We start from the raw sequence: 60,948 nt of genomic DNA, 5'->3' as shown, positions 1-60,948 counted from the left end.
TGAGGGGCAGATCCTGGCTGGCTGGCTCAGGCGGATCCTGGCTGGACGGCTCTGGCGGATCCTGGCTGGCGGAAGGCTCTGGCTGATCCTGTCTGGCAGAAGGCTCTGGCTGATCCTGTCTGGCAGAAGGCTCTGGCTGATCCTGTCTGGCAGAAGGCTCTCGCTGATCCTGTCTGGCAGAAGGCTCTGGCTGATCCTGTCTGGCAGAAGGCTCTGGCTGATCCTGTCTGGCGGAAGGCTCTGACGGCGTTGGGCAGACGGGCAGTTCAGACGGCGTTGGGCAGACGGACAGTTCAGGCCCCGTTGGGCAGACGGGCAGTTCAGACGGCGTTGGGCAGATGGACAGTTCAGACGGCGTTGGGCAGACGGACAGTTCAGGCCCCGTTGGGCAGACGGCAGACTCTGGCCGTCTGAGGCGCATCGTAGGCCTGGTGCGTGGTGCCGGAACAGGAGGTACCGGGCTGAGGACACGCATCTCAGGGCTAGTGCGGAGAGAAGCAACAGGGCTTGCTGGACCCTGGGAACGCACATGACGCCTAGTGCGGGGAGCCGGAACAGGGCATGCTGGACCCTGGGGACTCCCATAACGCCTAGTGCGGGGAGCCGGAACAGGGCATGCTGGACCCTGGGGACTCCCATAACGCCCTAGTGCGGGAGCCGGAACAGGGCATGCTGGACCCTGGGGACTCACATACCGCCTAGTGCGGGGAGCAGCAACAGGGCATGCTGGACCCTGGGGACTCCCATAACGCCTGGTGCGGGGAGCCGGAACAGGGCATGCTGGACCCTGGGGACTCCCATAACGCCTAGTGCGGAGAGCAGGAACAGGCCGGGCGGGGCTGGCGACGCGCACCGTATCCCTGGTGCGAGTGGCCGGAACAGGCCGGGCCAGGCTGGCGAGCGCACCGTATCCCTGGTGCGTGGAGTAGGAACAGGCCGGGCTGGGCTGGCGACGCGCACCGTATCCCTGGTGCGAGTGGCCGGAACAGGCCGGGCCGGTTGCGAAGCGCACCGTATCCCTGGTGCGAGGAGTAGGAACAGGCCGGGCTGGGCTGGCGACGCGCACCGTATCCCTGGTGCGAGTGGCCGGAACAGGCCGGGCCGGGTTGGCGAAGCGCACCGTATCCCTGGTGCGAGGAGTAGGAACAGGCCGGGCTGGGCTGGCGACGCGCACCGTATCCTTAGTGCGAGGGACCGGAACAGGCCGTGCACGTGCAGGGGGAACACACACTACTGGCTGCACCACGGGACTAGGAACGGGCCGGACCGAACTGGTTACACACCCCAGTACCTCACGCCGTGCCTCAACACTTTCCTTCCCTGCTTTACCCAGTTGCCCCCTTGACCTGGTAGCCCACTGAATCCGTCCCTTCTCTGCCTCCAGTCAGCCCCCTTAACCTGGCAGCCCTCTGACTCTGCCTTGTGGCAGCCTCCTGCTGCTCCGTCGCCCAAGCCATGTGCCCCCCAAAAAATTTCTTGGGGTTGCCTCTCGTCCTTCCGACGATGATGGCCCTGCTGATGCCGTTGCTCCTCTCGCCGTCGCCTCTCCACCGTCTCGTTCCATGGTCGGGCGATCCATACCATCTAGGATCTCCTCCCAAGTCCAGGACCCTTTACCTTCCACCAGTTCCTTCCATGTCCAGACCCTTTGTTCCTGGACGCGCTGCTTGGTTCCTTTATGGTGGGTTATTCTGTCACGATCGTCGGAAGGAGCGGACCAATACGCAGCGCGTGGAGTGAACATGATGACTTTATTTATAAAGCAACCACGTAAAAACAACAAAAGACGATAGTGAAGTCCTAACGTAACAATACACTGAACTTGGAACAATAACCCACAAAAACAAAGGTGAAAACTGACAGTTTAAATATGGCTCCCAATCAGAGATAACGAGCCGACAGCTGACACTCGTTACCTCCGATTGGGAGTCATTGACTACAACATACAATACCTAGAAAACCAACCCACAGACCTGCAAACATAGAAATACACCCGACAGAACTACCAACATAGAAAAACACCCAAATCCCCAACAAAACAACATACACTCTAGCTCACATACAAAAGTCCTAGAGCCAGAGTGTCACACACATGCTTAAAGTACTTTGCTTCCTCTTTCAAAATATATTTTGGTAAATCATGGATGACTCCGTCATTTGTAAGAAGTTTTTGTAAATGATTTTTGGTAGCATTTACTGTATATGTTGCCTGTGTGCATCTATCAGTTACACATACATGTCAGTACATACACACAAGAAGTAGGTCACATGGAGGAGAGGCGTTGTATATTGTGACTGTGTATCAAACTGTGTAGTTTTAGCAATGATAAATTGTACAGCAAACTCAGTAATGAACATTACAATCCCACCCTAAAGATCCTAAGCATGGATCAAGGCCCGTGGAAATAATCAATGCAATGGCTATTACTCTTCCAAAGTTGCTGTTATTCAATTGGGGGGTTAATATCTATCATCCCATCCATTGACACTGGCAAAAATGAAATAGCAAAGACCAGTTATTTTAGCCTTCATCTTTGAGAGTTGAGGCTGGGTTCTTCCTATTGTCTACACTCCTTCCCTTTAATAACCCAGGGGTAGACAGACTAGACTCCCTAGCCTGTAAGCTTACCTACAGTGGGGAGAACAAGTTTTTGATTCCCTGCCGATTTTGCAGGTTTTCCTACTTACAAAGCATGTAGAGGTCTGTAATTTCTATCATAGGTACACTTCAACTGTGAGAGACGGAATCTAAAACAAAAATCCAGAAAATCACATTGTATGATTTTTAAGTAATGAATTTGCATTTTATTGCATGACATAAGTATTTGATACATCAGAAAAGCAGAACTTAATATTTGGTACAGAAACCTTTGTTTGCAATTACATACGTTTCCTGTAGGTCTTGACCAGGTTTGCACACACTGCAGCAGGGATTTTGGCCCACTCCTCCATACAGACCTTCTCCAGATCCTTCAGGTTTCGGGGGCTGTCGCTGGGCATCACGGACTTTCAGCTCCCTCCAAAGATTTTCTATTGGGTTCAGGTCTGGAGACTGGCTAGGCCACTCCAGGACCTTGAGATGCTTCTTACGGAGCCACTCCTTAGTTGCCCTGGCTGTGTGTTTCGGGTCATTGTCATGCTGGAAGACCTAGCCACGACCCATCTTCAATGCTCTTACTGAGGGAAGGAGGTTGTTGGCCAAGATCTCGCGATACATGGCCCCATCCATCCTCCCCTCAATAAGGTGCAGTCGTCCTGTCCCCTTTGCAGAAAAGCATCCCCAAAGAATGACGTTTCCACCTCCATGCTTCACGGTTGGGATGGTGTTCTTGGGGTTGTACTCATCCTTCTTCTTCCTCCAAACACGGCGAGTAGAGTTTAGACCAAAAAGCTCTATTTTTGTCTCATCAGACCACATGACATTCTCCCATGCCTCCTCTGGATCATCCAGATGGTCATTGGCAAACTTCAGACGGGCCTGGACATGCGCTAGCTTGAGCAGGGGGACCTTGCGTGCGCTGCAGGATTTTAATCCATGACGGCGTAGTGTGTTACTAATGGTTTTCTTTGAGACTGTGGTCCCAGCTCTCTTCAGGTCATTGACCAGGACCTGCCGTGTAGTTCTGGGCTGATCCCTCACCTTCCTCATGATCATTGATGCCCCACGAGTTGAGATCTTGCATGGAGCCCCAGACCGAGGGTGATTGACCGTCATCTTGAACTTCTTCCATTTTCTAATAATTGCGCCAACAGTTGTTGCCTTCTCACCAAGCTGCTTGCCTATTGTCCTGTAGCCCATCCCAGCCTTGTGCAGGTCTACAATTTTATCCCTGATGTCCTTACACAGCTCTCTGGTCTTGGCCATTGTGGAGAGGTTGGAGTCTGTTTGATTGAGTGTGTGGACAGGTGTCTTTTATACAGGTAACAAGTTCAAACAGGTGCAGTTAATACAGGTAATGAGTGGAGAACAGGAGGGCTTCTTAAAGAAAAACTAACAGGTCTGTGAGAGCCGGAATTCTTACTGGTTGGTAGGTGATCAAATACTTACGTCATGCAATAAAATGCAAATTAATTACTTAAAAATCATACAATGTGATTTTCTGGATTTTTGTTTTAGACTCCGTCTCTCACAGTTGAAGTGTACCTATGATAGAAATTACAGACCTCTACATGCTTTGTAAGTAGGAAAACCTTCAAAATCGGCTGTGTATCAAATACTTGTTCTCCCCACTGTATGTCAAAGCAGTAGACTCCACACTGAAAAATATTATGTTTCTAATGGTTCTTCCTCAGCTCTTAAGGTTCCTTGGAGAACTCTTGCCTGATAAAGAACATTGAGTTAAGAGTGGGGTTCTTGATGTGGCATCTACGGTTCTTCAGAATTCTGAAAGGTTCTTGAAATATATGGAAGCCTGCAGATGTGTCCCTTTCATAGCACACAGCAAATTGGCCAGTATAAATTAGTGTTGAATTTTCAGTGTAACAATAAATAAAAAAAATCTACTTTTATTTGTCACATGCGCCGAATACAACAAGTGTAGACTTTACCGTGAAATGCTTACTTACGAGCCCTTTTCCAACAATGCAGTTAAAAAGTACGAAAATTAACAAATACATAAAAATAAAATAGTAACACAATAAAATAACAATAACAAGGCTATATACAAGTTATATACAAGGAGTACTGGTACCGAGTCAGTGTACTGGGGTACGAGGTAGTTGGGTGGATTGATTGAGGTAATATGTACATGTAGGTTTGGTTAGGTGATTGATTGAAGTACTATGTACATGTAGGTAGGGGGTGAAAAGCAGAAAGTCCGGGTAGCCTTTTAATGAACTGTTCAGCAGTCTTATGGCTTTGGGGTAGAAGCTGTTCAGGAGCCTTTTGGTCCCAGAGTTGGTGCTCCTGTACCGCTAGCCGTGATGTAGCAGAGAGTGTTGAGTCAGGAGTTAAATGAACACTGTAAAGAGTTAAATTAACACTCACTGGTGTAAAGAACCCCAGTGTTGGTGTTAATAACCAGACGTGAACCAAAACCATGCCCATTATTATCATATTTCCCAGCATGCTCTATTGCAGGTTGATTTTTAGAATTGTTTGTTTCAATATCTATGTTTTTGCATGTACATTGATTGATTGATTAATCTTATGCTACTCAAATATATATGACATAATTATTTTTTTACTATTCCAATTTGTTACTTATTGCACCTGTTACTGAAATGGTTGTTTCAGTTTAGATGTTTAAGGTAGTCTCATATTGTTTTCTTCCCAACTCTGGCAGTCATTATTTTTAAGAGTGCGGGAAGACATTCTCCAGCCTGCAGCTTGGACACTAAAAATGCCAAGTGTTAGATAATCCAATAGGATTACACATCACTTTGCAAACCAGCATAATGTGATATTCAGGCCTGATGTGGCCTGTAAACTATGAGTTTCATTTTGTTTTTTTCCCTAGCACTACACAGTTGATTCAAATAACCAACCCATCATCAAGCTTGGATTATTCAGCTGTGTAGTGCTACTGCAAAAAAACAAAATGTGCACCCTGCAGGGGGCCCCCCAATCGAGTACCCCCAACAGCACACATTTTTGTTGTAGTCCCGGACAAACATACCTGATTCAACACATTGAGGGCCTGATGATTAGCTGACAAGTTGAATCAGGTGTGCTTGTCCGGGGCTACAATAAAAATGTGTACTTTTAGGGGTACTCAAGGACCTGAGCAGGGTTTCCCAAACTCAGTCCTGGGGCCCCCCCTGCAGGGTGCACGTTTTGTTTTTTTGCAGTAGCACTACACAGCTGAATAATTCATGCTTGATGATGGGTTGGTTATTTGAATCAACTGTGTAGTGCTAGGGAAAAAAACAAAATGTGCACCCAGGGAGGGCCCCAGGACCCAGCCTCAGGACCGAGTTTGGGAAACCCTGTTCTAGAGGATCATGTTCTCATGTTTCACACAAACACAAACACAAACACACAAACACACAAACACACAAACAAACACACAAACACACAAACACACAAACAAACACACAAACACACAGTTACTTACCTGGGGCTTGGCGGTTCACCTTTCGTTTCCTTGTCAGCCCAGTTTCCACTTGCTAAGGCCATTCTGTCTATAGAAACAGACACAAGTGGGTCTAAAGAATTTATTGTATTTGCTTTACCATAAGTATTGTGGAGGAGAAGGAATTTGCCTCAGGTGATCCTAGTAGAGTTTGCTGGCTAAGCAGTCTGCTGCACTACCTTTGCAATGCACTTAAACTAGAATGCAAGGTGATATCACACAACTATTTTTGACAGTGTATGTAAGAATAAAACAATATAATTCAATGCAGCATATTTCATACATTATATTATTTTGAATAATTGATCACAGCTCATGTTTTCTCAGAGTAGGCCTAAACTAGGTAATGTACTTTCAGCTCAATAAATTTAACCACAAATGAATGTTTTATTTGTACCAGAGGGGAGAATAAACCTTAATAGACACGTGACACGTGGTTTCCTCGTAGTCTACTGTGGCTGCAGAAAGAAGCGCTGCTTAGCCATATATCTGATCTCAGACCAGCTTTTCCAACCTTCAGCCGACATCAAGCCGATGCATACAATGACGCCATAAAACCACACACTGATCCGCAGTCAGACCTTCAGCCCCCTCTCAAATATTAAATCGCATAGTGCGCTGTCCTCCGCACAGAGAGAGATTCGAGAGGACGTGTTGACGTGTGCAATATCCATTTTGTTCATTTGCCGGTGTTGTCAATTCGGTCGGGGCTACAGGGTTATAAACACGTATTTTAATAACCGTTAGCCTTTCAAGGCTAAATCAAAAGGCATCCTGGAAGAAACGGGTGAACCGAAGATCCCTACGCAGCATGGATTCTATGTAACTCCGGCAAAATGTAATGAGGAGATGGCTCCGGGAGAGAAAGATCATCAGGGTACCAACCGTATAGTGTTGGTGAAGAAAATTATCATGAAAGATGGGCCCACGGTATGTGAATGAATCGTCTTTATTTCGGTATCCTAACAATTGTAACCGGGAATGTGTATGTAACAATGTAACCGATTTTCACATAAACCGCAAACGATGCAGCATCAGCTGTGAGTGCGCCAGCGGTAGGCTATGACATAAGCGGACATTATGCACTCAGCATACAGTGCACCACACGCTATTGCCAAACAGCTTTGAAATGTTGATCAATTTGTTAATAGATTATCAATAGTGATAGGAGATGGTTACATCGCAATGTCTTTTGGAAGGACGCGGCCGGTAATATATCAGGGTTGCATCTTGCGGAAGGCCTAGCTGCAGATAGTTTATTGAATGAAGACCGTATAATATTGTCATGCCGCTGCCAATAGCCTACTGTATTACATAACATCCCAGGCTACCTCTCAATGCAATCTGTTTGCATGATAATTCCATAATCATATTCATAGACTGGTTCATTATCATGATAATACCTTTTGGTTTTTTAGATGCATAAGGCCTATTTGTATCTATTTTGTATAGATAATAGAGTCCAGATCCCCCTGCAATAAAAAAACAAACACTTTTATTTATTGCCGCAACCTCTATCCTTTCATGAACTGTTGGTGTTGATGATGTTGGAGGTGCTCCAGGCAGGTTGTTTGTCCCACAGTGCCCTCGGATTTAAACCTCCTCATAGGCTAAACATTAGCCAATAGCCAGCTGTTAGGACCATAGGTGTTACCATGGTGTTTCCTTGGAAAGGAAAGGTGACCTGGACCAAAAACAAAATTACAGATGGCCTAATTTAAAAATAAACAATATTCTATTCTATTATGTAATCTGAGCTATCACATCAAAGTGGATTGGGACATTCATTTTAGATCAGCGGTTTTATTTGTAGCAAACAACACAAATAAACGCTTAGGCCTAAGTCTATTTTCCACAGCATGGTAAGCAAGCAGTGATTCAATCTCCATTAGGCCTGGCTACTATGTATGTCTAATTTCTCAGTTTAGACAAGGTGATGATAACGTGATTCGCCCCTTGCATGACAGCGAGCTGAGATCACAACCACATCTCAATCTCCTCCAGTCCTCACTCACGCATACATATTACATACACACAGGAAAAACTCGGTGCACTCACTGTGAGGAATAGGGAATTGGGGGCCCCATCTCGTCTCCACTGTTATGCAACGGCCATGTCCCAAGCTTCCCAAGCTGCAGGCTGCCTCACACTGTGCTGTGAAGTAGCTAGGGGCCTGTGCTAATCTATCTATCTTTTCTATGCCATTGCCTTCCTCAAATACCACTGCTGTCTGTCCTTGCTCAGGGATGTCCTAGGAGACAATGGCCACGTGGATGTCTTCAAATAGCAAAGTGACTGATTCACCTTGACAGAGAAGCAGTGGGCTCTTTTTATTGATTATTTTGATTTGGACTCCTCTTGACCATCTCATTCAGAAAGATCTACAGTATCAGAGTGTAGATCAATAAATGGTTGCTTTAGGAAATTGTTTTCCTAATAGTGCATATTGTATGTCTGCTTCAAAAAGAATATACTGCACTTGTCAAAATAAGTCCAGGCACTCAAATATAGCAAACCCATTCACAGGGTCCTGATAATGATTTTATATGCTTTGTGATTATGGTGAAAAGGTGGTTGTTTATCATCTCAAGTGACCTTTTTGAAACGCTGTTTACATTTTTCTCACACTGTAAAAGCTGCTAATTTCCGTAGTGTATGTTTTAACATGGAATACAATATGTTCTAAAATGGCCGACTTTCTTTCCTGTGTGTTGCAGCCGGGCCAGGGCATTGGCAGACCCAGTGTCTCCCATGCTGTGGTGGTCATCTTCCTGGAGTTCTTTGCCTGGGGTCTCCTTACCACTCCAATGCTGACAGTGAGTTACATCTCTATCTGGCCTGCCTGGTTATCAGCTTATCTGTCTAATTGGTCTTTTGACCAACCAGATCAGCTTTGAAAAATATCTGACGTGAAAAGATCTGATGTGATTGGTCAAAAGACTAATTAGTGCATAAAAGATCCGAATTAGACTGCCTCTGTAAACGCAGCCAAATTCATATATTTTTCCATTTACACATGCAGCCTAATTCAGATCTTTTTCCACTGATTAATCAGATAAGCTCTTTTGGCAGTAATTGGGCAAAATATCAGAAATGGCCTATCTAGGTCTATCTACACCAGGGGTGTCAAACTCATTCCATGGAGGGCCTACTTTCTGCAGGTTTTTGGTTTTTCATTTCAATTAAGACCTAGACAACCAGGTGAGGGGAGTTCTTTACTAATTAATTATCTTAATTAATCAATCAAGTACAAAGGAGGAGTAAAGACCTGCAGACACTCTGCCCTCCGTGGAATGAGTTTGACACATGATCTACACTGAAATAAATAAAGGTTCTTAAATGGTTCTTCCTCAGCTCTTAAGGTTCCTTGAAGAACTCTTGCCAAATAAATAACATTTGAGTTAAGTGTGGTGTACTTGATGTGGCATCTACAGTTCTTCTGAATTTTAAAAGGTTCTTGAAATTTCTAGTGTTGATTCAAGAATTAAATGGATCAAAATTGGTGTTAATAACCAGAGTTTAACCAAAACCACGCCCATCATTATCATATTTCCCAGCATGATCTATTGCAGGTTATTTTATTTTTTCAATATCTATGTGTATATATATATATATTATGTTGTTGTTGTACTTTTACATGATATCCAATTGGTACTTACAGTCGTGGTATTGGTCTTCACAAAGTTTGCTGCTTCAGTGTTTTTAGATATTTTTGTCAGATGTTACTAGGGTATACTGAAGTATAATTACAAGCATTCCATAAGTGTTAAAGGCTTTTATTGACAATTACATTTAGTTTATGCAAAGAGTCAATATTTGCAGTGTTGACCCTTCTTTTTCAAGACCTCTGCAATCCGCCCCGGCATGCTGTCAATTAACTTCTGGGCCACATCCTGACTGATGACAGCACATTCTTGCATAATCAATGCTTGGAGTTTGTCAGAATTTGTGGGTTTTTGTTTGTCCACCCGCCTCTTGAGGATTGACCACAAGTTCTCAATGGGATTAAGGTCTGGGGAGTTTCCTGGCCATGGACCCAACATTTCGATGTTTTGTTCCCCGAGCCACTTAGTTATCACTTTTGCCTTATGGCAAGGTGCTCCATCATGCTGGAAAAGGCATTGTTCATCACCAAACTGTTCTTGGATGGTTGGGAGAAGTTGCTCTCGGAGGATGTGTTGGTACTATTCTTTATTCATGGCTGTGTTCTTAGGCAAAATTGTGAGTGAGCCCACTCCCTTGGCTGAGAAGCAACCCCACACATGAATGGTCTCAGGATGCTTTACTGTTGGCATGACACAGGACTGATGGTAGCGCTCACCTTGTCTTCTCCGGACAAGCTTTTTTCCGGATGCCCCAAACAATCGGAAAGGGGATTCATCAGAGAAAATGACTTTACCCCAGTCCTCAGCAGTCCAATCCCTGTACATTTTGCAGAATATCAGTCTGTCCCTGATGTCTTTCCTGGAGAGAAGTGGCTTCCTCGCTGCCCTTCTTGACACCAGGCCATCCTCCAAAAGTCTTCGCCTCACTGTGCGTGCAGATGCACTCACACCTGCCTGCTGCCATTCCTGAGCAAGCTTTGCACTGGTGGTGCCCCGGTCCCGCAGCTGAATCAACTTTAGGAGACGGTCCTGGCACTTGCTGGACTTTCTTGGGCGCCCTGAAGCCATCTTCACAACAATTGAACCTCTCTCCTTGAAGTTCTTGATGATCCGATAAATGGTTGATTTAGGTGCAATCTTACTAGCAGCAATATCCTTGCCTGTGAAGCCCTTTTTGTGCAAAGCAATGATGACGGCACGTGTTTCCTTGCAGGTAACCATGGTTACCAGAGAAAGAACAATGATTTCAAGCACCACCCTCCTTTTAAAGCTTCCAGTCTGTTATTCTAACTCAATCAGCATGACAGCGTGATCTCCAGCCTTGTCCTCGTCAACACTCTCACCTGTGTTAACGAGAGAATCACTGACATGATGTCAGCTGGTCCTTTTGTGGCTGGGCTGAAATGCAGTGGAAATGTTTTTTGGGGATTAAGTTCATTTTCATGGCAAAGAGGGACTTTGCAATTAATTGCAATTCACCTGATCACTCTTCATAACATTCTGGAGTATATGCAAATTGCTGTCATAAAAACTGAGGCAGCAGACTTTGTGAAAATTAATATTTGTGTCATTCTCAACTTTTGACCACGACTGTACAGTCTTGTCCCATCGCTGCAACTCCGCTACGGACTCGGGAGAGGCTACATTCTCAGAAACATGACCCTGCTTCTTGACACACTGCTCGCTTAACCTGGAAGCCAGCCGCACCAATGTGTCAGTGGAAACACCGTCCAGCTTGCGACCGGCCTGCCACAAGGAGTCACTAGAGTGCGATGGGACAAGGAAATCCTGGCCGGCCAAACCCTCCCCTAACCCGGACGACGCTGGCCAATTGTGCGCCACCTCATGGGTCTCCCGGTCACGGCCGGCTCAAGCAGTGTGACTTACACCGCTGCGCCACTCGGGAGGCCCAATATCTATGGTTTTGCATGTACATTGATTGATTAATTCATCTCATGCTAACATACATGTTTCTAAACTATTCCAATCCGTTACTGAAATGGTTGTTCCAGTTTAGATGTTTAAGGTAGTCTCATATTTTAGTCTTCCCAACCCTGGAGGTCATACTGAATACAGGTTGTGGGTGGATAAAAAAATCCAACATTTTGGTTAGCCCCACTGTGGCTGGATTCCAATAGGAATTACACATCACTTTGCAAGCCAACATAATGTGACTTGCAGGCCTAATGTGGCCTGTAAACCAAGAGTTTCAGGCCACTGTATTAGGGTAAAACTAGGCCCTCAAAAGAAGGCCTTATAAAATATGTTTAATTGTATTTATTTTTTAAATGTAATTTTATGACAACATATTCACTTAGGATCTCAATTGGTGAAGGCCACAGGACTAAATGTATGAATACAACAGCCATGTCTCTGTCACTAGAAAACACAGTCATGGGTGGTAACTCTAAAACTCACCCGAAAGGCACCATGGGAAAAATAGGGCTTTAAACCCTACAGCAGGGCTATTGAATTCTGGTCCTGCATGGGCGAAACATGTCTGGTGTTGGATTTTTGTATGGTTCTTCAAAGAACCATCCCATTTATGGATCTTCAGAGACCCTCAAATGGGTCCCCTATTGTACTTTTATTTTTAAGAGTGTAGGGCTCTTTCTAAAACAAAATGGCCTTTATTCCTCGCATCCGTCTTCTCACAATCTCTCGTGGACAGACTACGTAAACTTAAATGGTACCGTAGATCTGTCATGATACAAGAGGATGCATGAGATAACGAGCAGCATTAGTACTGTGCTTTGGACAAATCTTGATTTCGCAGGTATTATAATCTTTTGAATTTCGGAAATGGAGGGGACATTTGGCCAATAGACTTGCCTGTAACTCCGGTTCCGATCCTCGTTCTATCTCTTCTCTTAACACGTATGGACCCAGAACATAATCGAGCATCTGACCAATTAAGCAAGACTTTAGTTCTGGGTTAACTGAGATTAATCTTCTCAAAACGCATTGGGATGGAGGGACCTTGGCCCTTCCCTCCAATACAGTTGAGAAGGAGGCGAGAAAGGAGGTTATGAGGAATTACAGAAATACTAATTGAGATACAGAGAGAGACCTACAGGCTCTATCTCGCTCTTTCTGACAGTCATCCTTATCTAGCTCTTATTTTGCTCGTCATCTTTCTATTCTCACCTTCTCTGTCTGTCTCCCTTCCCTATGGAATGGTCTAGTAAAACGCACCTGTGTTTTTGTGGTGTTGTTTTTTAGGGTAGATTTCTTGGCTTGTTAAAATGCTTATGTGTGTGTGTGTGTGTGTGTGTGTGTGTGTGTGTGTGACTGTTATGGTTTCTTGGCAGCCTTTCTGTGGAACAGCCCTGTTAAAGATGGTTTTGGTTTTTCTGTGGTTCTTTGCAGGTTTTACATGAAACTTTTCCACAACACACGTTTCTGATGAATGGCCTCATTCAAGGGGTGAAGGTAAGATATCAGACTTAGAAATAACTAAATACTAACAGTTTTGTTTAGCAAAGACTACAAACAGTATTCCAAAACATAAACCAATTATGTCATTTATTGATCACTGCTATGCTACAGAGGACCCATCCATAGAGTTGCATCCCTGAACGATTGAACAAATGCAGCACACTAAACTGTATTCTGTGTACTCTAGCTCATCTTTTTTCAGTATCTTATTTCATAATAAGTGCATGTTTATTATAGGTAATTTCAGGATACCGTAGAGCAGCCATTTTCGTGCTGCTACTTGATTGTAATCAAGCTCACTCTCATTTCCACTAAAGATGAATGAGGCTTCTCATTATGGGTTCCCGGTAACCATGACATTTTTAACAGACACTCCTCCCCTCTTCACCCTCCTCCTCAACAGGGTCTTCTGTCCTTCATGAGTGCCCCTCTGATTGGTGCCTTGTCAGACGTGTGGGGCAGACGGTCCTTCCTACTGGTCACTGTGTTCTTCACCTGCGCCCCCATCCCGCTTATGAGACTCAGTCCCTGGTAAGACCGCCCGTTTCTGCTGGCCAAGGAAAAAACACTGTTGTGATTTGGTTTAGTATTCATTGTGTATTTGATTAGAATGAAACAATACGCACATTTAAACATGAAATCTACACTCTTAAAAGTAAAAACATATAGGGTTTTTCGGTTTGTCCCCATAGGGGAACCCTTTTTGGTACTACCTAGAACCCTCTTTAAAGGTTTCCGCCTAGAACCCTCTATGAAGGGTTCTACCAAGAACCCTTTTATCCTCTAAAGATTCTCCCTAGAAATCTTGATGAAAGGTACCACCGAGAGCCCTTTTATGTTTGAAGGGTTCTTCCTAGAACCCTCAATGAGCACTTCCACCAGCCATATTAGCCTTTAAAGTTAAAGTCTTTATGACAATACATTACATATATCAAAAGCCCTATATTTGAGGGCCTAGTTATACCCTGACACTGGTGTTAGGAAACTCCTTGTTTACAGGCCACATCAGGCTTGCAAATCACATTATGCTCACTTGCAAAGTGATGTGTAATTCCTGTTGAAATCCAGCCAGAGTTAGGATATCTCACAACTGAAACTTTTGATGACCCTCAATCTTTAGTGATGGGGTAAACTAAGCTTCTTGAAGCATTGAGGCTATCCAACCAATTGTGTGTCGAAAATAGGTTCATTACTCAAGCCTTTGATCAACAAAGTGTACACTAGTGGCACCTGCTGGTCAAAAGAATTTAGAGCAGCCAAATGATTATATATGACGTCCCACACACCGTAGCGTGTACGCAGGGTACCCTTGTACACTATAAGTACATTAATTTCCAATGGAACGCTGTGTTTGCCTTGCAGCATTGCTTTGCAGAGGTAGTTGCACTGTGTTCTGTGTGGTACATACACTGCTCAAAAAAATAAAGGGAACACTAAAATAACACATCCTAGATCTGAATGAATGAAATAATCTTATTAAATACTTTTTTCTTTACATAGTTGAATGTGCTGACAACAAAATCACACAAAAATTATCAATGGAAATCAAATGTATCAACCCATGGAGGTCAGGATTTGGAGTCACCCTCAAAATTAAAGTGGAAAACCACACTACAGGCTGATCCAACTTTGATGTAATGTCCTTAAAACAAGTCAAAATGAGGCTCAGTAGTGTGTGTGGCCTCCACGTGCCTGTATGACCTCCCTACAACGCCTGGGCATGCTCCTGATGAGGTGGCGGATGGTCTCCTGAGGGATCTCCTCCCAGACCTGGACTAAAGCATCCACCAACTCCTGGACAGTCTGTGGTGCAACGTGGCGTTGGTGGAGCGAGACATGATGTCCCAGATGTGCTCAATTGGATTCAGGTCTGGGGAACGGGCGGGCCAGTCCATAGCATCAATGCCTTCCTCTTGCAGGAACTGCTGACACACTCCAGCCACATGAGGTCTAGCATTGTCTTGCATTAGGAGGAACCCAGGGCCAACCACACCAGTCTGAGGATCTCATCTCGGTACCTAATGGCAGTCAGGCTACCTCTGGCGAGCACATGGAGGGCTGTGCGGCCCCCCAACGAAATGCCACCCCACACCATGACTGACCCACCGCCAAACCGATCATGCTGGAGGATGTTGCAGGCAGCAGAACGTTCTCCACGGCGTCTCCAGACTCTGTCACGTCTGTCACATGTGCTCAGTGTGAACCTGCTTTCATCTGTGAAGAGCACAGGGCGCCAGTGGGGAATTTGCCAATCTTGGTGTTCTCTGACAAATGCCAAACGTCCTGCACAGTGTTGGGTTGTAAGCACAACCCCCACCTGTGGACGTCGGGCCCTCATACCACCCTCATAGAGTCTGTTTCTGACCGTTTGAGCAGACACATGCACATTTGTGGCCTGCTGGAGGTCATTTTGCAGGGCTCTGGCAGTGCTCCTCCTGCTCCTCCTTGCACAAAGGTGGAGGTAGCAGTCCTGCTGCTGGGTTGTTGCCTTCCTACGGTCTCCTCCACGTCTCCTGATGTACTGGCCTGTCTCCTGGTAGCGCCTCCATGCTCTGGACACTACGCTGACAGACACAGCAAACCTTCTTGCCACAGCTCGCATTGATGTGCCATCCTGGATGAGCTGCACTACCTGAGCCACTTGTGTGGGTTGTAGACTCTGTCTCATGCTACCACTAGAGTGAAAGCACCGCCAGCATTCAAAAGTGACCAAAACATCAGCCAGGAAGCATAGGAACTGAGAAGTGGTCTGTGGTCACCACCTGCAAAACCAGTCCTTTATTGGGGGTGTCTTGCTAATTGCCTATAATTTCCACCTGTTGTCTATTCCATTTGCACAACAGCATGTGAAATGTATTGTCAATCAGTGTTGCTTCCTAAGTGGACAGTTTGATTTCACAGAAGTGTGATTGACTTGGAGTTATTGTGTTGTTTAAGTGTTCCCTTTATTTTTTTGAGCAGTGTACAAACGTTTGATTTATCAAACGTATGCGTCAAACTGTATGGGTAAACGGGTTGACAGAAATCGTAGCAGAAGGTGAATGTTGAGCTTTTGTTGCACACATATCTAGCTGGTGCTGCATACTTTTTTGCGCATTACACAGTCGGTGTGTTCAAAGCGTTAATGTCTTCTACCGAAACCAATACCAAACCAATCAGGTGGTTGTTTGAAAAATTGATACAGGCACTTTGAAGTAAACTCCTTAACAATTTCGACGCATGTCTGGCGCACCGTTCTCAAATGTAACATCACTAGCAATCTGCATTCAGAATTACTGCAAATGTAGGGAAGAGACTACCTAAATCCTCTAAACTGGAACAATCATCTCAGTAACGGGTACAATAAATCCAACTACTAACAGATTGGATTAGTTTATGAAAAAGCATGTTATCGGTTTAGCATAAGATTAATCAACCATTCAATGTACATGCAAAAACACAGATATTGATACAAACAATTCTGAAAATCTACCTGCAATAGAGCATGCTGGGAAATATGATAATGATGGGCATGGTTTTGAGTCTTTTACTCTAGTAAAAATAACACAATCACTCGACTGGTTATTAAAACATTCTCACACCTATCTTTTTAAATTGATCAGATTACTCAAACTCCTGATGTTAGTCTAAACACTGAGGTAAACACTAATGCTTTGGCAGTATTTAAAGTTGAACTGACAGCGTTTTAACTACTTTGCAGATATGAAACAGACAATCATAATATCAATCAAAAATATAAAATTCCCAGTTTATACTTCAAACCAACTTTATAAGAGGTTTTAAAGATAGGTTCTATTTGACTCAACATTCCATGATGTACAGTAAGGCATTGTTGGCAGAATATATGGATGTAGTTCAATGCATTATTCATATCATTCACCAATACATTTCTTGGTAGTCCCAAAAATATTGCTATCAGGTTGTAAATATCGCTGACCTGGTACATATTCTGCTGCCGCCACCCATTCGGGATGCACCGTTTCAATTTTTAACGACTGTAACTAAGGCTGGGAATGTCAATACAATCAAACTAGCAAAGGTAATGATCACAAGTCAGTCATAACGTGGCTAACACAAGGCCTGTGGGCCAAATAGGACACACAAGCGAGTGTAAATGAGTCAAGAGTTGAGTCATCTACTTTATGAAATTACAGCCTGATGCGCTCGCATTGTTAATTAAACTTAAACTGCGCTGCTTTCGTGTGTCCCGTTTACATCGCGCAGCCGTGGGAAAGTGTACAGACACATGCCACAGTCCTAGCTAGGCTACTAAAATGTTGCAGTCTGGCTTCGGTTTTTAAAAGTTTGACAATGATTAACCAAAAAACAAAACCTGCAACAAAACACCATGCAAAAGAGAAAAATGAAAGCCAATTACAGCAACATTTGAGCAGTAGCCTAGGTTGGCTACTCAACTACAATACATTTTGAGTGCACCATACAGCAATGCTGCATTGAACCGCACTGGTGATCCATTAAGTGCAAAAAAATAAGCAAACATGTTTTAAGTTGAAATGTTACAACAACCTATAGCAAAGCTTTTGTTATTTTAAGTTATTAAATACTTTTTGATTAGGGTCGCAGCATATAATGCACATCTGCAAGCATAGCAGCACAGGCTGCAACATTTTCAAAAAAACAGTTTTTGCTTTGTCATTATGGGGTATGGGGTATTGTGTGTAGATTGATGAGGGGGAAAAAACTATTTAATCCATTTTAGAATAAGGCTGCAACATAACAACATGTGGAAAATGTCAAGGGGTCTGAATACTTTCCGAATGCACTGTAAGTGGACATTATAAAGGGCCATATTTTTTCTAATAAAACAATGGCCAGTTTGAGTCACAGTTGCATGTTTTTTTTGTAAAAACAAATAGGCTATGTCTGGCCCGCAAATTAGTTGTTTTTTCAATATGGGCCTTGCGCTTATTGAGTTTGACACCCCTGGGCTAGCGTATCTATTTATGTAATTAACTATTTATTTAGCAAGCTAAAAACACAAAGCCTAACATTAGCTAGCTAGCTGCTGGGAGGATGTCGTGTCATTGGAGGAGTGGGTTAGTGACTGACTTTTTCCCCTCATATCGTTTTTCTTTGGCTACATCTAGAGATGCTGCAGGTGTCATTTGGTTAGCTAGTAAGAAATGTGAAACGCTTTGCTAGTTGTTATACACAGTTAACATATCTCTTAGTTGTATTTGGCATTGATCAAATGGGCGGGGAGGCAGGCAAGTTCCCATTCAGTTGTCAAAATGTGCGTTGGGACAAGCGTGCATTGGCAGGCAAGCTGCAAAAGGACGAGCAGGCTACTATTCCCCATCGTTTATCAGTGCAATTTTGAAGGCCAACTAGCAGAAAAAGTTTAAGAGGGTTTATCTAATGTTCCTTCGTTAGATTTTAGCTTATCTCGCTCTAGCTAGCATTAGTTGTTGATCTTGTTGTTGTTGATGTGCATAGGCAACTGAGGGAGAGAACATACCTTTTCATGGTTGTTTGAGAAATAGGATTTTAAAGTTCCCAAATGTATTTACATATTTGCAGAAATCCATTCAGGTGTATTGTGTGGCTTTTGGCGAATGCGTTCTAATGATCTAAAGTGGCACTCTTGCTACTACCTGTAAACACACAGTCCAGTTCAAAGTGAATGATGGCAGGCCCGTGTGGCAAATGACTTATTTGCATATAGGCCTACTGTAGCTCTGATTGGCTATGGCGCACCTGTCTGCGTAGACTCCAGTCCTGGACAGGACAGATGTTGTTATTTGGTTTTATTTACTGCAGTGTCTATTAATTGTCCAAACGCACGGCCGCTTTCCCACTCTATATTGCTATAGAATTTTCACAAATGCCTTACTATACATCATTCCTAAACATTCTATGTATTTACGAAAACCTGAAAATAGATATCTAAGTGCTTGTCAGAAAATGTAAAAAAAAAGATGTCATTCTTCCTGGGGAAGCAAAAAATGCTGTCAGTTCCACTTTAAAAGAAATAAAAAAAAGTTACAATACAAAAAGCTTATTCAGATTCAGAAGGGTTCTACAGTCTTGCCTTCCAAAGACTCTTTCTTGCCTTCCAAAGAATCATCAAAGAACCCTTCTTCCAAAAATGGTTCTTAGGACATGAAAGGTTCTAGGTAGAACCCTTTGCCTTACAAAGAAACCTTGTCTTCCAAAAGGGATCTTCAGATGGTAGAACCCAATCCTTCCGCAAATAACCTTTTTGGAACCCTTTTGTCTAAGAGTGTGGTCTTTGTCCAAATGTAAAAGTGCTGTTTTAAATGAAAATACTATATTATCCCTCCTATGCACACACCACAATATAGTTAGTCTGTTTTACCAATTTTAGTCAGAATTTGTAATTGGTAAACACTTTAAGACTGTCAAGTAATTTGTCACAGAATCTCTATCTTTAGAGTCTGAAGGAGTATTTGTTGATCTTATTTGTCAAGTACATGATGTGAAATGCACTTGCTTGAATGTGACTGACTGGCAGTTTGAGAAGAGTCTAACTGACAATTTTCCCTCCCTCAGGTGGTACTTTGCAGCGATTTCCATGTCAGGGGCTTTCTCTGTCACCTTCTCTGTCATCTTCGCTTATGTCGCTGATGTCACGGAGGAGCATGAGAGAAGCACAGCATATGGACTGGTAAAAAGTTATTTTTATTATGATGTCCAGTATCTTTCTCATTTGATTCCCATGTTGATTGGGGGTAGAGGAGAATTTTATCTTTCCATCTTTCCAATTCTATCTGACAATTATGTGGGTAAAGATCAAGTTCTGTAATTCTATATGGGTTATACAATGTGCTCTTTTGTGCTTAGAATAGATGTTGGTAGTGTCATGTTCCTGCAAGCCTTCACACAGTGGTTTTCATATCTCATACAGTTGTGTCATGATGGGTCCCTTGAGGTCACAGCATGCAGTAAATCAAATCAAATCAACGTTTATTTGTCGTGTACACAGATTAGCAGATGTTAGGTGGAGCCAAATGCTTGTAGTATAGCATATCCCATTGAATTCTTCCATCCTTTTATCTTTGTATTTTGAACTACATTTCCTTTGTAGCTTAACCACTTGTGAAATGTGAAAAATGGCTGCATCCCTGACAATTGGGTCGTTGACAGCTATTGGCTCCAATACAATAAAAAAAACACACAACACAAAACACACAACAGGACTTCATGAAAAACTGTTACAATTGTCACTGAGTGGATATCATGATTAAATATAAACTGACCTGGAAACAACTTTAGTTCCAAACACACGTTCTCCTCCTGTGTCCCTAGGTGTCGGCTACATTTGCAGCCAGCCTGGTGACGAGTCCAGCCATTGGGGCGTACCTGTCCGCGTGTTACGGTGACAACCTGGTGGTGTTGGTGGCTACACTGGTTGCTCTGGCAGACATCTGTTTCATCCTGCTGGCCGTGCCAGAGTCCCTTCCGGAGAAGATGAGGCTCAACACCTGGGGAGCACCCATCACCTGGGAGCAAGCCGACCCATTCCAGGTGAGTGCTATGCCATGCCATGCCATGCCATGCTGAGTAGGCTACATCAGCTAATGGTTTCATCAGTGTCAATGTCCTTTTTTTAAAGACTTTGGAGTCTCTCTGTTGTTTAAAATACTTTGGTGTCTCTGTTGTTTAAAATACTTTGGTGTCTCTCTGTTGTTTAAAATACTTTGGTGTCTCATGTTTGCAGTCAATGAGGAAAGTGGGGAAGGATCCCACGGTTCTTCTCATCTGTATAACAGTGTTCCTGTCCTACCTACCTGAAGCTGGCCAATACTCCAGCTTTTTTCTCTACCTTAGACAGGTAAATATCCAGCTTGTCCTGTATCTTAGACAGGACAACTCCTCTACATTTACCTGAACCATCTGGCAGTAAACTTGAGATTCAATTCAATACAACTTTATTTATCCCCTTAGGGGCAATTAAGAACACCATGCCAGATTGCAAATGATAACATCATCTACATAAAATACAAGTACAACAAACAACAAGTTATTTCAGCACACAGTGTTGTTTACCTCCGGTTCAGTTCATTTTAGTTCGGTGACTATAATTATAGAGATGGTGTTCTTTCGCTGTTCTTTTTAGATCCACTTGTACAACTCTCTCTCCATTGAGCACAGTCAAGTGCTAGTCATTTAGCATAGTGGCGTTACTTTGCCTTGGACCCTTGGAGCAAAGAGAGAAAGAGAGAGGCTAATGCTGTTTTATGTTTTCTCTCTCTCCATCTTTGGCTCTGTTTCTTTCTATCTTTCTTTTTCTCTCTGTCTCTCTGTCTCTCTCTCTCTATCCCCACTCAGGTCATTAACTTTTCATCGGCAACGATCGCAGTGTTCATCGGGGTGGTTGGAATCCTCTCCATCATAGCCCAGGTACGTATCTGACGCAATGGTGACCGTCTGCTACTCCATTTAACTGTGTCTGTGGGGAACTGCAATGTGTTAACGAACAATCATGTCCTTTGGAATGTATTTAATCTAGCTCCACATTTAGATCTAAATCATGTCGACATAGCCTTAGCCTGCCCGTTCTATCCTACTTAAAAGAAAAGCATTCTAAAGTAATGTAGCAAATCGTGTAATTCCTATGCATACAATATTTCTGAAGAATGTGCCTACAATACATATGAAATAAATTAGCAATCTGTAAAGCACTTATGACAACTTCTGATATAAAATGGGCATTATAAATACATTTGTTTGATTGGTTAATTGATTAATTGTTGTTGCAGACACTTATCCTGACAGTCTTGATGAGAACGATCGGAAACAAGAACACAGTTCTACTGGGCCTGGGCTTCCAGATTCTACAGCTGGCCTGGTACGGCTTTGGATCAGAACCATGGTGGGTCACCTTTAACTCTATGTTCACTGTGGTTAGTGGAGTATGATCTACAGAGCTGTCCTACATAAAGTTAGCAAACAGATTTGTTTTTCTATTGACTAAGAAATGTATTACATGTAAAATTTGTACGTTTATGTAGCTACTGGTATATATTTCTCCCTCATCTCAGAATCGATCTAAAATTAAAAGAGAAGGTGGATCGGGAATCGATTTTGTCAAAGATCATTGAGCATGCTCAGCAGGGCTGGTCCTGAGTGTGGGACTCCTTAGAGTGGGTCCATTTAGCTAAGTGATGTCTCAGACTGTATGTGTCTGGAGCTAACCACTGTCTCCTCTGTGTCTCTTTCTCTTTCGCTGTGGTTTTTAGGATGATGTGGGCTGCGGGTGCAGTAGCAGCCATGTCTAGTATCACCTTTCCTGCAGTGAGCGCCCTGGTGTCTCACAGCGCAGACCCAGATAAGCAGGGTAAGACATTCCCCTTATTTCCCTTTACTGTATGTAATCTATCCATTTGTCATGCTCTAAGGCATTCCCTTTTTTCCTTCATGTAATCTATCCATTCATCCTGTTCTCTACGGTACTACCTTTCCACCTCCGTAGTCCTTTTGAAAGTGAATAAATGTGTATATTTTTAAATACATTTTTTACTAACATTTTCCATTAAGACACATCACAGCATACAAATGCATGGATGTTTTTAACTTTGACTATTTTGTTTCATAGCAGACCTATCCTGTTAACATTTGAATTTGTTTTTATAATAGACTTTTATCAGAAACAGACCCTCATGGATGTTTATGTATATGGTGTGTTTTCTGTGATGTCATGCTGTTTATGTGTTCTGCCCAGGAACCGCAGATGGTCTATGTAGCTACATGTGGTACACATCGTTCCTGACAAATAAACTAATAACCTTTCTCTCCTCAGGTCTGGTGCAAGGAATGATCACTGGAATCCGGGGCCTGTGTAACGGTCTGGGCCCTGCGCTGTATGGCCTTATCTTCTTCATGTTCAACGTAGAGCTGAACACCATTGACCCCATCCAGGGAGAATACCCCATCGACCCTATACCTATAAACCCACCGGCTGAGGTAAATGAATTACTATCTAACACCAATATAACATTCTCATTCTGCCTCTAGGGCCAGCCAGACTAGCCGTATACATCTCTCTTCTTTAGCTTTAAAACATATTTATTCCTAAGTAAGCGCTTGCAATCTTTATGTAGCTGTAATCCTGTATCTTTCTGTTTCTTTATTCAGAGATGGGTGGTATTATTTGTGTTATATGAATGTGAAATCAAGTTCCTACAGAAAAATAAGTTATATATGAAGTGTTTGATTCCAAAACACGATAAATTGCAATTTTGAAATGAAATTGCTCATGGGTCCGTTTCTGAAATGAATGCTCAGGGATCCCTTTCTATGTGTATGAATTATGGCTGTTCTCATACTTTTAAAACATTTACTTTAGATGTTCTTTAAAATGTTTTTTTTTTTGCTAAACGCAATATGCGACACACTTGTTTCATACCAAAACGTGCTATATCCAGAGCCATGTGTATAGAGAGTTGGGACATTGGGTTTTCTGCATTATGATGCATTTACATGACACTACAAAATTATATGGCAGCCATGTTACCACCCGATTATCATTACACAGGGAATATTTTAAAAATGCTATGTTACTGAATGTCTAGAATTAGAACAATATTCAAAATTCTAAAAGTTGGCCCAACTCTAAATACAGTGCCTTCAGAAAGTATTCATACCCCTTGACTTATTCCACATTTTGTTGTGTTAAAGCCTGAATTCAAAATTGATTAAATAAATACAAAATCTCACCCATCTAAACACATACCTCATAATGACAAAGTGAACATATGTTTTTGAAATGTTTTCAGATTGATTGAAAATGAAATACAAAAATATCTAATTTACATAAGTATTCACACCCCTGAGTCAATACATTGTAGAAGCACCTTCGGCAGTGATTACAGCTTTGAGTCTTTCTGGGTAAGTCTCTAATTTAAAAAAATATATATATATTTCACCTTTATTTAACCAGGTATGCCAGTTAAGAACAAGTTCTCATTTACAACTGCGACCTGGCCAAGATAAAGCAAAGCAGTGCGATAAAAACAACAACAACACAGAGTTACATATGGGATAAACAAAACGTACAGTCAATAACACAATAGAAAATCTATATACAGTTGTGCAAATGTAGTAAGTTATGGCGGTAAGGCAATAAATAGGCCATAGTGCAAAATAATTACAATTGAGTATTAACACTGGAATGATAGATGTGCAGAAGATGATGTGCAAATAGAGATAGTGGGGTGCAAATGAGCAAAATAAATAACAATATGGGGATGAGGTAGTTGGGTGAGCTAATTACAGATGGGCTGTGTACAGGTGCAGTGATCGGTAAGCTGCTCTGACAACTGATGCTTAAAGTTAGTGAGGGAGATAAGAGTCTCCAGCGTCAGAGATTTTTGCAGTTTGTTCCAGTCATTGGCAGCAGAGAACTGGAAGGAATGGCGGCCAAAGGAGGTGTTGGCTTTGGGGATGACCAGTGAGATACAGTGGGGAGAACAAGTATTTGATACACTGCCGATTTTGCAGGTTTTCCTACTTACAAAGCATGTAGAGGTCTGTAATGTTTATCATAGGTACACTTCAACTGTGAGAGACGGAATCTAAAACAAAAATCCAGAAAATCACATTCTTACGAATTCTGCGTTAACGTGACCCCTAAGTTTAACTTGCTATCTAAGTAAGTTACTTAATTAATATGGTGACGGGGCATCATATTGTGTAAGTTTTCTGCCGTGTTTGAGAAGTCAAAGCCCTTTGGATGAGTTATCTGAACATCTGCCACTGCTATCTTTTGATTTCCTTGCGTTTTTCTCCTCCGTTCTCGGCCCGTCTGCTCCTCCCCCATCTTCGCAGAGCAGGCAGGCCCTTTTCCCTAACGACTCCAGACAGACACAGCGTGTACACAAACTTTTGTTAATTTGCACAATGTCTCTCATTCACATTCGCTTGTAAATGTCCAAACTCACCAGTTAGCATATTTAGCTAGCAGCCTCCATGGAAATCCGCTATTACCTGTGCTAATTTTGTTAGCATTCTGGTAACAGATGCCCAATGGTCTTTTTTGCGTTTTTTTGGTCGCACCCTTGTGTACTAAACCGGTAATACCGTAAATCCCGTAATGATCATATGAAAATCTGGAAACTGCCCAACCCTACTGTAGAAGCTTCCTCCTTTTCACCCTGTCAGTTAGGATAGTATTGTGGAGTAACTACAATGTCGAGTTTTCTCCTATCACTGTAACTGTTCTAAAGTCACCATTGGCCTCATGGTGAAATCCCTGCGCGTTTTCCTTCCTCTCCTTCAACTGAGTTAGGAAGGACGCGTGCATCATTATGACTTGGTGTATTGATACACCATCAAAAGTGTAATTAATAACTTCACCATGCTCAAAGGGATATTCAATGTGTGCTTTTTTTAATTTGTACCCATCTACCAATAGGTGCCCCTCTTTGCGAGGCATTGGAAAACTTCCCTGATCTGTGTTTGAAATTCACTGCTCGACTGACGGACCTTACAGATAATTGTATGTGTGGGGTACAGAGATGAGGTAGTCATTCAAAATTCATGTTAAACTATATTATTGCACAGAGTGAGTCAATGCAACTTATTATGTGACTTGTTAAGCAAGTTTTTACTCCTGAACTTATTTAAGCTTGCCATAACAAAGGGGTTGAATACTTATTGACTCAAGCTTTTCATGTAAAATTAATTTGTAAACATTTCTAGAAACATAATTCCACTTTGACATTATGAGGTGTTGTGTGTAGGCCAGTGAAAAGTAGGTGCTGTAACACAACAAAATGTGTAAAAAGTCAAGGGTTGTAAGTTAGTGTTGCGCGGGTCAGCTATTTGTTCACCCGCACCCGCCCGTAATTGCTAATAACCCATCTGCAACCACCGAACTATATGTGATAAAGTGAAAATCTGAGGCCCGCACCCAACCCTAACCCGCAAATATAGAAAATGCACTATAGGCTACAGTCAAAGATGGCAGAAAGATTTTCTTGACAGGGGGTGCAGGATTTTTTTGTTGCCTGATTTAGATGCGTTTCAGTTTATAATTTCTGACCTTTTGGTAGGCTATTTTTTTGTAAACTTGTTTATAATTAGATACATGTAGCTTCTTTTTTGTCATTATATGTTGCCCTAGAAGACTAAATAAAAAAGAGGGAAAGATTTTCTGTGCAAAATGTCCAAATGACATTAGTTTCACAGAAAGCTGTGAAAAGACCCAATGTGTTTTTGATAAGATTTCAGTTAGTCTTCGATGCATATTTTATGTGGTTGAATACTATAAGCTTTTATGATGAAGACAGCACCTCTACAGATGGTATCTAACTGAGCATTGCATTCTCTCAAGATGCAGAAATAAATAAATCATATTTCTCCACTCCTGTTCCCAAGTCCAAATTTTGCCTACATTGGTGTATAATTTTACTGCAAGAAATACTTAATTCTGCAGGAGTTATTATTAAGGCTATGTGAGAGGTTATAGACCTACAGTCATGTCCAGATTTCAGTTCCCTTGACATGCCATAGGCCTATTTGAAGTCCCCATCTTGAGACAGTCGCATTTGTATAGCGCCTCAATTATCACAATTATCACACATAATATAGCCGGCACTGCTATCATCCTCTTTTACCACTTTACCAAATATTTTCCAAACATTAATTTTCTGGCCCTCCCTTCTCTTTATTTTCAACTCTTCTTTCGCCCTTCAGCCACACAATATTTAATTACCCTAAACCCGTCCGGCCCGCGGATATATAACCGCGGGGACTGCGGGTTATGAGTCAACCCGCGCATCACTAGTGTGAATACTTTCTGAAGGCACTGTACTGTATATGGCTCTCGCTATATCCACTGTCCAGTTGCATGGAACATTACATATGGTTTTTGCCGCTGGTGCAAAAATGAATAATTTACTGAATCATTTCCATTATATCTGTCTGTTCATTTGTACGGTAGGTTTCTCTAAATAATTTTTCCACACTTTGGAACGTAATTAAAACCTTATCTTATTAATTTAGGCTAACCCCTGGCTTAGTCAGCCAGATGCAGTGATAGATAGCTGTCACTCTCAGCTGTTTGCACGTTGGCTACCTAGCGTTATGTTAGCTTTGAACTCTTGAGTGTCATGGACCTTTTGATTACTATGGATCCCTTCAACAGTTTTTGGAGTCTGTGAAATCTATTACTGTTGGCCGAAAGATAACTTTCTAAACATGCTCATAAAAAGGAGAGAGCCAAGATCTAATGACGGGAAACACTGCAAATAGCGGGCTGTGTCACTCCGACAATAAGAATCAATCCATCCTTGAACGGCAAATTAATTGCGTCCTTATTATTCCTTAAATCCTTCCCTAAAGAGTATATAATAAAACTCAAAAAGCTTCCTATCATTTATCCTAACAGAAAACCCCATAAAACTCCCATAACATTTTTCAAAAAATTGGTTAAATGTCCAAAAAGAAAACACACATTGTATACACTGTTCACCCTCTGGATACAATAAATCGGCTATGTGATAGGCTTTTTGCACAATATTGTTTAAACAAATTGATTATTTTATATTTCATGAACAGTCAAAACCATGTTTTTCATGAAATTGGATGATATTTGGAAGATACCAGATCAAAGTATGAAAAATGGCTGTTGCTTCTACATTGATCAAATTTGATCATAAAGTTACTGGTTCCCTCCCCCATGTCAAACTCTTGGATTCAGGAGGCGGGATTATTAAGGAGATAGGGTGACATCACCCTAACTCTCATTTTAATACACCAATGGTAACATGATATTCTTTTACTTAATTTAAATAAGTATTTGGCGTGTTTGCTGAAGGGCGTGGTTTATATAGTTAGATAGCTACTCTACTGGTGCCAAAATATGACTGTAGGGTGTCAGCAAATATAACTAAAAGTTTGCCCTGTTCATCTATGGCAAAGATGCATATGTCTCCCCTTTTCATCTGTGTCTGGTGTTAGCTAGTTACTGGGTAGCTAGGTCTTCAGCCAGCATGGAACAAAAGGGGGGGGAAGGGTTGTTTAAAACTCTGACGCAGATGCAATTTCAATGTTGTTTGAGTTGGTTTGTGTATCACCAAATTAGCTTGAGATGATTTTACTGCAACACCACTCACTGCATCCAAGTTCCTTGACATAGGCGTTTCAAAGAGCTGTCGGTCAAGACAAGCTCATGAATATAACCTCCCCGCCCACTGAGCCTGTCTTTTCAAACTTCCTGCTAGTTAGCCATGAGAGAAAAATTACTTTTTCTCAGTTTGAACATTTCTATCCCCCAAAAATATTATGGGTGATATTTTAGTCACTCAAAAGCTATTTTACATGGGAATCAGAATTGCTGTTTGGGATCTTTTAATATTTATTTATGTATAGATAGGCCTACTTTATTACATGTAACTGTTTAAAACCCAATCGGGAGTTCTGTTGTTTGGGTTGGATATATAGCGTTTTGCCACTCTAAAATAAAATGACCTTGCAAGTGTTCAAAACATTAAGAACACCCCCTTGCCCTCAGAACAGCCTCAATTCGTCGGGGCATGGACTCTACAAGTTGTCAAAAGCGTTCCACAGGGATGCTGGCCCATGTTGACTCCAATGCTTCCCACAGTTGTGTGAAGTTGGCTGGATGTCCTTTGGGTAGTGCACCATTCATGATACAAACGAGAAACTGTTGAGCGTGAAACCCAGCGGCGTCCAGTTCTTGACACAAACCAGTGCGCCTGGCACCTACCACCATACCCCATTCAAAGGCACTTAAATCTTTGTCTTGCGCATTCACCATCTGAATGGGACACATACACAATCAATGTATCAACTGTCTCAAGGCTTAAAAATACGTATTTAAACCTTCTCCTCCCCGTCATCTCCACTGATTGAAGTGAATTTAACAAGTGACATCAATAAGGGATCATAGCTTTCACCTTGATTTACCTGGTCATTGTATGTCATTGAGCGGGTGTTCTTAATGTTTTGTACACTCAGTGTATTTCAAACAAAATCATGTCTGGGTTTTCATGAAAAAATTATAGCTCTAGCTCTTTCACAAGATCTGTTTTTAATTCATGTCCATTTACCAACATTTCTGAAAATGGATATATCGCGTTTTGGAATAAAACTCTTCATATCTATACTACCCTGTCTCTCTCCATAAAGAAATCCCTGATCCCCGGCCCTCCCTTCCTCCTGGGCTCGTGCACGGTTGTCGTGGCGTTCCTGGTAGCCTTGTTTATCCCTGAACACACTGAGCCTCCAGTTGTGACCTGCGCCGACACCAAGGAAACCTCCATGCTAGCCGGTGTGCACATCAACACCCTGTTACCGGGCAGCGACGAGGACACGCAAGTGCCGACCAGCGACGAGGACTTTGAGCCCCTGCTTCAGGACAGCATCGTGTGACTGAAGGAGGGCAGCAGGCAGCTTTGGTATTGTTACACCCAGCTACAGGAACTACCCCAACACGCCACTTATGTAGCCTATCTATCCCCAATGGAGGAGGAGAGAATGAAAGGGGGATGGGGATGGGACAGGGGCCTAGCAAACTAAGCTCAATCTTGTGTGCAACTCTGCACCGCACGACCAACCATTAATTCCCTGGTCTACGCCCCTGTCCCCGCCCTTACTCCATAGGAACTAGTATTTATTTATTTAAGAGGATTTAATATGCTGTTTATGATGTTGTGATCTTTCAGGGGATGGTTACCCCAGTGTTTTTAGTTTTTCACCTATAGGACTCTGGACCTTGTTTTACTATAAGAGTCTGAAGGGAGAGATAGTGGATCCAGCGGGCAAAACTGGTTACTGGTTATAATCTGGTTGTAATGATGCCATTTCAACCAGCTTTGCCCGCTGGGGAGATTGAGTGAGTTATTTTTTTTAACAAGATGTTTAATGGAGGTAGAAGGGAAAGAGCTTGCTATGCCCTGCATTTTATTGCTTCAACGCATTTTCAAACTCAGCTGCGCAGCATTTCAATACAAGAAGAAGATCTGTGCCAGTAGTCAACAACACTTAACATATTTACTTTAGAAGACTGTTCATAGAGGAACTCTGTCACTATGAGCAGCCATAAGATTACGACATAATAAAAGGGATGAGATATTTGTCCAATATTTCATGGGATCTTCTGTTCACAAGCCTTACAATAACTCACATTATTCAGAAAGCACTTATCATATCATTGTCTTATAAGGGGTGGGGAGGCATGAGGGAATAAGATGGTAGGGGAGTAGGAAGATGAGATCTTGGTTTGATTTTTTACTCCAAGATCTCATAACTCCTCACACTTTATTGTGCAGAGTTTTGGTACTTGAACCACTGGTCCTAGAGAAACTGCTAAAAGTGTTACTGTATGGTGAGAATATGGAACTATGTAGGATATTTACTGGATGTGGCCTCATGTCAGTAGGAGGCAGAATTGAGGTGTTAATGATGCCATATTCATTGCTGAGCTTTATGGTTTCATGCAGTGCCCTGCGGTTTCTGTTCAGTCTGTGAAATCCTGATTGTTACTGTACTAAAAAAGTTTTTTTATCTTGAATAATATAATTTATAAGATGTATTTATGATGTATTTTATTGATATTATACATCAGGGTTGGGGGCAATTCCATTTCAATTCCAGTCAATTTAGAAAGTAAACCAAATTCCAATTCCACATTTTCCTCATTGAAAAGCATTGAAGAGAATTGGAATTTGAGTTTGAATTTCAGTGTACTTCCTGAATTGACTGGAATTGAAGTGGAATTGACCCCAACCCTGTTATTCATACTGTAAAAATAATATTGCTAACATTCTGCAACATATTGACCGAAATGTCTAGGCTACTTTGGTAGTAAAAATATTATATTCAACTTTGATGGAGACACATTTTTACTGGTTTTCTTTTTGTAATTTTTGGGAGGATTCTTCATTCTCTTTTAAGTATAACCTTACTCTGAAGTATATTATAGGGGTGGATTTTCAAGGTGAGCTTAACTTTTTTTATTTGTGTGACAAAATCATGAATTTCAATCATTGTTATTTTTCCTTCAATAAATATGTTTGTGTTACTAGCTACCTCAACTTTCAAATTAGTTATTTTGAAGTCTGATTTTAACGTGGTTTAACCATCCGCAAAACAAATAGTTTTCACCCCCCAAGAGTCAAACTTAACTAACCCAGGGTTTATGAAATATAAATGAAGAGAAAGCTATTTCATCCGATCAAATACATGAGTTGCACATTATTATTGTACATAGTCATCCTTCTCTTTTCTGTGAGGTTGTCACAATGTGTAAATGTCCATAGTTCATGTTTTAAATGTACATACAGTATTGAATTAAAACTGCAATTTGTAACTTTATGGTCTACCTGACCAAATTCACATAGAAATGTGAGTTATAGATATGTAATTCTCATTGAAAGCAAGTCTAAGAAGCAGTAGATATGTTCTATGTGCACTATTTCTGCGCTTCCCGTTCTTATGTTTCATTTCTACTTTCGGTTTTGTATACCAGCTTCAAACAGCTGAAAATACAATATTTTGGGTTATTGAAAATATATTTCACAGCGGTTTAGACGGTACAATGATTCTCTACACTATGCATTGCTTGTTTTGTCACATAAACTGAAATTAGGCGACCTATTATAATTTTAGCAACCAGGAAATGACGAAGTGATTTCTGCATATTGCACCTTTAAGGGTATTAGTCCTGTATCCCTACAAGTTAGGCTTTTGAAACCAGTATTTCCCCCCACATGAACAACAACGCCAAGTTATTTTCCCTAATGTGAATGAGGAAGTAGTTGTGCACTCTAGACCTATCTATCTAAAGAAGCTCATGCCTGTGTTAACTTTAGTATTTACTGAAGGAGATTCCTGTTTGAATGCATGAATAGTGAATAGCTGTCCATGAGACGTCTGGATTTTGAAAAGCGTATAGTATTAGAAAGTTCCACAAATGTGTCGTACTTGTATGTGAACTTTTCAAAGTATTTATATTCATAACAAAGTGGCCAATGGGACAGAAAGACACAGCTACACATACAGTATGTCTTCTTGACTGTCCCTGAAATGATACGATGGACAGCATATTAGGCATACCGTTTTATTCCAGACAATTGATTGGTTATTGCCTGTGCTCAGAGAGTAGAATGTGTCATTGCTTCTGCTTTCCTCTGACGGGTTGCCGGTCATGTCCTTGTTCTCTATGGCAGGGTTTCCCAAACTCGGTCCTGGTGGCCCCTACTGGGTGCACGTTTGGTTTTTGTCCTAGCACTACACCGCTGATTCAAATAACCAACTTATTATCAAGCTTTGATTATTTGAATCAGCTGTGTAGTGCTAGGGCAAAAACTAAAACGTGCACCCAGGGGGGGGCCCCAGGACCGAGTTTGGGAAACCCTGCTCTATGGGACCTGTACGCATGTTCCTAGCAGTGAGATAAATTATTGAAGGGAGCAGGAGAAGGTGACGCTTTCTATCTGTCACCTCCAACCCCAATCCTGTTATGAAGTATTTTGACCAAGAATCCATAAATTGATGTCAGGAGGTTAACAGCTAGGGGAGAGTGGCGTAAATTGAGCCACAGGGGTTTCTAGCAAACCATACACAAATTTATTATTTGACCAAATATTTAGGAAGAGGCTTTCATTTCATGGAGTCTGTCATGGAAGAAACCACATGGAAAAAGTGGTAAGCAAGCTAGAGCCAAAAAACATATGTTCATGAAGTCAAAGGAATTGATTGTGTTACAGGTTTCATGATGCTTGTCTCTAAACCAAAGTAGATAATTTAAAGATGGTCCTATACATCCGTTGGGGTCTCTATAAGCTTCAATATGATGTCCTAAACCTAGCATGAAAGTGCATCCTTGTAGCTGTGTGGGCTAATAGTCAAAATGTTTGCCTTGGGGTAAGTTGAGCCAATGGTTGATCCAATGTCAAATTGAGAAAATGTAAGTGTTTTCTTGCCAGGTGTAATGCAAGGCATTATTGCTGGGATATGAGGTAACAACAGGACCTGGCCTATGTTAAAGTATTTGTTAGGTGTTAAGCCTGTGTTAAAAGATGCTTAAAACGATTACAAGACAAAAAAAGCTATGGTGATTGTGTTTATGTTTGGGAAATAAACATCAACATGGTTTTAAAACGGTAGTGGTAGTATTTAATTCAATAAAGACATTTGTAAGCAGCTTAACACCCTGTCCCGGGGATCAACTTACCCCATAACTGGGGTAAGTTGTGCCAAGAGACCACTTATTTTGGACAAGCTATGTTTTCAAAACTGTACTGTTTACATGAATTCTGATTATTTCCAGGGATACACAACATCCTTAAATTTATGTAGATATCTTTGTTAGAAAGAATACTACTGTATATTTCCCTTGACTGAGTGATGCGGAATGTAAAGAAATTCTCAACTTACCCCGCTCTCCCCTACTTTCAGTCAGAGTGACTGTTGTTGAATTTCCTCCGGTGTTGTATTGTACACAGCCTGTAAGAGTAAAATGAATGATGTACAGTATATTAGTATAATGAATTCTATGATGAAGACTATTGCATTGTAATGTAATGTATATGTTACGTAAAAGTATCTTGGAATGGTTACAGTACATATCTCCAGGACCGATATATTTTTGGAACAGTTTTAGAATGCTATTGCCCACAAATTTAAAATGCACACAATACTATGAAGTATTTTTGTTCTTTTGTGTTGTATTATAACATGATTTTGTTATCATCATAACACATCAACTTCATAGTTTTGTTTGTAGGATGATGATTTCTAACCATGAGACAACACATTCCACCATGTGCTCTTTATGTCTGTATCTGCACCCAGCATCTTTATGAGAGGATTATTATACAAATGTGCCTAACAAGTAAACATGTTCATTTTTGAAGAAAATAAAAAGTACTATTGTTTATCCCAAATGGCACCCTATAACCTAATAGTGCACTACTTTTGACCAGAGGCCTATGGGCCCTGGTTAAAAGTAGTGCACTATATAGGGAATAGGGTGCAATGTGGGACGCAGCCTATGTAAATACTAACGGTGTACATGGAGTTGATGTTATTGCTCATGATAGCACAAACAAATGAGATGTACATGGGCTATGTATACATTTTATGTCTTTAAAATTAAGGTTGAATTGTTAATAAAAAAACATCACAGGAAGTAATGTACTCTAACCAGTTTTTGGTAATTTATTTTTTATGTGTGTTCATATTTTGATCACTTGGTGGCAGTGTTGTGCTGTGTAGTTTACTGTCGTTTCCCAATAGAAATCCTGATGGGAGATTTGTGCTGCGAGTGTGAAATGTCTGTGAGGACAATGTTTGCCCTCAAGGCAGACTCATGTATGATGCCGTGTTGGGGACAGTTGTTATGTGAAACTGTGTTCCCCAAAATATATTGGTGCAGCAGTAATGTGACAGCTTTCTCTCTTCACATTCCTTTCCGTGGTGACTGCAGGTCATATGAAGTGACAGACTTAGGATCGCAGCTTGATACACAAATCAAAGTTTAGAGATTGCGTACACAGTTTAGCAGATGTTATAGCGGGTGCAATGAAATGCTTGTGTTACTAGTTCCTAAAATGTCAAAAGTACACAAAAAATAATAATAAACTAGAAACAAGAAATCACGAATGTCAGAACGAATCCAGTTAACAACCCAAATGCAATCTATGCGAATATACACCAAAAATAAATACAAAGAATGATACACAGTGCCTTCGGAAAGTATTCAGACCCCTTGACTTTTTCCACATTTTGTTACGTTGCAGCCTTATTCTAAAATTGATAAAAATTAAAATAAAATCCTCAGCAGTCTACACACAATACCCCATAATTACAAAGCAAAAACAGATTTGTAGAAATGTTTGCAAATGTATTAAACATAAAAAACATAAATACCTTATTTACATAAGTATTCACACCCTTTGCTATGAGACTCAATTGAGCTCAGGTGCATCCTGTTTCCATTGATAATCCTTGAGATGTTTCTAAAACTTGATTGGAGTCCACATGTGGTAAATTCAATTGATTCGACATGATTTGGAAAGGCATACACCTGTCTATATAAGGTCCCACAGTTGACAGTTCATGTCAGAGACCTGAAAACAGCTGTGCAGCAACGCTCCACATCCAACCTGACAGAGCTTGAAAGGATCTGCAGAGAAGAATGGGAGAAACTCCCCAAATACAGGTGTGCCAAGAAGACTCAAGGCTGTAATTGCTGCCGAAGGTGCTTCAACAAAGTACTGAGTAAAGGGTCTGAATACTTATGTAAATGTGATATTTCAGTTTTTTTTAAATTATTATTAGCAAAAATGTGTATAAACCTGCTTTTGCTTTGTCATTATGGGGTATTGTGTGGAAAAAATGTGGAAAAAGCCAAGGGGTTTGAATACTTTCCAAAGGCACTGTATTACAGTGAACTATGAGAGTCCAGTGTATAAATAGTGTAACAAAATGCAATGTACAGTAGTAGATATACAGTTGAAGTCTGAAGTTTATGTACACCTTAGCCAAATACATTTAAACTCAGTTTTTCACAATTCCTGACATTTAATCCTAGTAAAAAGTCCCTGTCTTAGGTCAGTTAGGATCACCACTTTATTTGAAGAATGTGAAATGTCAGAATAATAGTAGAGAGAATTATTTCTTTCAGCTTTTATTTCTTTCATCACATTCCCAGTGGGTCAGAAGTTTACATACACTCAATTAGTATTTGGTAGCATTGCCTTTAAATTGTTTAACTTGGGTCAAACGTTTCGGGTAGCCTTCCACAAGCTTCCCACAATAAGTTGGGTGAATTTTGGCCCATTCCTCCTGACAGAGCGTAACTTTACTCTTACAGGCTGGGTTATTATTATTATTATAATAACTGAGTTAGGTTTGTAGGCCTCCTTGCTCGCACACGCTTTTTCAGTTCTGCCCACAAATGTTCTATAGGATTGAGGTCAGGGCTTTGTGATGGCCTGACCTCAATCCTTGACTTTGTTGTCCTTAAGCCATTTCCCCACAACTTTGGAAGTATGCTTGTGGTCATTGTCCATTTGGAAGACCCATTTGCGACCAAGTTTTAACTTCCTGACTGATGTCTTGAGATGTAGCTTCAATATATCCACATAATTTTCCTTCCTAATGATACCATCTATTTTGTGAAGTGCACCAGTCCCTCCTGCAGCAAAGCACCCCCACAGCATGATGCTGCCACCCCGTGCTTCACGGTTGGGATGGTGTTCTTCGGCTTGCAAGCGCACCCTTTTTCCTCCAAACATAACGATGGTCATTATGGCCAAACAGTTCTATTTTTGTTTCATCAGACCAGAGGACATTTCTCCAAAAAGAACGATCTTTGTCCCCATGTGCAGTTGCAAAATGTAGTTATGTCGATATAGGACTCGTTTTACTGTGGAAATAGATAATTTTGTACCTATTTTCTCCAGCATCTTCACAAGGTCCTTTGCTGTTGTTATGGGATTGATTTGCACTTTTCGCACCAAAGTACGTTCATCTCTAGGAGACACAACACGTCTCCTTCCTGAGCAGTATGGCGGCTGCGTGGTCCCATGGTGTTTATACTTGCGTACTATTGTTTGTATAGATGAACGTGGTACCTTCAGGCGAAATTGCTCCCAAGGATGAACCAGACTGGCTGATTTCTTTTGATTTTCCCATGATGTCAAGCAAAGGTAGGCCTTGAAATACATCAACAGGTACACCTCCAATTGACTCAAATGATGTCAATTAGCCTATCAGAAGCTTCTAAAGACATGACATCATTTTCTGGAATTTTCCAAGTTGTTTAAAGGCACCGTCAACTTAGTGTATGTAAACTTCTGACCCACTGGAATTGTGATACAGTGAATTATAAGTGAAATAATCTGTCTGTAAACAATTGTTGGAAAAATGACTTGTGTCATGCACAAAGTAGATGTACTTGTCACACCCTGGCTATGGGACTCTAGTTGTTGAGCCAGGGTGTGTTTGTTCTATGTGGTGTGTTTCTATGTTGGGGGTTCTAGTTCGTCTATTTCTATGTTTTGCCTGAGTGACTCCCAATCAGAGGCAACGAGTGTCAGCTGTTGGCTGGTTGTCTCTGATTGGGAGCCATATTTAAACTGTCTGTTTTCCCTTTGTGTTTGTGGGTTTTTGTTCCGTGTTCGGTCATTGTCACCGTGGACGTTACGAGTCGTTTGTTGTTTTGTTCGTGCTTTAATTTAATAAAGTAAACATGTTCATTCATCACGCTGCGCATTGGTCTCTCCCTGACGATCGTGACAGAAAAACCCACCAAGACTGGACCAAGCAGCGTGTCCAGGAGCCATCACCAGGGAGATCGCTAGCAGATCTCCGTGGCAACCTCGACTGGGTCAAGCCTAGTGAGGAGCAGAGAGGGTGGACTTGGGAACAGTGGAGGAAGAGTCTCGACTGGGTCAAGCCAAAGGAGGAGCAGAATGGCTGGAGTTGGAAGCAGGAGAGCGAGAGTTGGGCGAGAAATTTAGAGGCTTGGCCCACAGGGACGAGAGACCCCCAGAAAATTTTTAGGGGGGGGCTAACGCCGTGGACGACGGGCCAGCAGGAGACCGCGGCAGAGCGGCCCAGCGGATTGGCAGAGGAGGCCGCCAGGTTACGGGGGCCACTGGTCGAAGAGGGGGTGGAAGATGTAGAGGCACGGCGAGAGGTACTGGCGTGTGTTGCCAGTCCGGTCCGGCCTGTTCCTGATCCCCACGTAGGGCCAGTGGTGTGTGTTCCCAGTACGGTCCGGCCTGTTCCTGCCACTCGCACCAAGTCTACGGTGCGCATCGCCAGCTCGGCCCGGCCCATTCCTGCTCCCCGCACCAAGTCTGTGGTGCGTTTCGTCAGCCCTGTCCGGCCCGTTCCTGCTCTCCGCACCAAGTCTGTGGTGCGCGTCGCCAGCCCAGTCCGGCCCATTCCTGCTCCCCGCACCAAGTCTGGTGCGTTTCGTCAGCCCTGTCCGGCCCGTTCCTGCTCTCCGCACCAAGTCTGTGGTGCGCGTCGCCAGCCCAGTCCGGCCCATTCCTGCTCCCCGCACCAAGTCAGTGGTGCGTTTCGTCAGCCCTGTCCGGCCCGTTCCTGCTCCCCGCACCAAGTCAGTGGTGCGCGTCGTCAGCCCGGCACGGCCCGTTCCTGCTCCCCGCACCAAGTCAGTGGTGCGCTTCGTCAGCCCGGTTCGGCCCGCTCCTGCTCCCCGCACCAAGTCAGTGGTGCGTTTCGTCAGCCCGGCTCGGCCCGCTCCTGCTCCCCACACCAAGCCAGTGGTGTGCGTCGTCAGTCCGGCACGGCCCGTGCCTGTTCCACCGGTGGCGGGTCCGGCACCGGTCAGGTGCTGCGTCACACCGGAGCTAGAGCAATCCGCTCCACCAGTGTTCAGTTCAGCTCTGGTCAGCAGGGCCAGACCGGACCAGGGGTACTTTGGGGGGTTAGAGAAGGAGTGGGGGTCAAGCCCGGAGCCAGAACCGCCGCCGAGGAGGTATGCCCACCCAGCCCTCCCCTGTTTTGCTCTTTTTGAGGCGCGGTCGCAGTCTGGCTATGGGACTCTAGTTGTTGAGCCAGGGTGTGTTTGTTCTATGTGGTGTGTTTCTATGTTGGGGGTTCTAGTTCGTCTATTTCTATGTTTTGCCTGAGTGACTCCCAATCAGAGGCAACGAGTGTCAGCTGTTGGCTGGTTGTCTCTGATTGGGAGCCATATTTAAACTGTCTGTTTTCCCTTTGTGTTTGTGGGTTTTTGTTCGGTCATTGTCACTGTGGACGTTACGAGTCGTTTGTTGTTTTGTTCGTGCTTTAATTTAATAAAGTAAACATGTTCATTCATCACGCTGCGCATTGGTCTCTCCCTGACGATCGTGACAGTACTAACCGACTTGCCAAAACTATAGTTTGTTAACAAGAAATTTGTGGAGTGGTTGAAAAACAAGTTTTAATGACTCCAACCTAAGTGTATGTAAACTTACGACTTCAACTGTATTAGAATGAGCTATGTGAAGAATACATGATATGAATACACAGTGTGAAAAACAGTATAAAATAAACGGTTCAGTGTTTAATGTATCTACAGTGGGGAGAACAAGTATTTGATACACTGCCAATTTTGCAGGTTTTCCTACTTACAAAGCATGTAGAAGTCTGTAATTTTTATCATAGGTACACTTCAACTGTGAGAGACGGAATCTAAAACAAAAATCCAGAAAATCACATTATATGATTTTTAAGTAATTAATTTGCATTTTATTGCATGACATAAGTATTTCATCACCTACCAACCAAATTGTAGACCTGCACAAGGCTGGGATGGGCTACAGGACAATAGGCAAGCAGCTTGGTGAGAAGGCAACAACTGTTGGCGCAATTATTAGAAAATGGAAGAAGTTCAAGATGACTGTCAATCACCCTCGGTCTGGGGCTCCATGCAAGATCTCACCTTGTGGGGCATCAATTATCATGAGGAAGGTGAGGGATCAGCCCAGAACTACACGGCAGGACCTGGTCAATGACCTGAAGAGAGCTGGGACCACAGTCTCAAAGAAAACCATTAGTAACACACTATGCCGTCATGGATTAAAATCCTGCAGCGCACGCAAGGTCCCCCTGCTCAAGCCAGTGCATGTCCAGGCCCGTCTGAAGTTTGCCAATGACCATCTGGATGATCCAGAGGAGGAATGGGAGAAGATCATGTGGTCTGATGAGACAAAAATAGAGCCTTTTGGTCTAAACTCCACTCGCCGTGTTTGGAGGAAGAAGAAGGATGAGTACAATCCCAAGAACACCATCCCAACCGTGAAGCATGGAGGTGGAAACATCATTCTTTGGGGATGCTTTTCTGCAAAGGGGACAGGACGACTGCACCGTATTGAGGGGAGGATGGATGGGGCCATGTATCGCGAGATCTTGGCCAACAACCTCCTTCCCTCAGTAAGAGCATTGAAGATGGGTCGTGGCTGGGTCTTCCAGCATGACAACGACCCGAAACACACAGCCAGGGCAACTAAGTGGCGCCGTAGAAGCATCTCAAGGTCCTGGAGTGGCCTAGCCAGTCTCCAGACCTGAACCCAAGGGAGCTGAAATTCCGTATTGCCCAGCGACAGCCCCAAAACCTGAAGGATCTGGAGAAGGTATGTATGGAGGAGTGGGCCAAAATCCCTGCTGCAGTGTGTGCAAACCTGGTCAAGACCTACAGGAAACGTATGATCTCTGTAATTGCAAACAAATGTTTCTGTACCAAATATTAAGTTCTGCTTTTCTGATGTATCAAATACTTATGTCATGCAATAAAATGCAAATTAATTAGTTAAAAATCATACAATGTGATTTTCTGGATTTTTGTTTTAGATTCCGTCTCTCACAGTTGAAGTGTACCTATGATAAAAATTACAGACCTCTACATGCTTTGTAAGTAGGAAAACCTGCAAAATCGGCAGTGTATCAAATACTTCTTCTCCCCACTGTATATACATGGGACAGCAGCATTGGCTGTGAGTGTGTGTGTTTGTGAGTATGGGCGTATGCGTCTGTTAGTGTATATGTGAGTGCAGGAGTCTGCGTGTGTATGAAATGTGTGTGTGCGTTTTGTGTGAGTGAGCCTATCTTTGTCTCTTACTACAGGAAATGTCGCGATAGTTGTTCAACAGTCTGTGGCCTGGAGATAGAAGCAGTTTTTCAGTCTTTTGGTCCCGGCTTTGATGCTCCTGTACTGTCTCTGTCTGCTAGATGGTAGCAGAGTGAACAGACCGTGACTTGGGTGGCTGAGGTCCTTGATGATCTTCTTGGCCTTCCTTTGACACCAAGTGCTGTAAATGTCCTGGAGGGCAGGCATCGTGCCCCCAGTGATGCGTTGGGCTGACCACACCACCCTCTGGAGAGCCATTCGGTTGAGGGCAGTGCAGTTACCGTACCAGGCGGTGATGCAGCCCGACAGAATGCTCTCAATGGCGCATCTGTAGAAGTTTGTGAGAGTCTTAGGGGCCATGCCGAATTTCTTCAGCCGCCTGAGGTTGTAGAGGCGCTGTTGCGCCTTCTTTACCATGGTGTCAGTGTGGTCTGACCATTTTAGGCCTTCAGCGATGCGCAAGCCAAGGAACTTGAAGCTGTTGACCCTCTCCACTCCCTCCTCTGTCTCCTGGAGTCCACGATCAGCTCCTTTGTATTTTTTTATGTTGAGGGAGAAGTTATCTTCCTGACACCACTCCGCCCGGCCTCTAACCTCCTTCCTGTCAGGTGTCTCGTTGTTGTTGATAATCAGGCCTACCACTGTCACGTCATCAGCAAACTTGATGATTGAGTTGGAGTCGTGCGTAGCCACGTGGTCATGGGTAAGGAGGGAGGAGGGGAGCACACACCCCTGGAAGGCCCCCGTGTTGAGGATCAGCATGGCAGAGGAGTTGTTGCCTACCCTTACCACCTGGGGTAGGCGCGTCAGGAAGTCTAGGACCCAGTTGCCCAGGGAGGGGTTCAGACCCAGGGCCCTGAGCTTAGTGACAAGCTTGGAGGGCACTATGGTGTTGAAAGGTTAAATTATTTGGTTTCCTCAAAATTCATTACATGTAAAAATTTCAAATCAAATTTAGTTAAACATAATAAACAATTCAAACAAATAATCAATCCCAACTTAAGTTAATCTAATGAAAAACCAACAATTACCACAAACCTAAAGCATTCGTTCAAATAACATGTAACAATCACCAGTCCATCAATTTTTCAGTCAGTCAGTCAGTCAGTGTAGTGGAGTGGTTGACGGTGTGTTTGTGTCTTTCTGTTGGGGGGGGGGGGGGGGGGGGGGGGGGGGGGGATCTGAGGTGGCAGTTGCTGGCTGAAGGTGGCAGTTGTGGTTGGTCAGTGCTGTGTCCAGGGTTGTTGCTGGTACCGGGAAAACCTGGGTTTGTATTTGTATTTATTAGGGATCCCCATTAGCTGCTGCCAAGTGTCATAGGGTGCTGAAGGTGGGTGTGGTGTATGAATCAGGCGCAGGACGCAGAGGCTCAGTCCAAAGGCTTTAGTGCAATATACACACAAAACAAAAGCACAATAAGCCTGAAGGCGAATACAAGGTGCACACAGGCGACAAAATAAACGGCGCACAAAACATGTGCAAAGTAACCACTCCAAAACACTGGAGGGAAATAGTAGCTCCAACACGTAACAGAAGCGCAATCACACACAAACACAGACACACACAACGAGAACTAAATAGAACACTAACGAGGACTAACTAGACACAGGTGTACAACATTAAGACCAAACCAAACGAACATGAAACATAGATCGGTGGCAGCTAGTACTCCGGGGACGACGACCGCCGAAGCCTGCCCGAACCAGGAGGAGGAGCAGCCTCGGCCGAAACCGTGACAGTACCCCCCCCTTGACGCGCGGCTCCAGCCGTGCGCCGACCCCGGCCTCGGGGACGACCAGGAGGACGCGGAGCAGGGCGCGCGGGATGGTCCCGGTGGAACTCCGACAGGAGAGATGGGTCTAGGATGTCCCTCCGCGGCACCCAGCACCGCTCCTCCGGGCCGTACCCTCCCACTCCACGAGATACTGGAGACCCCCATCCGGCGTCTGGAGTCCAAGATGGACCGAACGGTGTACGCCGGAGCCCCCTCGATGTCCAATGGGGGCGGAGGAGTCTCTCCTATCTCATTGTCCTGGAGTGGACCAGCTACCACCGGCCTGAGAAGAGACACATGGAACGAGGGGTTAATATTCTTATATTCAACAGGTAGATGTAACTTATAACACACCTCGTTCAATCTTCTCAGGACTTTAAAGGGCCCACAAACCGCCGACCCAGCTTCCGGCAGGGCAGGCGGAGGGGTAGGTTTCTGGTAGAGAGCCAGACTCGATCTCCGGGTGCGTACACCGGCCCCTCACTGCGGTGGAGATCGGGCGCGCCTTGTGACGACGGACGGCCCGCTGCAGGTGGACGTGGGCAGCGTTCCACGTCTCTTCCGAGCGCCTCATCCAATCATCCACCGCAGGGGCCTCGATCTGGCTCTGCTGCCACGGTGCCAGAACCGGCTGGTAACCTAATACACATTGGAAAGGGGTTAGGTTGGTAGAGGAGTGGCGGAGAGAATTCTGGGCCATCTCGGCCCAGGGAATGTAAAGCGCCCACTCCTCAGGCCGGTCCTGGCAATACGACCTCAGAAACCTACCCACATCCTGGTTGACACGTTCTACCTGCCCGTTTCTCTCCGGGTGGTACCCCGAGGTAAGGCTAACCGAGACCCCCAAACGCTCCATAAACGCTCTCCACACCCGGGAGGTAAACTGGGGGCCTCGATCAGACACTATATCCTCGGGGACCCCGTAATGCCGGAAGACGTGGGTAAATAGGGCCTCAGCAGTCTGTAGGGCAGTAGGAAGACCCGACATAGGGAGAAGACGACAGGCCTTAGAGAACCGGTCCACAACGACCAGGATGGTGGTATTCCCCTGAGAGAGGGGAAGGTCTGTTACAAAATCCACCGAGAGGTGGGACCATGGTCGTTGTGGAACGGGTAGGGGCTGTAACTTACCCCTGGGCAGATGTCGGGGCGCCTTACACTGGGCGCACACCGAGCATGAGGAGACATAAACCCTCACATCCCTAGCCAAAGTGGGCCACCAGTATTTAGTGCTAAGGCAATGCACTGTCCGGCCGATACCCGGATGTCCAGAGGAGGGTGACGTGTGAGCCCAGTAAATGAGTCGATCCCGAATCTCGAGCGGAACGTACTTCCGACCCTCAGGACACTGTGGAGGGCTGGGGTCGGTACGCAACGCTCGCTCGATTTCGGCATCGACCTCCCACACCACCGGTGCCACAAGGAAAGACTCCGGTAGTATGGGAGTGGGCTCAACGGACCTCTCCTCCGTGTCATACCGCCGGGACAGCGCATCTGCCTTACCATTCTGGGACCCAGGGATGTACGTGATTTTAAATACGAACCTGGTGAGAAACATACTCCATCGAGCCTGGCGAGGGTTCAGTCTCCTCGCTGCCCGGATGTACTCCAGGTTCCGATGGTCAGTCAAAATGAGGAAAGGGTGTTGAGCCCCCTCAAGCCAATGCCTCCACACCTTAAGGGCTTGAACTACAGCTAACAGCTCCCTGTCCCCAACGTCATAGTTACGCTCCGCCGGGCTGAGCTTCTTAGAGTAAAAAGCACAGGGGCGGAGTTTAGGTGGCGTGCCGGACCGTTGAGAGAGAACGGCCCCTATACCAGCCTCAGACGCGTCTACCTCAACCTGAAAGTGTAATGCGGGATCCGGATGCGCCAGCACCGGAGCCGACGTAAACAGGTCCTTCAGTCTCCTAAAGGCCCTGTCCGCATCGGCTGACCACTGCAGTCGCACCGGACCCCCCTTCAGAAGGGACGTGATGGGAGCTGCCACCTGTCCAAAACCCCGGATAAACCTCCGGTAGTAATTCGCAAAGCCCAAAAACTGCTGCACCTCTTTTACAGTAGTTGGGGTTTGCCAATTACGCACAGCGGACACACGATCCACCTCCATTCTCACCCCTGACGCGGACAACCGATAACCCAAAAAGGAGACCGACTCCTGGAAAAACAGACATTTCTCTGCCTTGACATATAGGTCGTGTTCCAACAGCCTCCTCAATACACGACGCACCAGGGTTATATGCTCTGCTCGGGTAGACGAGTACACCAGAATGTCATCAATGTACACGACCACCCCTTGTCCATGCATATCCCGGAAAATGTCATCTACGAAGGATTGGAAGACTGATGGAGCATTCATCAACCCATATGGCATGACGAGATATTCGAAATGACCTGACGTGGTACTAAACGCTGTCTTCCATTCGTCACCCTCCCTAATGCGCACCAAGTTATACGCGCTCCTGAGATCCAGTTTTGTGAAAAATCGCGCTCCATGCAATGACTCCGTCATGGTCGCAATCAGAGGGAGTGGATAACTGTATTTCACAGTAATCTGATTGAGACCACGGTAATCAATGCACGGGCGCAACCCTCCATCTTTCTTTTTCACAAAAAAGAAGCTCGAGGAGGCGGGAGAAGTGGAGGGCCGAATGTATCCCTGTCTCAAAGATTCGGCTATGTAAGTCTCCATAGCTTTTCTCTCCTCTTGAGACAAAGGATACACATGGCTCCGTGGGAGCGCTGCTCCTGCCTGGAGATCAATCGCACAATCCCCTGTCTATGAGGAGGCAACTGCGTCGCCCTAGTTTTGCTAAACACGAGAGCTAAATCCCCATATTCAGGCGGAATGTGCAGTGCGGGCACTTGGTTTGGACTCTCCACCGAAGTCGCCCCCACGGAAACACCCAGACATCGCCCCTCGCACTGAGCAGACCACCCATCGAGAGCCCTCTGTTGCCACGAAATAGCAGGGTTGTGGGTGCTTAACCAGGAATCCCCAGCACCACTGGGTACGCAGGAGAGTCGATCAGATACAGCTGTATAGTCTCCTCATGACCCCCTGCGCACACATCCGAAGTGGCGCTGTGATCTCCCTGATCAACCCCGACCCCAACGGGCGGCTATCTAAGGCATGAACGGGAAAAAGGTTTGTCAACAGGTAGGAGAGGGATCCCTAACTCAAAACAAAACTTCCGATCAACAAAATTCCCAGCTGCGCCTGAATCTACGAGCGCCTTATGCTGGGAATGAGGTGCAACCTGTGGAAAACAAACAGGTATACAAAAGTGCGCAACAGAAAGCTCTGGGTAAGTGGGACGTCTACTCACCTGGGAGGCCCCCCCAGTGCGTGGCCTGTTGTCTTCTCCCCCGGAGAACCCTCCCCAGCACCTGGCCGCAGTGTGCCCTCCACGACCGCACTTGGTGCAGGAGACAGGCCCCCTCGGGCTCCTCCTACTCCGTTCTCTAGCGCCGGCACCCCCGAGCTCCATAGGGCTCGGCTCGGAGGCGCCGGAGGGCGGAATGGACGGACTCCACTCGGGACGTCCACGGGTGGCCAGCAGGGTATCCAGACGGATGGACATATCGACCAACTGGTCGAAGGTAAGATGGGTATCCCTGCAGGCCAACTCACGTTGAACGTCCTCTCGTAGGCTACATCGAAAATGGTCGATGAGAGCCCGTTCATTCCACCCTGCATCCGCCGCTAGAGTCCGGTACTCTAGAGCGAACGCCTGCGCGCTCCTCCTCCCCTGTCTCAAATGGACTAGACGCTCCCCCGCCGCTTTTCCCTCAGGTGGATGGTCGAACACGTCCTTGAAGCGGCGGGAGAACTCTGCGTAGGTAATGGTGTTGGCGTCCATTCTCCTCCACTCGCGTTAGCCCACTCCAACGCCTTGCCCGTGAGACAGGAGATGAGGGCGGAAACGCCTCGTGTCCCGAGGGCACCGGGTGTACAGTGGCCAGGTAGAGCTCCACCTGCAGGAGGAACCCCTGACACCCGGCAGCTGTTCCGTCATACGCCCTCGGGAGCGAGAGCCGAATCCCCTGGGTTCCGAACCTAGGACTGGTGGACCGACCGATGGGGTGGGCAGGGTAGGTGGAGGTGTGGGTACCCGGCTGGCCTCCCATCGGTGCAAGGTGTAGATTACCTCCTGTAGAGCGGTCTCCAGTTGTCTAATCTGGCCATCTTGCCCACGGATATGCTCCTCGAGCGACACAGGCGTCTCTGCCGATCCTGCTGATTCCATTAGGGTGTGTGATTCTGTCATAGGGTGCTGAAGGTGGGTGTGGTGTATGAATCAGGCGCAGGACGCAGAGGCTCAGTCCAAAGGCTTTAGTGCAATATACACACAAAACAAAAGCACAATAAGCCTGAAGGCGAATACAAGGCGCACACAGGCGACAAAATAAACGGCGCACAAAACATGTGCAAAGTAACCACTCCAAAACACTGGAGGGAAATAGTAGCTCCAACACGTAACAGAAGCGCAATCACACACAAACACAGACACACACAACGAGAACTAAATAGAACACTAACGAGGACTAACTAGACACAGGTGTACAACATTAAGACCAAACCAAACTAACATGAAACATAGATCGGTGGCAGCTAGTACTCCGGGGACGACGACCGCCGAAGCCTGCCCGAACCAGGAGGAGGAGCAGCCTCGGCCGAAACTGTGACACCAAGGCATCTCATCCTGTGGTCCAAACACATTAAGGCACTTACATCACATATAAAACAAAAGATAAAACAGTACATCATATAACATTATTACACCACCACATATCTACAATACAAAATGTATAATACCACCATACAACAATATTTCAAATACGTGTGTGTAGAGTGCGTTTGCTAGCATGTGTGTGCATATGCGTGTGTCTGTGCCTGTGTGGTGTCTCTTCACTGTCTCCGCTGTTCCATAAGATGTATTTTTATCTGATTCTACTGCTTGCATCAGTTACCTGATGTGGAATAGAGTTCCATGTAGTTATGGCTCTATGTAGTACTTTGCGCCTCCCATAGTCTGTTCTGGACTTGGGGATTGCGAAGAGACCTCTGGTGGCATGTCTTGTGGGGTATGCATGGGTGTCCGAGCTGTGTGCTAGTACTTTAAACAGACACCTCGGTGCATTCAGCTTGTCAAAACTTCTTACAAAAACAAGTAGTGAGGAAGTCAATCTCTCCTTTACTTTGAATCATGAGAGATTGACATGCATATTATTAATGTTAGATTTCCGTGTACATTTAAGGGCCAGCCATGAAAGGGCTATATGTGCTTTCTTGAGCAGGGGGACCTTGCGGGCGCTGCAGGATTTCAGTCCTTCACGGCGTAGTGTGTTAACAATTGTTTTCTTGGTGACTATGGTCCCAGCTGCCTTGAGATCATTGACAAGATCCTCCCGTGTAGTTCTGGGCTGATTCCTCACCGTTCTTATGATCATTGCAACTCCACGAGGTGAGGTCTTGCATGGAGCCCCAGGCCGAGGGAGATTGACAGTTATTTTGTGTTTCTTCCATTTGCGAATAATCTCACCAACTGTTGTCACCTTCTCACCAAGCTGCTTGGCGATGGTCTTGTAGACCATGCCAGCCTTGTGTAGGTCTACAATCTTGTCCCTGACATCCTTGGAGAGCTCTTTGGTCTTGGCCTTGGTGGAGAGTTTGGAATCTGATTGATTGATTGCTTCTGTGGACAGGTGTCTTTTATACAGGTAACAAACTGAGATTAGGAGCACTCCCTTTAAGTGTGCTCCTAATCTCAGCTCGTTACCTGTATAAAAGACACCTGGGAGCCAGAAATCTTTCTGATTGAGAGGGGGTCAAATACTTATTTCCCTCATTAAAATGCAAATACATTTGTAAAATTTTTTACATGCGTTTTTCTGGATTATTTTGTTGTTATTCTGTCTCTCGCTGTTCAAATAAACCTACCATTAAAATTATAGACTGATCATTTCTTTGTCAGTGGGCAAACGTACAAAATCAGCAGGGGCTCAAATACTTTTTTCCCTCACTGTACGTGTAAATATATACATTGCATTTCTTATCCGAATGAGCGGTGGTTAGGGTGCATAGTATTATGATTACTGTGAGCGTAGTTTCCAAATATAACAACGATAGTTTGAATCTAGGGCGTCAGGTAGCAGGTAGGTAGCTTAGTGGGTAAGAGCGTTGTGCCAGTAACCGAAAGGTCGCTGGTTCTAATCCCCGAGCCGACTAGGTGAAAAGTCTGTCGATGTGCCCTTAAGCAAGGCACTTAACCCTAAATGCTCCTGTAAATCGCTCTGGATAAGAGCGTCTGCTAAATGACCAAAATGTAAATGTAAATGTAAATGAATCTCTGTCTCTCCCTTTCACTGTCTTTCTATTGACCTCCTTCCCCTAACCAAGCAGTCATACTATTGTTAGTCCAGTCCACTAGGGACCTGTTTTCATTGTATTACGTTAGTAATCAATAACCTATACCGTGTGTGTGTGTGTGTGTGTATGTATTCTGTGTTATTATTTAGTTAGTAAATCAATAATTAGGCCAATTTGTGTATTGCTGATTCATCAATAAGGTTAGGGTTCTTGCAGGTTCAAGGATTATGCGACATTCAGAATGATACTGATGAGGTAATGATTTAATAAGTGACTGTTATCAATATATAACACATATACAGTGGCGAGAACAAGTATTTGATACACTGCCGATTTTGCAGGTTTTCCTACTTACAAAGCATGTAGAGGTCTGTAATTTTTATCATAGGTACACTTCAACTGTGAGAGACGGAATCTAAAACAAAAATCCAGAAAATCACATTGTATGATTTTTAAGTAATGAATTTGCGTTTTATTGCATGACATAAGTATTTGATCACCTACCAAGCAGTAAGAATTCCGACTCTCACAGACCTGTTAGTTTTTGTTTAAGAAGCCCTCCTGTTCTCCACTAATTTACCTGTATTAACTGCACCTGTTTGAACTCGTTACCTGTATAAAAGACACCTGTCCACACACTCAATCAAACAGACTCCAACCTCTCCACAATGGCCAAGACCAGAGAGCTGTGTAAGGACAACAGGGATAAAATTGTAGACCTGCACAAGGCTGGGATGGGCTACAGGACAATAGGCAAGCAGCTTGGTGAGAAGGGAACATGTGTTGGCGCAATTATTAGAAAATGGAAGAAGTTCAAGATGACGGTCAATCACCCTCGGTCTGGGGCTCCATGCAAGATCTCACCTTGTGGGGCATCAATGATCATGAGGAAGGTGAGGGATCAGCCCAGAACTACACGGCAGGACCTGGTCAATGACCTGAAGAGAGCTGGGACCACAGTCTCAAAGAAAACCGTTAGTAACACACTACGCCGTCATGGATTAAAATCCTGCAGCGCACGCAAGGTCCCCCTGCTCAAGCCAGCCCATGTCCAGGCCCATCTGAAGTTTGCCAATGATCATCTGGATGATCCAGAGGAGGAATGGGAGAAGGTCATGTGGTCTGATGAGACAAAAATAGAGCTTTTTGGTCTAAACTCCACTCGCCGTGTTTGGAGGAAGAAGAAGGATGAGTACAACCCCAAGAACACCATCCTAACTGTGAAGCATGGAGGTGGAAACATCATTCTTTGAGGATGCTTTTCTGCAAAGGGGACAGGACGACTGCACCGTATTGAGGGGAGGATGGATGGGGCCATGTATCGCGAGATCTTGGCCAACAACCTCCTTCCCTCAGTAAGAGCATTGAAGATGAGTCGTGGCTGGGTCTTCCAGCATGACAACGACCCGAAACACACAGCCAGGGCAACTAAGGAGTGGCTCCGTAAGAAGCATCTCAAGGTCCTGGAGTGGCCTAGCCAGTCGCCAGAACTGAACCCAATAGAAAATCTTTGGAGGGAGCTGAAAGTCCGTATTGCCCAGTGACAGCCCCGAAACCTGAAGGATCTGGAGGTCTGTATGGAGGAGTGGGCCAAAATCCCTGCTGCAGTGTGTGCAAACCTGGTCAAGACCTACAGGAAACATATGATCTCTGTAATTGCAAACAAAGGTTTCTGTACCAAATATTAAGTTCTGCTTTTCTGATGTATGAAATACTTATGTCATGCAATAAAATGCAAATTAATTACTTAAAAATCATACAATGTGATTTTCTGGATTTTTGTTTTAGATTCCGTCTCTCACAGTTGAAGTGTACATATGATAAAATTACAGACCTCTACATGCTTTGTAAGTAGGAAAACCTGCAAAATCGGCAGTGTATCAAATACTTGTTCTTCCCACTGTATATATATATATATATCTTCTAAGAGCTTAATTCAGGAGATAGTAATTAGTTAAACAACTTATTCCGTGGTGCCCCAAATTCCTAATGAGTTCATTACATGATTAATTTAATCGAGTGACAATTAAACAGTTAGTTGATTCGATAAATAACAGTCATCACATTAATGCAAGTCACGACAGCCTGATTGTTTTTATTGCTTTACTGGGCAGCTTGTCAGAAGTAGACATGCTCATGTTATTTATGTTTGAGCTGATACTGCACGGTGAGCTGCACACAGTGGAATTCCTACTAGGGCACACCGCCTCAGTGCTAACAGTATAACTCTGGTTCATAGGCACATGATTACTGCATACAATAGCTGTAGGATCAACAGAGGCATTCAGGACAGTTAGAGGGACATAAGTTAAGTTACCTACATTGGGTCTGCCAACGCCCCTGGGATAATGTACATTTGCTGCAGCATTATGACAACTCAGCGACACAATGGTAGGGATTAACTGAGCTGGTCTTGGGTCATTGATAAGTCATTGTCTCAACACAGCCTTGAAATGCGTGGATAGAGTCCAGGAGCCAAGATGATTTGCCTGGACTCCGTCATTCCTGTAGAGCATCTTCTGTTTCCAGGTGTCTAAGTTATCTATAAAAGTGATTCCAACAGAGCTACAGTAATCTTTTAGCCAGGTGTGTAATGCCAGTAGCCTGCTGAATCTTTCACACCCGCGGCCCAATGATGGTACAGGACCTGAAATAATTGGCCGCTTTCTGGAATCTTTCAGTTCTAGAATCAGTTCTTTAAAATCAATTTTCATAAGTTCCGAGCTAGCCCTCCTAATGTCGTTTGACCTCACATGGACTACGACAGCGTCAGCTCCTGGCATCTGTCGTAGAACGGTTGGAAGCAGCCTTATAATGTCCTGTACTCGTTCTCCAGGAAGATGTTTCTTACCATAGAACTACCGATGACGACAGCTGGTGCAATGGCTGAGGAGGTCCGGCCGTTCTTTTGCCTCGAGTGGTTTAGCAAACCCCTCGAGGACCGAAGGTCGGTGGGGCCTGGTGGACACGAGCCAGCTGTAGTGTCCAATGTGGATGATGAATGGGCCAGAATCTCAGACAGCCTCACGTCTGATGAGGGTGGGAGCTCTGAGGATCTGAACCCGAAGTAGAAGCCACCAGAGAGGGAGACAGAACAGAGGACAAAGGCACGGGTACCTCCGGATCCGATCTTGAATTGGAAGCCCCCAGGGAAGAAGGCACCGGAACCTTTGGATCCAGGGCGGCGAAGCTGTTTCTGGTCTGTGTCCGGTCCGACCTTAAAATCTCCAAGGAGGCCCCCGTTGCAAGAGGATGCTGTTTTTGACTTCCACGGCATGTGACATGTCTCCATGGCTCGTTGGTAGGATTGAGAACAGGAACATCCACTACGTCATCCAGGAACATCCTACTAGCTCCATTCTCCAGGGAAGGGGGAGACCCCTTCGGGGAGGGATCCCTGCAGAGTACCAGCCAGTCGGCTGTGGAGCTGACACGGCGGCGACACTTCCACCAGACCAGAGCAGCATCTGGCTACTGGGGAAGAAGAGAAAGAGGCAGGCGTGGATCAGTGGTGGAAAAAGTACTCAATTGTCATACTTGAGTAAAAGTAAAGATACCTTAATAGAAAATGACTCAAGTAAAAGTGAAAGTCACCCAATAAAATACTACTTGAGTAAAAGTCTAAAAGTATTTGGTTTTAAATATACTTAAGTATTAAAGGTAAATGGAATTGCTAAAATGTACTTAAGTATCAAAAATAAAATTTCAAATTCCTTATTTTAAGCAAACCAGGCAGCACAATTTTATTTACGGATAGCCAGGGGCACACTCCAACACTCAGACATAATTTACAAATGAAGCATTTGTGTTTAGTGAGTCCGCCAGATCAGAGGCAGTAGGGATGACCAGGGATGTTCTCTTGATAAGTGTGTGAATTGGACCATTTTCCTGTCAAAATGTAACGAGTACATTTGGGTGTATGGAGTAAAAAGTACATTATTTTCTTTAGGAATGTAGTGAAGTAAAAGTAAAAGTTGGCAAAAATATAAATAGTAAGTACAGATACCCCCAAAAATGACTTAAGTAGTACTTTAAAGTATTTTTACTTAAGTACTTTACACCACTGGCGTGGATTCCCCAGTAGCTTGTGTAGGTTTACTACTTGTTTGCTAAGAGTAGCCACTTCGCCGCTGTAGTCCTCTGCAAGCAAACAGTTGCTACATTGAAAGTCTGGGCGACCCACATTGTCCCAGAATAAAGCAAAATAAACACAGCTCCTGCAGCGTTGAAAATGTTTGTTAGCGTCCTCCATTTGAGGCTCCAGGCTAGCTAGACTAGCTAAGCCAGCAGGCCTCTGTGTCTCTCCTCTTGACAGGGAACTCCCAACTTGCCTGAGAGAGAACCACCCGGCTATCAAAAACGTCAGGCCAAGGTAAGCCTACACCAATTACACAATTAATTAGAATTTTTGTAGAATTCACAATGTGAAAAATGAATGGCTGTGTAGAGTATTATAACTCAGGCTAGTAAAACACGTTTCCTCAACAACACACTCAGTGGCGAACTGGTCATGGCACTGGGCGTGGCCGTGTTTGGCTTGGGCATGGCAGTGGGATGGTGTTGGGGACGGGTTGGAGATCGTGCTGGTAGCAGGGCTGGAAAACTAGGCGTTGGTGCTGGGTCTGGTGCTGGAACCATGGGCCTGGGAGAGAACAGGAACTGGGAACCGGGGTTGGTGCTTGGTCGGGATCTGTAGAGGGGAGGAAAGACAACCTGAGAAGCAAGCAGACACTCAAGGGAGCCCTAGACCCAGAGGTCAATGGTGGTACTTCCCTGTGGCCTGCTCGCTCTGGGTGAAGGTGTGATCTTTGGTGTTGAAAGCAGAGCTGTAGTCAATGAACATAATTCTCACATAGGTATTCCTCTTGTCCATGTGGGAGAGGGCGGTGTGCAGTGCAACTGCGATTGCATCATCCGTGGATCTGTTGGGGGGGTATGCAAATTGTAGTGGGTCTAGGGTGTCAGGGAAAGGTGGACATGATTGGTCCTTGACTAGCCTCTCAAAGCACTTCATGATGACAGAGGTGAGTACTACGGGGCGGTAGTCAGTTTAGTTAGCTTGCTTGGGTACAGGAACAATGGTGGACATCTTAAAGCAAATGGGGACAACGGACTGAGATAGGGAGAGGTTGAATATGTCTGTAAACACTCTAGCCAGCTGGTCTGTGCATGCACTGAGGACGTGGCTTGATATGCCTTTCGTAGGAACAACATCCTCTATGCCAGTGGTCAACTTTTTTGAGCTGAGATCACTTTCTGAGTCAAAATGCAGGCCGAGATCTACCACTCAGATTTTTAAAACTTAAAATATATAAGTCTATGCAACATTAACCTATTTAAAAACATTCTGTAGCATTGTGGTTTGTGCAGTAGGCTATAGGCCCAATACATTATCACTGCATATTGTCTATGTTTGAATTGCCCTGCCAATTATATTTCAAAACTTGAGGTATATGATCACACTGGTAATAGATCACAATTTGTTGTATTACTTGTGAGGCATAGATAAGTGAGCATGCATTTAAATTATTTGCTTTCTTTATTTTACTGGACTGATGGTGCCTGCATCTGGTGGTCAGTCTCAGCGGAGGGAGAGCATCAGAGGGTCCGCCTGTCACCGTCGGACTGTCCCTCAGCTCTCCCCCCTCCCTCCTCCGCTAAGACTGACCAAAAAGGGGACATCGTCTTCGAGCTGATGGCGAAACTCGAGTCACACCGCATTATTTATGTCTCATGCACAAATTCATGTTGTTACTCCTATCACCAGAAAAAATGAAATATTCCTCAGTCGGTATTAAAAAACACACAGACGCTAATAATAACAACACAAGCCTATCGATACACTTTGCTATTCATTCATTGAAGCTGCAGTGCTGGTTGCAGTACGAGTGGAGAAGCTCATTTCATACCTTATAAAAGTGTTGAATAAAAAGTGTTGACAGTGCTGAATAAAAACTTGAACATGCAGGAAGTCGCAGACACGGTGATCTGAGCAATCTGATTGGCTAGCGGTAGACCTATAGGTGCACGTGATTTGCTCTCTGGGCACGCCGAGTAGGCAGAGTTTGTACCTTCAGACACATGAACTGATTCAAAATGGGAACACTTCGCCTACCCGGCGCGCAGGACAAGGCTTCATCGTTTTTTTATATGAATGTTTTGTGATCGACTAGGAGATCGACTAGGAGATCACCACTGCTCTATGCACTTCCTGATGAAACCAGTGACAGAGTCTGTGTAGTTGTCGATGTTATTCACAGAGGCGACCCGGAACATATCCCAGTCCATGTGATCAAAACAATCTTGTAGCATGGATTCAGATTGGTCAGACCTACGTTGCACAGACCTTACCACGGGTGCTTAGTAAGCATTTCACTGTTAGTTTACACCTGTTGTTTACGAAGCATGTGACAAATGCAATTTGATTCGATTGAGTCCTGGTTTAATTTCTACCTATAAGCGGGGAGGAGCAGAATGGAGGCGTGATCTGATCTGTCAATGGGTGGTCGGGGGAGGGCCTTGTAGCTGTCTCGGAAGGGAGAATGACAGTGATCAAGCGTCTTCTCTCTCTGTGTGGCACAGGCGAAGTGTTGGTGAAATTCTGGGATGAAAAAAAAGTATATTTCCTTTATTAAAGTCCCCAGCTACAGTTTGCTCAAAGTCCCATATTTTTTATTTACTTTTATTTATTCAGGGGAACCCAATTAAGACCAGTGTCTCATTTACAATGGTACCCAGAGGACACCAATTACATTAATACAGCAACAACAAAAACAACTACAAAACAGCTATAAATACAATACATCAGGTTATTACAACAAGTTATAATAATCAATTCAGTGAACTCATTTAACAACAGAGTTTTAAACTACCTGTGACGAGTACTGAGTATACGAAGAGGCAGGACGCAGACGCAGAAATTAACAAGGTAAAGGTTTACTTAATAATGAGAAAGAGAATAACAAAGAGAGAGTAAACGACACAACGCTAACAATTACACACAACAATGAACTAACAGTCCAGGGCTATATAGTGGTGGTGATGAGATGATGAGGTCTCTGTAGCTCAATTGGTAGAGCATGGCGCTTGTAACGCCAGGGCAGTGGGTTCGATCCCCGGGACCACCCATACGTAAAAATGTATGCGCACATGACTGTAAGTCACTTTGGATAAAAGCGTCTGCTAAATGGCATATTTTTATGAGGTGCAGGTGCGCTGGAGGTGATTAGGGTGCATTGGGTTTCCATTCCTGTGTTTGCCGAGGTGGTGCGCTCAGACCGGTGGCTCAGTTGACCGGCGAATCAGAGCGCCGGAGGGGAGCAACGGGAGGAGACGTGACAGTACGCCCCTCACAGCATACGCCGGACTCCCGTCAATGTCCAGGGGTGGAGGGGGCGTACCCCGAGGGACGGCATCCACCAGAGGACCAGGAACCACCGGCCTGAGGAGAGACACATGAAAAGTAGGTGAGACACGGTAGTGAGGGGGAAGGAGCAGCCGGTACAACACCTCATTAATCCGCCAGAGGACCTTAAACGGCCCCACAAACCGGGGGCTCAGTTTCTTGCAGAGCAGGTGGAGAGGGAGGTTTTGAGTGGAATGCCAGACGCGATCACCAGGCTGGAATACGGGAGCCTCGCTGCGGTGGCGGTCAGCTTGGTCCTTCTGCTAACGAATGGCCCTCTGTAGACGGACATGGGCGGCGTCCCAGACCTGTCCGGCCCTGCAGAACCACTCGTCGACAGTGGGCGCATTGGTCTGGCTGGGTGTCCAAGGGGCCAGGGCCGGCTGGTACCCCAGTACACATTGGAAGAGAGTGAACAATGGAGTTCTGGGCATATTCTGCCCAGGGAATAAACCTTGCCCACTCACCATGCCGGTCCTGACAGTAGCAACGAAGAAACCTCCCCAGCTCCTGGTTCATGTGCTCCACCTGCCCATTTGACTGAGGCCTATACCCGGAAGTCCCCAATCTTCTCCAGGAAAGCTTTCCACACTCGGGAGGTGAATTAGGGGCTGCGGTTCGAGACGATGTCCTCCGGAAGTCCATAGTGCCGGAAGACCTGTTGGATCAGGACCTCAGCGACCTGGAGAGCAGAAGGAAAACCAGTTAGTGGCAAAAAACGGCATGATTTGGAGAACCGATCTACGACCACCATGACTGTGGTGAAGCATTCAGAACGTGGGATGTCGGTGACAAAGTCTATGGACAGATGTGACCAAGGTCGCTGAGGCACTGGTAGAGGAACTAGTTTGCCTGCCGGGGCGTTCCGAGGTGTCTTCGTTTGGGCACATACGGAACAGGAGTTGACATAGCGAGAGACATCAGAAGCCAAGGTGGGCCACCAGTATTTTAGTGCTAGAGAATGCAGGGTGCGCGTAATACCAGAATGCCCTGCCGTAAGGGTGGTGTGCGCCCAGATCAGCAGGCGGTCACGGACACTGGTGGGTACATACACGCGCCCCGGAGGGGCGTTTGCAGGCGCTGGGTCCTCCTGAGCTGCCAGGCGGATGTCTTCGTCCACACCCAAACGACAGGTGCAACGATGAGAGATGGGGGCAGGATAGGACCCCCCAGATCCTTCCTTTCTCCGGTATGGTGCATCCTGGAGAGTGTGTCGGCTTTCACTGGTCATCCCCAAAGCCAACACCTCCTTTGGCCGCCATTCCTTCCAGTTCTCTGCTGCCAATGACTGGAACGAACTGCAAAAATCTTTGAAGCTGGAGACTCTTATCTCCCTCACTAACTTTAAGCATCAGTTGTCAGAACAGCTTAACGATCACTGCACCTGTACACAGCCCATCTGTAATTAGCCCACCCAACTACCTCATCCCCATATTGTTATTTATTTTGATCATTTTCACCCCAGTATCTCTATTTGCACGTCATCTGTTGCACATCTATCACTCCAGTGTTAATACTAAATTGTAATTATTTTGCACTATGGCCTATTTATTGCCTTACCTCCATAACTTACTACATTTGCACACACTGTATATAGATTTTCGATTGTGTTATTGACTGTACGTTTTGTTTTTGTTTATTCCATATGTAACTCTGTGTTGTTGTTGTTTTTATCGCACTGCTTTGCTTTATCTTGGCCAGGTTGTAGTTGTAAATGAGAACTTGTTCTCAACTGGCTTACCTGGTTAAATAAATAAAAATAAATCAATCAAAAATGAACTGAAAGCGAGTAAGAAATTGGGCCCACCTGGCTTGACAAGATTTCATCCGTTTCGCTGCCCGTATGTGCTCCAAATTCCGATGATCAGTAAGAATCCGGAATGGATGGACTGCGCCCTCCAGCCAGTGTCTCCATTCCTCCAGAGCGAGGACCACTGCCAACAGCTCCCTGTCTCCAACTCCATAGTTCCTCCCTGCAGGGGTAAGCTTTTTAGAGAAAAAGGCACAGGGATAAATTTTGTCTGGCTTAACTTGCCACTGGGAGAGGACCGCACCCACACCCTCCTCAGATGTGTCCACCTCCAGGATGAAAGGACAAGATGGATCTGGGTGTTTTAGGATGGGCGCTGTGGTGAACCTCTCCTTCAGCCTCTTGAAAGCAGCGTCAGCCTCAGGGTTCCAGGCCAGCTTCTGAGGCACACACTTAAGGAGAGAGGTGAGCGGGGTGGATATGGAGCTGAAGGACCTGATGAAACACCGGTAGAAATTGGCAAAGCCCAGGAAGCTCTGTAGGCCCTTGATGGTGGTGGGGCCTGGCCATGACCTGACGGCGTCCGTCTTCTCTCTTTCCATGAACACCCCCTGAGGACTGATCCTGTATCCCAGGAAGGAGATGGCCTGTTGGTGGATTTCACATTTCTCCCCCTTCACCAACAGGCTGTGATCCCGGAGGCGGAGTAGGACAGCGCTGACGTCCCTGACGTACTCCAGGAACGTAGCCGAGTAGATCAGGATATCGTCAATGTACACCACCACCTGTCTACTCAGCATGTCTCGGAACACGTCATTGACGAAGTACTGGAACACAGAAGGTGCGTTGGCCTGAGGTAGTGCTGAATGCCGTCTTCCACTCGTCTCCTTCCCGGATTCGGATCAGGTTGTAGGCACTCCTCAGGTCCAACTTGGTAAAGTACCGGGCCCCTTGTAGCTGCTCGATGGCCGACGGAACCAGAGGGAGGGGGTACCGGTACTTGGTGGTGACTGCGTTCAGCCCCCTGTAGTCAATGCATGGTCTCAGTCCTCCGTCTTTTTTGGCCAAGAAGAAGAAGCTGGCGGAGGCAGGAGAGGTAGAGCGTCTGATGAACCCCTGTTTCATGGTCTCCGCCACATACTTCACCATGTCCTCAGTCTCCGCCATAGAAAGGAAGTAAATGCGACTCTTCGGGGGGTGTTGTCCCTCCAGCTGGTCAATGGCGAAGTCCCACGGCCTGTGTGGAGACACATAGCCTATGATGAAGAGAAGACATCGGAGAGATCTGCGTACTCATGTGGAATGTTGGGCTGGAGGGCGGAATCCGGACTCTCCACTGACGTGGAACAACAAACCACCGGCAGGCAGGTCTTCCGGCATGAGGTGGACCAGGCTGTGATCCTCTTGGTGATCCAATTGATGGTGGGGTTGTGTAGTCTGAGCCAGGGCAATCCCAAGACGATCCAGTGAAGGGGGGACGTGACGATGTGGAATGACAGCTCCTTGTGGTGCTCCGGTAGTGTGGGAATGGTGATGGGGAGAGTGACGTGCGTAATTGTGCCTGATCCAAGTGGTTTATTGTCCAGCAAGGTGACGTGTAGCGGAGAAGGCAGTGGCACGGTATCTAGAAGGTTCCCCGCTGATCCGGAATCTATCATTGCAGTGGAAATGGAAGAGAAGGAATAACCAGTCACCGTTATGGGATCTAAAAACAATGGTTTTGTGATAGGAGATGACGTAACACTCACGGAGCGGCGACGGGAGTCATACCGCCTAGATTGGGAGCCGCCCAGAGATCTGTGGTCCATGGTGGTGTAGGGGGTGCTGCCCACCTCCATGGGTGAGGACTCGGAGGCAGGGCGGCTTCCATAGCTCAGATGGGGTGAGTGTCGAGGCTCTGGGAGGTGTTGGGAACTCCGTCTGTCTCTCAACATGTTGTCAAGACGGATGGACGTGGTGATGAGGGTATCAAGGTCCATCTCGTCATCCCGACATGCGAGTTCCGTCTTGATGTCCTCCCGTAGCCTCTCCTGAAGGCTGTGCGCAGAGCACGCTCATTCAATCTGGAAGACGCCGCCACCGTGCGAAAGCTCAGAGCGTACTCGGATGCGGGCCCCTCTCCCTGTTGTAGCTGGAGGAGACACTCACCCCCATCCTTTCCCTCCGTGGGATGATCAAACACCGCCCTGAACCGAGCGAGGAAGGTGGAGTAGGGAAGCGCCGCGGCCACACCTCCTTCCCAGACTGCCGTGTCCCAATCCAGTGCCTTTCCTTTAAGTAGCAAAACCACCAGCGCTATCCTGGCTTGGTCAGATGGATATGCCCCAGGCTGACAAGCCAGAAAAAGTGAAACCTGTAGCAGGAAGCGGCTATATTTAGTAGTTTTACCGTCATAGCGCTTCGGTAGGGCAAGGGGTCCCTCAGAAGTTGGTGATAGCACGGGAACAGGTGGACTGGGTGCACTCGCCGATCCCTGAGGTGGAACCGGAGCGCTGGGCAGATTATGCAGAGTTTGGAGCACTTCCTGCATGGTGGCGTTCAACTGGGCTAGCTGCTGCTGGTGCTGGTCGAGGCGCTGGGAAACTCCAGGAGGATTACCTGCTGCATCTATTTTCATGAGAGGTGTGTTATTCTGTGACGAGTACTGAGGATACGAAGAGGCAGGACGCAGATGCAGGAATCAACAAGGTAAAGGTTTACTTAACAATGAGAAAGAGAATAACAAGGAGCGCGTAAACGACACGACGCTAACAATTACACACAACAATGACTGAACAGTCCATGGATATATAGTGGTGGTGATGAGATGATGAGGTGCAGGTGCGCTGGAAGTGATTAGGGTGCGTTGGGTTTCTATTCCTGTGTTGACGAGGTGGTGCGAGGGGAGCAACGGGAGGAGACGTGACAGGTTCGCGCTTTCAGTTTTGT

General features: G+C 44.9%; 1 protein-coding gene across 1 annotated transcript; it reads left to right on the top strand.

Annotated features, from left to right (window-relative positions):
• Positions 1-6,666: 6,666 nt before the first annotated feature.
• Positions 6,667-30,777, top strand: LOC121582831 (hippocampus abundant transcript 1 protein). Its single transcript, XM_041898960.2, has 12 exons — positions 6,667-7,004; positions 8,792-8,890; positions 13,049-13,111; positions 13,521-13,648; positions 19,652-19,766; positions 20,408-20,626; positions 20,820-20,933; positions 21,431-21,502; positions 21,862-21,974; positions 22,342-22,439; positions 22,902-23,065; positions 29,255-30,777. The coding sequence occupies exons 1-12, from the start codon at positions 6,924-6,926 to the stop codon at positions 29,495-29,497; spliced, it is 1,509 nt and encodes a 502-aa protein (XP_041754894.1). The 5' UTR covers positions 6,667-6,923; the 3' UTR covers positions 29,498-30,777.
• The last annotated feature ends 30,171 nt before the right edge of the window (positions 30,778-60,948 follow it).

This window comes from Coregonus clupeaformis, chromosome 15, assembly GCF_020615455.1.
Source record: "Coregonus clupeaformis isolate EN_2021a chromosome 15, ASM2061545v1, whole genome shotgun sequence".
Lineage (NCBI taxonomy): Eukaryota > Metazoa > Chordata > Actinopteri > Salmoniformes > Salmonidae > Coregonus > Coregonus clupeaformis.
This window is presented reverse-complemented; position numbering and strand designations above follow the sequence as displayed.

Excerpts from the sequence above, each read along its gene's own strand:
- LOC121582831 (XM_041898960.2), top strand. The coding sequence starts at position 6,924 with ATGGCTCCGGGAGAGAAAGATCATCAGGGTACCAACCGTATAGTGTTG. Across the intron at positions 19,767-20,407 it reads GAAGCACAGCATATGGACTG|GTGTCGGCTACATTTGCAGC; the intron begins GTAAAAAGTTAT and ends CTGTGTCCCTAG. Across the intron at positions 23,066-29,254 it reads CTATAAACCCACCGGCTGAG|AAATCCCTGATCCCCGGCCC; the intron begins GTAAATGAATTA and ends CTCTCCATAAAG.